Consider the following 51,992-nt stretch of genomic DNA (forward strand, 5'->3'; position numbering starts at 1 on the left):
AACGCAAAAACCTGTATAACGCAAAAGCTCTGGTCTCAAGGTGTGCGTGATAATGATCTTCTACTGTATATCCGAATATTTTGATATAATGTACATATCCGATATTTTCGACCTGTGAAAGCTAGGATATTTTGTAAAAATTTTATTGTGCAGGCCCCGGGGCAGTAGCCCCGCCTGCCCTCCACTAAATCCGGCTCTGGAAGAGTTAGTCTACGGTGGCTATTCATCCCAAATTTTGACGCCAAACTCCATTTTTATCTGTCATTTAATAAGTAATGTCAAAATCCAATTACATAGACTAGTTTTATTTTAAAAAAGAAAAAAAGGGGGGAAATAAATAAGATTTCGTGGCTTCCCCACTAAGCATTCTCTTAACCCCCGTTTTTTGAGGAAAAGATTTTTTTTTTTTTTCATTATTACTCTTGAAAAATTATCTTTCTATTATTTTCTTTTAACTTTCCTTTTTTTTTTCTCCTGACTGGGATAGCTTTTATTACTTGTCCGTAGTATACTCAGAAATGGAAAAAAGATAGGGGTGCAATTTCTTCCAAATGTTTGAAAATAGTTTCAAAAACATTCTTTCAGTAATTATTCTCATCAGTTTGTGCAAATGGAATTGATTGAAATTGGAAAATTTAAATTATTGCATAATAAATCTTAAGCTTGTGCTTGAACTGTAATGTTCTTATTTATGATTAATATCATCTACGCGTTGAAGGCGGCTAATATATGTGTGTAAGATATATTAAGATTTGCAATCAATATGCGAAAGTTAAGGGATTTGGGAATCAACCCGGCAAACCTTCTCTCGCCATGCCCCTGTTACATATATTTTTTCTGATTTTCTGTAATTCTAAAATATGTCTCTTAAAAATCTAAAAAATATTTATATTTCTGAAAAAAGAATGTTTTATAATTTTATTATAGCCTTTTTCAATAACTTTATAAAAAAGGAAAACATGTATTAAAAAGAACTATATGTTTTATAATTTATTATTCTGCAGAAGAATAAAAGTTATTGGCTGTGCTCAAACTTTTTTAATCAATCGAAATCGGGAGAAATGTTTCCAAAAACTAAAGCTGCTAGAAAGGTTAGGCATTTTGCGCTGTAGGCTGAACATGATATCCAAAAAAAAAACGAACTTATTAGCAATATGGTTAGGAACTGATGGAAAGTCACGCTGTGAGACCACCTCAAAGATCCTTTCTTCCGACCGAAGTATTTTCAACTGATGGGACAAGTGACAGTGATGTACAATTCCCAATGGCAATACAACTACAAGGATTGATAGCTAATAACTTGTAAAGATGCCCGCATTTCGGGAGGAAGGGGGAAATGAAGAAACTTTTATATTCATTCTTTTTCATTCACGCGACTTGCTCTACTTTTTCCCTTTGAAATTCTTCATTCCGAAGTTGCTATTGATTTTTGAATATTTTTTTTGCAATTCAGATGTTTTATTCCTAATTTTAAAACATCCCATGTGTTTATAGATCGCAGACAGCTGAACCAACATACGCGATAAACACTAGTCTAGGGAAATAGCGAAAAAGGCTGCAAGCCTGAAGTGCGACAGCGATTAAGGTGACAGCTTACCACGCCTCCTGTAATTAGTGCACACAAGAACTGACGAGATGCTGCCGAAGGGGGTCTCAGAGTGGACGATTCCATTTCCAAAATAGCTTGATCGAAAAAGTCAGGACCTAACTGTAGTAAAAAATTCCCCCCTTCCCGGTCTTAAAGAGTTAAAGGAACTTCATTGTCATTGGTGCGTAACAGTTTTAAGAAATAAACCAAAAGAACTGCTAATTTCTAGTTATGCATGAGGTCATTGATTTATACTACCAGCTTCTTTTTTTTTATACATTTGAATCGATCCCTCGTCCCAACCTCATTGAAAAATGTGAAAGATCTTGCCTCCTTTATAAGCCCTCCCCCCAAAGTTCTGATTTCTCACAGTGTATCCTCTCCCCCCCCCCACTTTGGGTACGAGTCTATTTACATACCTATTTTTAAACTAGTAACAGCTTTGAGGAAAAAAATGCTAAAATTTCAGAATACAAAGCAGAAGTGTCTAATCTCATCATTGGAGACACAGATAAGTTAGTTGACTTACTGTTTAACATGGGCGGATCCAGGGAGGGGGACATGGAGGCCATGGCTCCCTCGGAGATAATTTTAAGAATAGTTAAAATATCCTTTTTAGAGCAAAAATGCAAAACATTTCCCCTATAATGCATACAAAGTCTAACAATAAGGAAAACAATGAGAGGGGGGCCATGACCACCCTGAAAAAGTTTCAAAAATAGTTAAAAACCTTTTTTAGAGCTAAATATAAAAAAATACTTATTATTCCTTTAAGTCTAACAATAATACAAAAACAATGCTGAGAAAGTTTCTAGTATAGTTTTTTAAACCCTCTTTGCTAGCTCAAATAAAAAAAAAAAATTCATTGTAATTCATATGAAGTCTAACAAAAATGGAAACAGAGGGAGGGAGGGTATGGCAACCCCACGAAAATTTCAAAAGTGTCAAATGTGTACCAAATATTTGAATTCATTTAGCATAATTAGCTAGACTTGTTAGATGTGTTTAGTTCCCCCATGGGGGAAAGAAAAGGGATATGTGTTAGTAAGTGTCCGATAAAAAGTTATGCACTTAATGATTGCGCATTAAGTTAAAGTTAGATTTAAGTTTTAACCTGGCTTTTTGTTGTACTATGTAATTATTCTTCATTCCCTTTTTAATATGGGACCCTCCAAACCACTCCTTTTCCTCTTGTTAATATTACCAAAGATCGTCTACAAACCACGTTTTAAAAAATAACCTGTAAAAGTTTCCAGGGGAGGAGTCCCCCACCTTTCATTTTCGCCAACACCATTCAAGATCTTCCTAAATTTTGTTTTAATCGCTTGAGTTTCAAAATGTTTTCTGGGGCAGAACGCCTCCCTCCCTAACATTATTGAAAGTCTTCAAGAATTATGTTTCTGAGGCTTCAATTTCGAAAAATTACTGGTCCTCTAAAAGTTACTCGTGAATCATGGATTGGCTACATTTGCAATTTAAAGAGTTCAATTTTGGAAAAAATTTGGGAGTGGACCTCAGAATCTCTTGAACCTCTAACCTTACCAAAGATAGTCTAGAATGCGTTTTTAAGCCTATAAATTAGTAAAATTTCCTGGGATGGGCCTTTTAATCTCTTCTCTCCTTAGCATCACCAAAAATCGTCTAAAACTTTTTAGAGCTACAATTTCGTGGGAAGCGCTCCAAACATCTCCCCCCCCCCCTACAATTACCATAGGTAATTAGAATGCATCTTTAAGACTGCATATTAGAAAAATTTCTTGGTGTGGGCTTTCAAATTTCTCCTCCATGCCTTGCTTTTTAAAACATATTTTGAAAATCTTTGTTAATACAGGTCAACAAGCTAGAATTTTTCAAAGTGCAAGTCTAAGACAAAAACAAATAAGAGTACCCATTATATACCTACATGTACCGTTGGAAAACATTAAGATAAAAGCTATAATTCACAGAAAAATATTGAATACCAAGTAAAAAATTTGGATCTTGTATCAAAAAATATTAGAACTGTTTATTCAAATAGCAAAATTATACAAGTATAAAACATATAGCCCCTACATCATATGAAGCCAAACTTGGATAGGTAAGTTGTAATTTCTCTGCAGGAGTACCATGTTTAAAAACTATAAACATCAGATATTGTTCCCTATCCGTTAAGCAAAAAAGAGATTATTTCCCTCTTACAGTTTCTGAAAATAAATATTGGAATATAATTCTGAAGAACAACTGGTCCTTTTTCCATTCATTGAACACACAATAACGCATAGTTCCGTGGGGAAATACTTGGATCAAAAATGGGTACAAGGCAACTATTATAACCTGCAAATAGAACATACTTATTACACATAGCCCTGCAAATACTTATTATACATACAAGTATTCTGTAGTCAAAAATATATAAGCAAATAAAAGTACAAAACGGTAACTTGTATAGCAAGTATTTTATATATGGTTGCTCCACTAGTTTGCCAGTGAAATAGTCATAGTTAAGAACTTAGTGCACAATCATAGTGAATAGTCAATGAAAAATAATACACAACATTTATCTTTGTTTAGCAATTTCCCATAGCATAATGAATTTCCTTACCAAACTGCATTAATAAACAAGAAAAGAAAAGGGAACACTAAATTTCCCTGAAAGTGAACACTCAAAGACCAAATAAAATATCCCAAAAGACTTAAAATACTTATATGTGGAAAGCAGTTGGACCACTCCACTTTCTTTTTTTTTTCCTGATGGGAAGCAATATATAAGTTGATTAATTTATCTTACGAAAGACAAGATATCTATCGAAAGATCTTACTAATCGATTCAAAGACCTAAAGTGGGTCCTCTAAATAGTTAGTGCGAATGCTTCTGTCAGTGACGTATAATTGAAGGAAAAGAATATACACTAGGGTGGTCTAAAATGATATGAAAACAAAAATAATGCTAAAAATATTTATCTCCACATTGCTGCAATTGTTCTACAATGCAAAGTAAATTACAAAACCAAAATTTGGATCAATTGGAGAATGTTCAGGGGGTCACAATGAATTGACAATTCTAAGATTTTATTTTTGATTAGTAAAAACTTCACAGATTACCAGGTAATTTTACAAATCAGCCAACCATTATAACTTAGGAAAATTACTAAGATGTCTTCCTTCTACTAGACAGCAGCATAATCTCAGTGTATTTAGCTCATTAAGGCATGTTTTTCATTAGTGTAGTTTTCTAAGTCTAGAGTTTGACTTTGGATAAGTTGTCAGCATCTTAGGCACAATCAGATGTCATCACATAAAGCCACCAGAGACCGTAACAGATAATGACAAGTCAAGTGTACGTTCTAAAAATCCATTTTTTCATTGCAGAATCTGAAGTTGTGGTTTTCGGATCCCAACTTTATTGTTCTCAAGACTAAAGTGAGCAAAACGAAAATTGTGAAAGACAGTTGATAGAGGCCATGTTCAGATTAAAATATATAATACCAGTATCACATAAAATGAAGACGAATTTCAGTACCTTCTTCTATTTGTTCAACTGCACAGGGAAAAGTTTCCAACTTCAAAGGTGAAGCTGATGGCCGATTATGCCATCAAATTTTAGTAAACAGGAGCAAAGTGTTGTATGAAACATTAGCATTTCAGAAACCTGAATCATATTTACTAGAAATGAAAAATACCTTTTCAACAATATTTTTGCATTTATCTATATCAGCTGTAAAGATTTTTCACCAAGAAATTGGAGGTTTAGTAAAAACTTAACTGTTTCTATGCTAAATTAATTTCTTTAAGTGCTAAATCATCGTGAACCCTAAATATTGACCGATTTTTCTGATTCTTTTTCTTAATTCTATAATCAAATTTATCTATTCTGAACTTTCATTGGACCAAACAAAAGTGTTCAGATTATGGGGGTGTTCATTATACAGGGAAACTGGGGAAAAAAATCTGTATTTGCCAGAACCATCAAAATGTGGTTAGAATATCGGGGTGTTCGCATTAAGGATGTTCAAATGGCGACAGTCTACTATATATGGAAGAAGGCAAGCTTGTGGAAACTACAATTTTCAAATTTTTTTATTCTTGAACCAGCCTAATGTACACTACATGTTACATGAAATTATACATGTTACAAATAGTCACAAGAAGTTCTGAAAATTCCTCCTCGTAGTTAGTATTACATGTTTACCATGCAAAACAGATACATGACAGATGATAAAATAATTATTTTTTGATGAAATTGGGAAGAATTCCACATAACTTTTATCAAAAGAAGGAGCAAGCTATTAAGCTGAATATGTCCAACATTTTAACGATTCTGTTAAGATATGAAAGAAAATATTTACGCAGAAAACATACTCTAAAACAATAAGGGAAAGAGAGAATTGTCCATCGTCAAATATAAGTGGTTATCATCACTTTCATCATTCACCATTTACAGTTGTCACACAATACATAATATTGGGCTCTAAAGAGTTGAATAACATTGATTTTGGTACAAATCTGGGCTTAAACAAAAAAATTGTTTTTTTATTACTGAGGTTACTTGATGCTGCTAATGGAACCCTTTTTATGTTTCAGAGAAAAATATGGGATTATTTTAACTTATTTAATGTACTGTCGGTTGAATGTGACTTAGAATTTGTAGAACTTTAGCTAAATTCACGTTAGTGTATGTTGGATTTAGACATCTAACTACATCAGTTGCAGTAAATTATACTATAGAGTATTTATGATTCTGTTCCCACAAGTATATAAGCTTACTTTTCATAACTATACCATATACAAATTATGCACAAAAGACATCCGGTAGTAATTTCTTCTCACACTAAAGATCTTAAATAAGTACTCACATCAATTACATTTACTTTTCATGAAAATCAATTCTCACGAAAAATGCAAATAACATCTACTGCTTACCCCTTTGCATGGGACTGCTGTAATCTATCTGCTCACAGCAGCCCAAGCAAATAGGATCTACAAATCAGATAGTACATGAACGTATGCCTTTAGTCCGCTAACAGTCATAGGCAGTTCACATAGGTGTTTATCAGTTGCTGCCAATAACGAAATACCACTGATACTCTGTTCAGGAGGACACTAAAGCATCAGTGTCTCATCCCCAATGTGTTAAAATACAAAATTGGTATGTTTCTTCCTTTATTTTAAATAAATTACTAATTTAGTGAATTTAAAATTGTAGTAGTGCTATTTCTTGAATCCAGTTCTTGAAAAAGGTAATGGTCCTACCTAAAAAAAATTCTAAAGTGGCGTTCCCTGTTATGCCTCAGCTGTCAGCAAGGAAAGAAATTTTATGTGATGGTTAATAATGTGCAGCATTTGAAAGTAAAATGAAACAGTCATAAGCACCTTGAATGAAAGAAAAAAAATAATGCAATGCAGTGGCACAGGGGGGGGGGGAGGTCGAATTTCAGAGGCTTGGTTTTAACATTATTGCCAAGCTTAGTACAGTAGTTTTTATACATGCAAGGACTTTTATGACCAAAAAAAAAAACCTCGCAAGAAGGTAATTATGGCTGTGCTAGTGATGCAATGTATTTGTTTAAGTGTCATTAACAAGTGATATATTCAATGCAACATAAACATAACATTGCTATGCAACAGCAGTAGCACCATACAATAATAAATAATAAGTTTAAATAATTCAGAATCTTTATGATACACACTGGGAAAATTAAATTTAGCCAAATCTAATTTGCCATATGCACAACCAAAACTTCTTGCATGTTTGTGAATTATCAATGTTTACTGTTGGTATGTATTCAACAATTGCCTACATATTTATCTCCAGTCTTTAGAAACGCTGAATCAATACCATAGCTTGTAATTCTTAGATATGATTACTCAAACCAATTGATGAAAATAATCAGACATTTACTTTATGTAAGAGCAAATGAATCATAAGACAAAACTTAGCCCATATTCTAAGTGGTTTATCTTACTTAAAAAGACTCTAAACTCATTCCTCAAGAATTTAACCAAATTTAAAATCAACTGCAAACGTACGTTCAGGTGAAATATATATTTTCTTGCTTTTCTGGCAGATTATTTCATGAACAAATAAAGGAGAAAACATTTCATCAATGTTTAACTCAAGAAATTTTAAAAATACTTTTACACCAGACTCAATAGATTACCTGTTTAGCTTGAATCTTTATGGCAGAACAATAAAGTAAAATTTTTTGATGATCTAATCTTGCATTAAAATATTAAGAATGCTAAGCGAACTATATACTCGAGGGGTTAACAAAAGTGGGAATGGGCTCACTTTTCGAACACTAGTTTGTATCATTTCTGAAGCTTAACTATTTTTTTTTTTTACATTTAACTGGAAGAACTGCACTGAATGTAAGGTTTAACACTTAGGTTTGTTGTCAAGCTTCAGAAAATATATAAACCTAACATTTTAAAAGTCGGCAAATTCACCCCCTATATGACAAATTCATGACGGTTGATGGAGATGTATTATAATTGAAGCATATACATAATAAATATCTAACTAATTGTATGTTTAGGGGACTATTGTAGTGAAAGTATATTTTTAAACTTATAAACCATATTAATGTTTTAAGAGATATTCTCTTAAATTTAAACACACATACATGCTTTCACAATTAAGTTAGTATTCATTTTACAAAAAAATCTGGTATAACATTTTTTTTTTTTTTTTTTTGTTTTTTAAATACTCACCCTTTTTCATACAAATAAATAATTCGATCAAGCAAAATGAGAGTTTCAACAACAGGTGCTAAAATAAGTCGAACAGAGTAGAATGTCAGCACATTTTTTCCACTTTTTTAAAACAGTCCTGCACTTCTGGTAGGAAAAAAATGTTCTTTTGGGATAAAATATGAAACTTTACTTAAAGCTTTCTCAGCATATCTGAAAATGAGTATTCAAAAAATTATAGAAATTACAACATTATTAATATACTGTAATACATTCAAAAAAAAAAAAAAAAACCTAGTAATTGATCAAACTGAAAAAAAATATTTTGATAATAACTAGCAAGGAAACATTCCTAAACTGAACTAATAGAACTGTGCAAAATTTTTTACAGGTGCTAGTAGATTAAAACAGATACAGTAAAAAGTTGATGAACTAAAAATTAAAATGCAGGAAAATTAATAAAAGTTAACATTTTCATATTTCAAGAAAGTTCCACTTTAAATTTGCACAGCAAAATGCCAATTTCTAAAATGAACTGTCTATGTTTTTTCCTGCATGAGTTTTGATAATACTCATTAATGTTTTTTAGCAGTTTAAAGAAACGTTACTTTTAGATGTTTTCATCCAAAAGTTTTTCAATGTTAAAGTGAATGTATGTTTTCAGTCTAATGGTACATTTCCTAAACTTTTGCTGTAATGTAGGAGAAACAAATTAGTGATCTCAGTGGCAGCCCGAGAGCAAAAGTAGACATCGGCGATGCAGTTTTGTGAGGCCCTTTTAATCAGAAAATATTCTCAGACAAATAATTTGAATTCATAGAATTATTTTTTGTACTAACTATTGGCACTTAGAGTTTCAAATTCACCTCTTAAGTGCTTATGACAAAAACTTTTCCTTGTAGCGCAATTAAAAAAAAAAGATTTTTAGTGGTGGTGGGAGGAGGTGGCACATTGAAGGGGAAAAACGATCTGATAGGAGGGGGGTCCGGGGGCTCTCCCCCGTAAAAAATTTCAAATTTGTGGTTTAAAAAACGCCATTTAAGGCGTTCTTTGCCTTAAATATTAGGGGAAAAAAGTTACAGGAATCTCAGCCGAAATTTCTAAAAATTGAAGCTTGCAATTATATGCCATATTTATTGACTTTAGGATTACAGACTGTCCCCAATTGATTCTTTTCTTTAAAAATAAGTCTAAATCAATTCCTCCCCCTGAAAGTTCTTGAATTTGAAGTTTCAAAAACAGAATTTTAGACAAACTTTGAAGATTTTTTGGGAAGGAGTTTCTGGAGCTCTTCCGGGGGAAAAATTTTGAAAATTGTGGTTCTAAAAATTTAAGGCAATATTTTATATTTAGGAGTCATTCAGCCAAAACTTTTGTTAGTGCCAGTTTAAAAAACTACTAATTGTTTATGATATAAAAAGAAAGGCGGTATATGGGGACCCCTTGCCCGAATATTATCTGAAATTCAAGCCTTTAAAACGTGATTCGTAAAGCCATATTTTGTAATATTAGGTTCCGTAATTTTTAAAAGTAAAGCTCCAAAAATGCAATTTTAGGCGATTTTCATTGTTGTTGAGTATTTGGGGGCTTTAAGCTGGAAATATTGCAAAATTGAAAATCTGGAAACGAAATTTCAGATATTCTATAATGCTTTCGGTGTGTGTGGGGGGGGGGGGGAGTTGGAGGAGCAGCATTTCGAATATTTTCTTATTTTTAGACAAACTAGGGGAAAAAATAGAAAAGAAAAAGGATTGGGGTGGAGGAAAGAGCTAGCTGAACAATAAGCTGTAACTATTGAATATTTTTTAATTCAAAGATTTCTTTTTAAAACAAATTTCACCTCATTAATTTTTTTTTCAAAAATATAAAATAGATGAAGCTTGATGTAGAAACTTAAAGAAAGACAGATAATTGCAACAGTTTCAAATCTTTTGCCCGCATCAGGAAAATCGATGATCAGGCATGGCTCAATTGTACAATCATTTAGAAAAGACCCCCACAGTCAGGCCCTGCATTTGCTTAGGCTGGCTATGTGCAGTCTCCCCTTCATGCACTATTTTGATTACTTTTCTGTTTGTTGTATTTAATAAGAGCTTCAATTGAAAGCATGGAAATTTCTTAAAACTTCTGAGAATTTTGCGAGGCCCTATCTGCGCTGAGGCCGTCGACAGCGCCGTCACTGAGAGATCTGCACCCTTTCGTTCTGCTCTCAATACTGAAAAGTATTTCACGCGAAATTTTAAACTTCTAATCTGTATGATTTGCATTTAAAATTTTTGGCATGCATTTTTGAGTTTTTTTTTTTTTATATTAAGGCAGTCTAAGGAAATCAAAGTTTTGCTATGGGCCTATTAGATCACCAGATCTTATTTCTGTTTAGCAGAAATGAGACACAACTGGATGTAAAATATTTCATTTAGAACTAATTTAAATACTTTTTAATATGTAATAAAACTACTGACTTGAATGAACTCATGCAATTAGGTATAAAAATCTATACCATAAGATGATGACAAAATATAGACTGTACACAACAGAATACATATTACTACATGCTTATATATAACAACACTAGACTATGCCAGTTATAAGTGTATCAAAATTTATTCCTCATATAACATCATTGCATACATAAATTTATACTAATGATCTAAAAGCTCAAGGTAGTTAATTTGTAACAATAAATGCCAGGTATAAACTGTATTCCACGAATTCAGTTCCTTTTGAAGATAAAATTTCTTTAATTATCAATGTAAAAATACACATAAAATGCAAAATACACATGTGAACTGTCAGTTTAAAAAAAAAAAGAAGAAAAATGTTAGCATTAGTTTTCCAATGTAACAAAACACTACATTTACCTAAAATTTTGCATTGATATTATACAGAGTTTGTAAAAGATAAAAGTTGCTAAACTTTTGTATAAATGTTACATTAAAATAGTAAGAAAAATATTAAATTAAAGCACAGGAATGCTGTCCACTGGGTAACTTAGGCCTTTTTGGGGGGTAAAACTGATGAAACAAATAAAAAGTCAATCAGTACTACCAGTAATTATTAATTGAATCCAGTGCTGCCTTGACTGGGCCTTTGAAACAAATAAATGATAATCACTCTCCTACGACAGTATAGGCAATCTTTTTATTTGTTGGGTGAATGTTATCCACCAAGGCCAAAGTTGATGAACCCAATTGATGGTACTTGGTTAAAATACAAAAATTATTTCCATTTAAAATAAGATTACTGCATAATCGAACAGCAAACTAGCCTCTACAGTCGTAATAATATTTATTATTTATTTAAAAACTTTTTGAAACAGTTTTATTAGTTGGAAACAAGTGCTGAAAAGCTTCAAACTTTAAAGCTTAACATAGCAGCCTTATTTCATAAACGCTTAACCTATGACAACATTATAACAGCCCTTTCAAATTTGACAAAAAAAAAAAAAAAAAAAAAAAAAATGGCCATGAATAACTGAATGCAGATAGATGTACAACATTTTAACTTAATAAGAACAAAATCTATTTTTACACATTCCCATCTTTTTCTTTCCCCTTCTTTTCAATGACATCACATCTCCTATGGTCACCAAACCTGAGTAGTTGAAACCTGATTTTTACATCTACATTACTTACGTTCATAAATGAGTTACCGGATCAATCTTGTTTGAAAAAATCCCCTATGAATTTCTAGCATAACCTAGCTTGATCTGTTTGCACCATTTGCTCGTGTATGAATGTAATCTAATGAACAATCAGTTTTTTAGTTTTCACAAGCATTTTTTACATACACTGTTATTGTTTCAGCTGTAGTTTAAATGTATGCAAGTGTTATTGATCTTGCTAAGCTATTGACATACACTACAGTATTGTTTTTATCTATTTTGCAGACTATCTGCAAATTCGCCTATCCGCAATTACCGTGCCACCCTATTCCGCGGATAGTACAGAGTTTTTTACTATAGTTACTAAATCATGATTCTTGATTCAGACATCTAATGATGCAGGTATAAATTTAAATTTTACCTAAACTATACATATTTTAAAGCTAGCAAGAAACTATGTCAGGAGTTCTTTTTATGCAAACTTAATATCTAAAAAAAAAGAAGAAAAAAAGTTTGTTAGGGATTTTTTATTGTAAGTTATTACTATTTATACACTAACCAAAAATTAGTACTAAATTCTTAATCAAGAGTCATCTACTGTTCATATGATTGCTTCACAAAAAGTGCTTTAAAAAGAAACATTTTAAAAAACACAAATGTTTATAAAAAAAAAAAAGTAATGGAAAGAAATTAATTAAATGACTTACTCAGAGAATTCTAAATATTCTGCATTCTTTACACCTCTAAGGCCCATATGTTTTGAGTTTGGATAAAACTGGAGAATACATTTTTCTAAAGTAGCTCGATAACAATGAATTTTTAATGATGCTGCTTCATCTGCAAGGAAAAAAGCATAGTAGTTAAATATAAAAATACTAGTGGTACCTGCACGGCTTTGCCCGTAGTAGAAAATTAAAAGATCATTTGGTTCACCTGTATATTTACAAATAATGGATGATGAATTTCTCGCCAATTTGCTATGTTAAATGGCTTGCCCATTTTACGGTTCCACATTATGATAATTTCGTAATCTTCTCTTCCACGTTATGATAATGTAATGGGTAAAATGTTCTTAAAATTGGAATAGAAAAAGAACAAAATCGAATTTTCGAAAAATCGCTTTGAGGTGCACATCCTAATGCTACAAACTAACTTTGTGCCAAATTTCATGAAAATCAGCCGAACGGTCTATGTGCTTTGCGCATCACAGAGATACAAACTTCCAGACAGAGATCCAAATATCCAGACCGACTTTCAGCTTTATTATTAGTAAAGATGATAGTATAAGTAGCATTTTTCTTCCTAATAATGTGGAGCCGTGTGCCATTTCAGTATGTCTGTGCTTGAGGTTGAGCATACAAGGCACAAGAAATTTGCTGCTCCTCATTTTCGTTCTTGCGGTGAAAATGTCCTTTTCTGATTTTAAACTATTGTTCATGGTAATTAGACTGCTTCATGTTATCACCCTTTAAAAAATATGGTAAGCTCATTTGCATATTACTTGTGCATTATTAATAAATTTTAGACAACAATTTAGGTTAACTTTTTAGTTCCAAAAAGTAACAACTTCCCCATAATTACTCTACCCCCCCCCCCTTGAATATAAATTTACTTGTACATAATTTTTATGTATTTTAGACAACAAATTAGGCGAACTTTTTAGTTCCAAAAAGTAACGACTTGTTTTAGATATTAAATTCAAAACCTTTTTAATGATTCTGTATTTTAGAATTATTGGTTTTACCAGAAAAGATTTCAGTTTCAGCTTTTAAGTAGAAATAACCTCTATACTTCAATTTAGAAATTAATTAATACTCTTTTGTCATGTTTAGACAGGCATAAAAAAAAGTTTGACTAATTACACTCTGCTGAAAAAAAAAAACACCCCTCAAAATGCTGCTGACATAACTGTTACTGATTCTTATGTAAAATGACCCCTGAATCCAAATATGCAAGTACAATAAAAAATTAGAAAATATGCAGCTGGTGTACCTTCTAGCCTCTTAATAAACATTTCAAAAGCATGACAAGCCATTTCCTTTGCTTCATAACTTAATGGGTGAGACAAAGATTTCACATATAAACTTAGAGGATAATTTTCTTCAATCCTAAAAAATTAAGAAAGAAATAAGAACAATTTAAAAAGGTTCTTCAAAACAAAATATTTTCACCCATAACACATGATAATTATTTTTACAGTACCAATTGGGAGATTATGGGAATGCAGTAAATGCTTAAGATTGCATTGGAGTTGAGCCAGCTTTAAGGAATAGCCAATTCGCTAGAAAAAATTACTCTCATGAGCAGGATATTCCATTATCTGGTATCAAAATGACACATGTTATCGATTTGGTACTTAGAAATTTTATTACATTAAGCAGGATATTCTTTTAACCAATATTCCAATCAATCAATATTCTAATTGATTTTGGCCCAATATTCTAATTGGTTTTTTGACCGAAAAACCAATGCAATTTGCAAAAAATGTAAGAGACATAATGGAAAAGAAGGCCTTCAGAGCAGTTCTGGGCATGAAGTAAAACAACCAGAAAGCTATTCAGAGCGGCTATGGGCATAAACTGAAACAGTCAGAAAAATATTCTAACATTTGATTTTAACTTTCAAATGTTAGTTTGTATCCATTTTGTAGCTCTACGATTTTTTTTTTACATTTAGATAGAAGAACTGTTTTGAATGAAAGGTTTATCTCTTACGTTTGTTGTTAAGCTTCATAAAGAAATCAAACTAATGTTTGAAAAGTAGGCAAACTCGCCTGAGACATGGCAAAGTCACCCTGGTAAATGGTACCTGACTGAATAATCCGACTTACATTTAGTTCACATTACTTTCAATCTAAGTAAACTCAACTGCATATGAAAATTCAAATTATTTCAAACTAACCAGGTGAATTAGCAAAAAAGAAACATTTATTCTAGATTAGTAAAGTGTAGAATAAATTCATCAGATTAAAAGCATACACACTAAATTGAGTATAGATTGATTTCAATTTGATTACATTTATTTCAAATGAAATTCTTATTGTATGAAAAAATGAATGATTGATGGAAAAATGAATAGATTAATGAATACATGAATAAATAAGAGAGATTTTGAATAACTGGTTGTTTGCTGAAATAATTGGTTGATTGAACTTATGAATATTTGATTCAGTGGCATAGCTACACTTTCTGCCGCCCTTTTGATGAGAAATAGCTACTACATTAAAGAGTCAAAAGCATTTAAAGTAAAAATAAGAACTTAATTAAGAAGAAAGGAAACTTTTTCTTTCTTTTTTTTTTTTTTTTTTTTTTTTTTTTTTTGCAGAAAAAAAAAGAGTTCAGGGCCCCAAGGAAAAATTATAAAAGTTAAGTCAAAATTCGCAATTTTAGTAACGCTAATAGAAAAGACGCTTGGAGCTTCCTCTAGATTCATTTTGAAAAAAAAAAAGTCTTTCTTTGTTACCATTAGGGGTGAGGATTTTTACAGGAAATTTTCCGAAATAGAAGTGGAAAAGAAATTTAGGATATCTTTGAATGCGTGAAGAGATTGGAGAAGGTTCGGGGGCACTGTCCGGAAAGTTTTTTGACAGACTATAAAAACCACAAATTTCTAGGCAGCATTTAGTGGGGTAACGGCTTCTCACTGGAAATATTTTCCATATTAAAATCAATTTTTGGCCATCTTTGATGACGCGAAAGAGAATAGGGAACTTTCGGGGAACTCTCTGGAAATTTTTCGATGCCGAAGTTTCAAAAATGTAATAGTAGGCTATCGTATAGCATTAGGGAGTGGCTGAATATTTCTAAAAATCTTGGGAAGTCAAATTGCTCTTCCGTCTCTCCTAGAAAAGATTTGAAAATTACGTCCTAAATACGCGATTTCAACCCTTGTTTGACAGACAACGTTATGAGAAAGAGGTCGGATGCTTGTTTTCTACCCGAAATCTTTCTCAAAATTGTTGTTCATTTTAGGTTCTTCAACATTGAAAAAAAAATGGCTTTGTGCACTTCCTTCAGAAATTTCTAAAAAAGAAATTTTGAGCCAGCTTGTGACGTTAGGCTGCGTGGACATTTGACGCCTCTCTCTTAGAATTTTTCTGAAGTTTCAAAAACCCATCTTTATGCGATTTTTGAAGATATTGGATGAGATAGGGGTTTTACAGTTTGAAGATGTCCTAAACACGCATTTTACACTATCTTTAATCACGTTAAAGGAAGAGTCAGTCTGGTCAGAATTCGATTGCCTTGAGGAATTTGTTGGTATTGAAGTTTTAAAAGGAAATGTCTTGAGATTGAAGGCCTAAAACTGCACTTTTTGGGCTGTTTGGTGATGTTAAGGGATAGGAATGTTCGGTTGCTCTTGTTGAAAACTGTGACATTTATTGAGGCTTTAACAACGCAATTTTAAGTTGTCCTCATTTTTATTATATGTTAGGGGTCAGAATTTGCCGGCCTGAAAGCACATTATAAATTTATCTTCTAAAATGTTAGACTGTGAAGGGAGAGAGGGGGTTGAAAATTAACATTTCAGTTGTGAATAAGTGCTTTTATAAAGTGTGCCTAACATTCATTCTGTCTTAATTAAATTTTGTAATCAAGGACCAATCAAAGTAATTGTTGAAATAGATAATGTCATCCCGAAGTTGAGCAATAAGCTGCCCTCTACTTGAGATTTTTCTCCTCTTACTCTTGTTGTCACTTTCCTTTAAAAAAAATAGAGCTTTTTTTTTAAATAAGGTGATTTCCAAGGAACATTCTTAACATTAAGTGGTAGAGATTCCTCATATAACGAAAGGTTACGAAATTTATTATTTCCTCCCCTATAGTAAAACTTTAGAGTGAAAAACAAAAAAAACTTACATCACTCGGAGGCAGATTGCTGCAGTGATCAAGTGAACCCTTGATCACTGCAGCCTCCCTCAGTCTGTTCAGGGAGAGAAAAAACAAAGAATAGTGCAGAGATGTCCGCAAGAAAAACATATGTTTTGTATTACAGTAATTTTATTATCATACTCGTACTAAAACTTTACAATTCAAAGACCCCTTTTTTTGCCTCCAGTCATAGATGAAAAGTCTGATTTCCTTATTCGGGAAAAAAATTTCATATTAAAAGTGAAATTGCCGCACGCGGCAGACCGCCCCCTTCGTCCCACCCTAGCTACACTACTGATTTGATCAATTACAAGCACTATCAAACAACTTGTTAATTGAATGAATGATTGCACAAAGGATTAATTTGATTGCTTAAGTTATCTAGTGAATTATCAAGCGAATGATTCATAGAATACATGAACGAATGAATGATGACTTATTCACAAACATATAAACAACATTTTAATGAATATTATAATTCATTAGAATGTTGTTCAATAAAATGACACTGACAGGAACTACTTTCAGAAATAATTTAAACACTAAGGTTCTTTAGTTTTTTTTTTTATAGTACTCTAAGTTTGCAAAGCAGTCATTACATTTGGAAATTTTTTTACAATTTTTGCTCAAATATTATTTTACACAGCAGGAAGGACAGATCTCTTACTGAGTTCCTGAAATTGACAAATAAAATGCTTGAAATAGACTTTTTCAACACCAAATTGAAAATCAACGTCACAAGAGTAAGATTCAAAAAGTTTTAAGGCACTCTTTAGGATATGTGCTTTATTTTTTGAATTAATTTGCAATGAAAACCAAATATTGAATAAAAGGTTTCATTTGATTTTAAATGATGAGAAAGCTCGAGATTTAATTTATTTAGTAACTAGTATAAATGTTTCAATTTAACTATTTTTCCCCCTTGAAGTGACCTCTTTTGCATCCTCTTCATCAAAATGCTTTTTTCTTTTTTGGCCCCTTTTCTTTTGATAACACCTTTATCGGAATATTGTAAGTCACTTGGTCTATTCTCATAAAATCTAAAGTTTTTTCCTTCATATAACAAAAAACCTAAAAGTGGTTTTAAAAGATTAAATGACACTCTGAAGTCCTATTTCTTTAACTTTGCAAAGCATTGCTAACTGCATTAATGTAGTTCAGAATAGTTGAGCAGAAGCAAGTCAAGATGAAGTTTTCTTTCTTCATTATTTTTTTCAACTGGAAATTGGTATCATGAACTGTCTCTGTCTTTTAATCTTGCCTTTTGGAAATATTTTCCAAAGATGCTGTAACCCTTGGCTAAAGCTCTCACCTTGTTGGCTCTAGCACTCCATATGTTATTTAGTTTCTTGGGAATGAGGATATGATTTGTTGCATTAGTTTCATCAAAACATTTCTTGATCATCACTCACAAGTAACCTTACCTAAGTGTGAGTCACTGATTTGAATAAAAGTATTGAATAATTGTGATATTAGAGGGTACAATATATTCTTTTATTTCAAATACTAATTACAAAATGTCAAATAATGATTGAAAATTTGTAAAAATAAAACTCAAGTTGATTTGTTTAAGGATTTTTCTGGAAATACTATTAATAGAGGTAAACCATCCTTTGCAATATTACTCCCCCCCCCACACACACAGTGAATGACCATGAAACTTACAACTCTATTGGAAGAAAGTCATGTAATATATCAATAGAAAGATCTATTTCTTAGCTTTACAATAAATTTTGAATTTTCATTCTACTACAAATAGGAGAGAAGTTACAGTCATTTGTATAAATACAGTTTTCATGTTTTTTGCATTTTGAGTTTCTTTACAGGCCTATATTTTGAACAATTTTCAAAACAGAAATAAAAAAAATTGGCAGAATTTTTTGTCTTGTCATATGTGTCCTTCGTGCCAATTTTCTTTTTTTTTTTAAATCCAAAATAGTGAGTTCAAGAAGGTGATTTATCTCACGTAGGCTACTAGCCTCGCGATGGGGTAAGATTACGAGGGATGGTTTTCCCCTATAAATTGTATTTTCAGGAAAGTCATGAAACACGTCAGCTTTACCTTGTTTAGTTTTTCAAATTTTCAATCATTATTTGAATTTTTATAAAAAAAAATTAAATAAAAAATAAATCACGACAAAGAAAGAAAGAAAATAAATGAATATATTGTACCCTCTCATATTTCAATTATCCAATATTTTGGGGGCAAATTTGACCCTGTTGAAAGAGTTTGATGCCATTCTAAAAAAATGAGGGTTCAATATTTTTAAGTGTTTTATCGATGTGCACAGTTTTATTCCAATTGGTGATTTACTGTTTGGGTATGGTTGCTTGTCAGTGATGGGTGGAAAATGAGAAAAAGTTTGAGAATGACTTTAAAAACCTAAAGAATGAAATTGAAACAATACAACTGCAACTTACCCAAGTGTGCTTTTTGCATATGGAGTGTTTATTGCAAGTTCATTAATCTAAAAAATATGAGATTGAAGATCTTTGTGACAACCTGACACCTTTGCATCATTATCACATGATTGTCCTCTCATGTTTTTAATATTAATGTCTTACTTATTTAAAAATTCTAATATGGCTAAGGCAAAAGTTTCTCCAGTGGGACTATATTTTGGGAGGAATGTGAGAAAATGTTCATTTACTTCCCCATCAGATGATCTAAGACATCTCATGACTCATCATTTGATCAACATGAGACATGTCAGGAGTTGAATAAACCCTTGAAGAGTAATATTTTGCTTTTTTCATTTCTTCTAGAATGACATTTAAAACCTTTTCACCCATGATTTCAATAACTTCTTTGCTGGTTGTGGAAGACAAATAAGAGGATTTTTCTCTGCCTTGACAGTCATATTTTCATAAATATGATCTCAAAATCGAATCATACTCTACAACTAGCTCTAAAATACCCAAACAGTTTCCATTATTTAGTAAGTTTAGGATTTCTGTATCGCCCATGGACAAAAGAAACTTCAACACAGATGATACTACTTGCTGTACCAGTTGCATCTAATATACATTTTCATGGTTGAACAGAACTTTAAAATAACAGTCTATTTGGCCATGCTACCCATTTTGGTTTACTACTGTCTGTAGACACAATTGATAGACTGCACTATCTTCATGAAATCTTACATGAATTGTAGCATTCTTCCAGTCAGTAAGTCCTACAGAAAACTTGTGTTTTCTTGTTCTCTTTTGGGAAAAGAAAACACCCAAAACAGTACACATTTCCATTTGTAGGAGAATACATGAGACATTTTCCCTTGATCAAAATTAAACTTACATGCTTTTGAAAGATCATGGAATTACAAGAAATTTCTTTTATTTTCTTCATTTCAAGAGCAAACGTTAGCATCAAAATTCTGACATTCAGCAGAATTTCTACATTAGCAAAACTTTCCAACTTCTTTTGTATTTTAAAATAATCTTATGGTTTTTTATGCTTAAGTTTGTGTCCTAATTTATTGTTTTATTGATTGTGTAGTGTAACTTCCAGCTCCACTTCTTTTCCCTTCACCATTTTCCCAAAATCATGTTAAAAAAATTGCTGAAGTAATGCATTTTGTATTAAGCAGATTTAAATTCTTTTACAAAAATTTTGTCAATCATTTTAGCATTTTCTAGCTTTTTTTTCTTCCTTTCTTTTCTATTCTGATACCTTTTTGTTGGTATGATGATGTGTTCTTTTGTAAAAGAGCGAATGAGATATAAATCAGTCAAAAACATATCAGAACTTCGAGCTCCTATTATACGACACAAATTTAAAAATGCTTATTCATATTTATAAATTTCATTGATAGCTGGAAGGCAATGGTAGTTGGACAAATGAATTTCAAAGCAAGTTATGCATCAAACTTACACCATAAACACGAAAATTATCAAACAATTCAAATTAAGGAGGTTTGACCATAATGTCAAGTATTAACTAAATAAGCACTGCACTAGATATCAGTAGATTCCAATTAAAATTTAAAATATTAATTACTTAAACTTTAATACTTTGTAATAAAATCAATGATTTTTGATTTAAAAAAAAAAATATTACAATATGTTTATCAAACTTTGAAGATGACTTGTAATATTATGTACCTTGGTCTTTAGACATATTTATCTTTAGACTAGAATCAATTATATATTTAAGAACACAGTGAAAGTATTGCTGAATCGGTTGCAAGGCAAAATCCAAAAATATTTTGCTATTGCACTTTACCCCACCATTCCACCACTACAATAAATCCAATTGATGGGGGGAGGGGATCTAAACTGTGAAATTTTAATAAGTACTAGCCTTTATGCTCCATCATGCACCATTTATTTAAACTGGAAAGAGAACTTAATTCAGATTTCAAATCATTAATTACTATGATTCTTCAAGTTTTTGAGATGTTCCGTAGAGGTAAAACATTGTTGCGTAGATCTTTGTATTGTTCTGTTCAAAAGTATAATTTCAGCACTACAAAACACAATCTCTAAATCTCTATATAGAAAATCATTAAGACCAATTACTGTTCAACATTAAATAGCTTTTCCAGCAAAATAATTTCAGGAAACAAATCTAAGCAGTCAATATTTATTAAGAGAATATTTCAAAATAAATAAACTAACTTATCATAATGATTTTTCATGTAGCAGCAACCAATAGATAGAAGCACTTTAGCCTTTTCAGAAGCTACAAATAATTTCATAATTGTTGTAGCAAGACCACCACATGTATGAAGTCCTAATAAAGCAAAATTTTCCTATAAAGAAAAAGAATAATTTAATGTCTAGAAAATATTAAACATTAGTATAATAGTCTTCTGTTGGACGGCTCGTCACTCTTTAAATGTGATCTATAAAATAACCATTTTACTTTGGTTTTAAACAAAACATCAAATAAATTAACGTAATAAAATCACACTAGAAATTTGAAACACATGGAAATAAAATTTAAAAGTATGTTCACAAAATATTTGCTTTCTAATCTTAAAACTGCTCTGCAGTGAGAAGACTTTTTCCCTCTAATCTATAATCGTAATATGTATAATATGGGAAGATATGTTTTACCCCCTGCTGTTCCTGATGTTTTGGAAACTTTAATACACATGGAAAAAATGGTGATGAATGGGACATGGAGTAGAAGGGGCCACAATAAGCATCTATAAATGTACTTTTTAAAAAAACATTTATTTTTGGTACCAATCAATTTAAGTAGAAAATCAAATCATCTGACACAAATATTGTTCTCTAGAGATGAGAAATTTTCTTCTGAGAGCACAAATAGCAAGAATCTGCTTGAAAAGTAAGATTTCACTTTCTTAGTAAACCAGTTACTAATTTTAAAATATGCATTAATTTTCCATTATTCTGAGCAATGCATACAGTGGAGTTTTGATTTATGCAAGGGATGCATTCCACAATCCCGTGCAAAAGTGTAATTTCCGTGTTCTGAAATAGGGTATACAGGCGTCCCTTGTATAACACAGTACTTCTACAACATGGTTTCGATATTACACGGTAAAAAATTTGCGATTATTATAACACGGTTTCGATATTACACCGCACAAAACTTTATTTCAAAACTACACAATTCAACACGAATTTTAAAAGAAGGAATTTAATTTTTGTTCAATACACTGTTAAAAAATATATGATAACAACTGTAATACATTTTTACTTTATTTTTATGAAACTTTTATGAAAAACTGTCTGTCTCAGGCTCAGTAGTTTGGTTTCCCTGTATAACAATAACTTTTAACTTTTAAATACATACTTGTTTTTTCTCATCAGTGTTCTAGAAGCAAAAAGGTGAATATTGTTTTGTTTCCAATGCTTTGTAAGAAACTAAGATTAGGATTAAACACACGATAAATTGAGCAAACAATAAATAAAAAATGTAGTCAAAACAAAATATGAAATAAAATAAATAGAATGATTCTATTAATTTTATTTTAAATTTTGTTTTGTTGTTGTTGCTCAGACAAACTTTATCGCTACAGAAAAAATCAGATTTTTTTCTTATGGAATGCATTTTGTTCTTAGTACAGAAAGAAAAAAGGAAGAAAAGCGGATAAAGTTTTTTCTTGTTGTGCATAACAGTTTTAATTTGAGGTATGTAAAATAATTAAGTTTTATCTTTTATAACAACTCTTATTTTTAAATCAGTTGATCTTTGTATGTTCTGGTTGCCAGTTTTCGTTTGTATGTTCTATTGAGCTGAAATTTCAGCTATTTTAAAATTTGCACCTTAGGATTTGGTTTCGATATAACACGGTACACATTCCTTGATTTACATTATTTCAAGGTCTTGTATAACATGGTTCTGATATAACATGGAACAGGGTTTGGATATATCACGGTACACATTAACATGATTTATGATATGTTCATGATTAATTAGGTTGGAAAATGAGAAAGAAAAATGCATGAAAAAGTCTTGTATAACACGGTTTCTATACTACATGGAACGAATTAACCGTGTTATACGAGGGACGCCTGTATGTAACTTTTTCTAATGCATATACAATTATTTTAGACACTTATAAACACCTCTCCAACTATTTTAAACCACCTCCTAGTTATTTATTATCACTTAGTTCATAAAGTAAGAAATGAAAAATGTATTTAAAAAAACATGTTTTCAACATAATACTATACAATATTGTAAATAAATACATAATATTAAGATCCGCAGGATACCAAACATTAAATACAGTACTGTAAAGGTGATTGCATGAGTCAAAGCTTCATCCAAAAAAAACACAGATAGATATCCTTACAAATAAATTGTGTCATCTAAAATTATAACCACAAATGTTATTTACAGTAAAATATAAAAACTTTCACTTTAGGAAATGATAGGAATGCTTGTAGATCAAATTTAAACTCTTAAATTATAGAATCTCATTTACTCTGCTCAGTATCAGTGACCATCTCTGCTCTTTTAGGTTCAGCATGCCCGAGATGCAGATCCTTTTCAATCATTTTATTTTCTCAACTTCATTTAAAGAAGTTTTAATTTTAAAGCACAATTTATCACAAAATCTGCACATGCATTTCCAACCAAGTATCAGAATATGAAGAGTTGAAGTCATTAAAATCTGTCACTTTTTCAGAGAATTAAACTGCATCAAAACACAAAAAACCACATGGAGTTGTATAGTATTAAAGTGATTTTGCGCTAGTTCTTTTGCTCTAGTGTCCAGTTTCGGTAACAGAAATAAGCAGAAGATAAACTTGTTTTAGAATGAGAAAGAACTGACTTGCAGAAACATTAAAGTAATACTATTTTTTTTTTAATTTTTTGGAAATTATTATTATTATTTTTTTTTTGGAATTGGTTTACTGTTCAAAATAATACAGTGATACATAAAGAAAAAAAATACATTGATCCCAGGGAGGAAGTGATCTATATAAACATTAAAAGAATTTAAAACTTATATGTGTATTATTAATTATATTTTAATTTAAATATATTTTATGAGTAAAGGTATCAAAATCTTGATACATTAATTTTTGGGATTTTTACTTTGTTTTGTACATCAATTGCTTGATCATTCAACAGTAACTCATTGTTTTCTAGAAAAGTGGAGTATCGAGAGAAAAGTAAGTCTCTTTCCTTTCTGTCCCTTGACTGTAGACCAATTAAGGACATACACAACACAGTTCTATATTCTTTATCACATACTATTTTTCAAAATTGCATTTCCCAAAAACGATGAAGCATTTATTAAGTGATAATATTAATTACACAATTTTGACAGATAATTAAGGTTTTTCAAAATTTAAAAACTCTAAAAAGATTTTTTCACATCTGTTTTTTTATTAGTTTTGAGAGACTGTGTCCCCTGCTTACTGAGCCCACTAGTCAGCCTCCCTTGGCAGTTTGGCAGTAACTTTGTGCCAGGGGGCCTCGTCACTTGCTTGTAATGGTTGCTTGGAATTGGGCAATGCACTAAGTACAACTTGGTGATACTTTGTCAAATTTGGTGCCAACCCATATGAAAGCACAATTAAAGTTCTGGGTGGCAAGATGAAGACATATTTTATTAATATTCTTCGTTTATTATTTGCTAATGAAAGCTTTACAGAGATGATAATGATGAAATGGCTTTCCCTGAATATTCCAAATCTGATAGTACCTGCCTCAACCCTAGACAGACACATGCATGGATTTTCATGGCATAAAAAGATTATTTTATTTTTCAGCTATAAGTAAATAAGGAATTGGCATTTTTTACATTAATACAGCAAAACACAATTTATTTGCAGGGTTATGACATGAAAATACTTTTAAAAAAATTGGGAATCTAAAGATACTAAAGATTTACAAAAATGTGCATTGTGTGCAAATATACCATACCTCTGAATAGCCTTGGGAGCTGTCATTCCAAGCTTTCTCGAAAATCTAACATAAAATAAACATAAGTATAAATATATAATCTTCATATAGTATACTAAATTTAAAAAATTGATATCTTCCTTACATTCAAAGTTGTGAAAAGCATTTGCTTTTATAACTAATAACTAATTTTAATCTCACAAGTGTTTTCCCTAAGTGTTTCTTCAAGGGCGACCCATCCTGCCTGCACTTTCCCAGAGATAAATTTCCCTCTCTACAAAAAATGTGCTTTTTTTTTCTCTAAATGTAAAAAAAGCTACCTTCATTTAAGCCACGTATTGAAAAGAATATGCTGCCTTCACTGTCTCTTGAAAAAATAAGTCACCTCTGCAGCCTTTTTTTTTAATACGAAGAACCGTCTGACTGTTTGCAAAAAGGGGGTTGTAACCTTCTAGAAAAACCCTGATCAAATAGTCAACAAAATCAACAGCTTATTTTTGTACCTAGATGCTCTTATTTTTCAATTTTATTTCCAAAACATAGTATGACTAATATCTGCAGAGAGAATTTCATTAATAATTTCAAAGTTTCATTTTTGTTCCCAACTACTGCTTTAGGAACTACCTCCTTAAAAAGAATATCAATACACTCTCTCACTTTTGTCCTCACTTGGTTCTCACACATTTGAAGCTCAATATATGCAAACAGAATTACTAACACTAAAAAATTAAAAATAGAAATAGCTGGCATTTTCAAGTTTGAAATAAACTAACTTACCTTTTTCAAGTATAACTTAGAAGAATCAGGAGTAATGGAACCTTCAAGATGATGTGGCAGCTTTTTTATATCATCATTATTAAGTTCTCTTGACATTTTGGAATTAGTCCTCAACTTCTCAACTCTATCAAAGGCCTATATAATATAACAAATGTTAATGAATCATTTGTTTTTAAATAACTTACAATTTTAAAGAAATGTAACTAAACAAAAGAATATCACAAGAATGTACATTAAAAGAAATATATCTAAACATGTTCTCTCAAATTATTTGTGAATTAAAATCCTTAGTACTAGTTGTTTGCTTCTCCCAAATCTGCAAGTCAATGTTTAAAAAGAAAAAAATCCATGAAACACCCTAATATCCAGTGCTTGAGTAGGTTAGAAACGAAGTTCCTATGAGTTTTTTATTTGCTGCAGCAATAAATTTTAGATTGATTGACACCATTTGTAATATTACAACAACAAAACATTTTTTAAAATTACTTTTGAATTACTTTTTTTACTTGCAATAATTAGAATCAGAAGCCAAGGTTAAAATTTATGTACGGTTGACAAACGCATAATTAAACTAAGCAGCAACTACATCAAGACACTACAGTAGCAAGAGCTGATCCACTGCAAAGCTTATGGAATTGCAAACTATACGAATGACCTAAATTGGCTTTGAAGAATCATATTTTACTTGGATATAAATTTTGCAAATATGCAAAAAATTCAACTAAGGATGCAGACTTACAAATATATGTTTCCTATTAAATCTCTCCATATATTTTGCAATATTCTACTAACTTTGAAAAACTTTCATTTGAAAAGAGAATAACACAGAAGAAAAGAGATAGTGAAATTTTCTATCAATGAATCACCTGTTGATCAAAATTTACAGCTCCAGACACATAACACTGATTTGCTTCAACAGTAGCAACATTCAAATCATAACATAATGCCAACAGCCTTGAAAGATGACCTTGTCCAGAGCCAACATCAATAACATGTTTCATATCAAACATTTTCATCACCATGGCAGTAAGCTACAAATTGGAAATTTCATGTAAATAAAATTAATTTCAAATCATTTTCGCTAAAATCATTGTACATATTTGAAGCAAGGAGCATTTTTAAATTTCCTGCAACATTTCAATAGAAAGCAATGCTTTGTGAAGAAAATTGGATATTCTGTACAAGCACAGATTTAAGAGTGGGTCTGCCAAATGTGATATGTCCCCTCCCCGCCCCCCAAAAAAATTTTAAGATTTTTTTTTTTTTTTTTTTGATCATAGAATTTGAAAAATGCAAAATTAAAAAAAAAAAACTCGCAAGAATTTGCTGAGAAGGAACATTGAGCATCATTAAAACTCATTCTAAAAAAGAAAATAAGAAAAAAAATTACAATGCTGCCACCTATTTGTCAAATCAATTAATCAGAATGTTCTAAAGAAGAAAAAAAAATTTAAAAAAATTTTGGAGGTCACAATGACCACTGGTGACTTCCCATATGGGCGACCCGTGTGGGGGGGGAGCAATTTCTTTAGTTCACCAGGGGCGCTAGACCCCATAGTTACGCTAATGCTCTGAGGTACAGATATGTTCTATGCATGATATTAAGAAAAGTGCAGAACAGGGATTAGCGCAAAGGAAGATTTAAGGTAACCCCCTTCCCCCCAAAACCTTGTTTTTACGTCATACTGCCAATACTAGTATGGTACTGTATATAAAAATGTAAGAACTGTTATCATCCCAGAAGAAAACTTTGGTTGTGTTAGTGGGGGGGGGGGGGTAAATTTAGCCTTAAAAAGAGTGCAGATTATTATGTAACTTTTTTATAAGAGGTACTTTATAGTACCTTATATGTTGGTCTTTAAAGCTCCCAAACCTATACTGGGTTAGCCCCTTGTAAATTCCAGTCCATGATCTGTACCTGATTATGTTGTGCATTACCTACAACAGAAACTGAATACATTCTCTTAGTACATAACATTTTTGATGGCTCTTCAAGCTTTATAATTGCCTATCTTTTTTCTTTCTTTTTTCTTTCTTTCTTATTTTTTTTTTTTTTTTTTTTTTTTTTTTTTTTTTTTTTTTTTTTTTTTTTTTTTTTTTTTTTTTTGAAGTGCAACACAAAGAAAGGGGAAAAGGTAAAAACACTTTTTAACACCATCAAGTGTCTTGGCATTGTGTTTTGCAAAACTATTGAAGAATAATTTTACATGATTCTCAGCAAAAATACTAGTTATATTTAGATAATAATATTTTATTTGCACATTTTGAGTGTTGCATTTCTACTAATTTTATAACAAACAAAAGTATGGGCAGAAGTAAACTTTACTTTTAAAATTAAGTGACATTTTCTTAGCAAAGTAAACACAATATTAAAGCTTGATGTAACATTTGTTTTAACAAGGTAGTGGTCACCTTAAAACTTTACCATACAAAAATACATAATGCTTAGATAATGCTTTAGAAATATTGTGCAGATGAACTTGCTTATAACAAGCCTTGAATTAATGGGATCTTGGTGTTAACAAGCAAATCAGAAATATTAGGTTGGTATAATGTTAAGTTTATGAGATCATAACTCACTTTTAATGAGCAAACTGCTTAAAGCAAACTATCTTTTTGTAATAAGCATGAAACTGCAGTCCTCGGCTGGAATTGACTTAGCTGGCGGTGTATTTCATGTATCTTTTTGTGATTTATAAAATTTCTTTTGACATCTTGCTCATGGTACACATTCTTCCAAAAATTTCTTTAACACTTGGAAGTCAGCCAAAAGTAAGTGATGAATCATAAATCCTGAGAACAAATGAAAAGTGGCCCTTTTTTTCTTAATTTGTGGAGAAGAGAAGCATTTGAAAATTATGTATTTGTTGATGCCAAATTTATCACTTCTGAGGTACATTTGAAGACAATGTAGCTCAAATTCAAGCTAATGCAGACAAAAAAATTTTGTAAGTGGGCACAATAACCACAAATGTGAAGAATTTGAAGGTAAAAAACTTCCAATTTTTATGAAGTCAGGATGCAAATGGCGATATTTTTTGGGCCATGAGCATTCCTTGAAGAAGAATACTGAAAGAAACTGTATGATAATTCAAAGCAAATTAATCAACTTCTTTGTCATTGGACAGAAATAAAACAAAAGCAAGTATGTATGCACTTTAAAAAAAAAATCACAAACTCAGTTTTTGCAAGCACTTGGTTATTAAGAGCCACTCTTGCAACCTCTTTGTGTTGAATATACTGCCGTGCTAAGCGCAAAAGCCGTATCTGCACCTGAGTTCAAAATGAGAAATTGTAGTTCAAAGTTGGGAACGGCCATGTATTTGATACGGATGCAAACTTTTCAGAATTTTTGAAAAAATATTTCCCTTTCACAAATGACCATAAAACATAAAATATGTCAAAGATTCATTTGGTGAACATTGCTCAATTTTGATAAAAAGTGCAGATACGACTTTTGTACTTAGCACGGCATTATAATCGAGTTTCACTGTATAAAGACAAATGTCAAAACTATGATATATTTCAAAAAATGAAAGAAAATGAGAAATAATAGTCCTTTAGTATGCATGAAAAAAATAATAAGATCTGAAAGTTTTGTTCCATTAACATCCATATCTTTAAAATACTCACATTCAATTCAACTTTTAAATAGGAAATTTCAAATCAGATTTTCTCAACTGCATTTTACTTGTCAAAGTTATAATTAGAAAAAGAAATTTCCATTGTATAAAAAACTGCATCATTTATGTAAAGTCAGAAAATCATCATGCTTTGTTTAAGTTGACAAAACTAATGTTTATTTTTGGTTGCTCTATCACTTCACAGGCATAATTACTTTATATAAATGATAGTGTTTTCTCTCTAAGACTATTAATGAGCAGGTACTCTATGCTTAAAGTATTTCAACAGCTGTAAATCTTTTAGCAACAAAAAGCTTCATTTCAAAGATAATGCATACTGTGTAGTTTTATATGAAAACAAAAATATTTAAAATTTGAAACAAGCAAAAAAAAAAAAAAAAAGGTCATATATAGTGCTGACTACAATAAAAATAATTTTTTAGCCAAATTTACAATGACTACAAATTGCAAATATATATTTCAAGGCACCTTTTTATTCTGTAGAACAGCTTTTTAAGATTTCTAATCAAGAGAACAGAAATTGTACATAATTACTCCCTGCAGAATTTAAATAGCACACCATTCAAAATAAGACAAAAATTTATCTTTCCTGACAGAAAAAACCACAATGTGCCACTAACAACTATGTAGAAAATCTAAGCAGGTACTAATTATTACTACCTGAGCCATTCGAAATATCTCATGTTGCTTCTTGGGTTTCACATGTTTGCGGCAAAACTCAGGAATACTTTTGTGTTGTAAGGACTTTTCTTCAAATTCATCTTTTAAAGTATCCCAAGAAACATCTCCTACTTATAAAGAAAAAAAGTGATAGCTTAAATTTTCTCTAAAAAGGTTTTGTCAAAATCCATCAAAATTATTATCATTTGTATATTACACTCCACAGAATTATTCACTGTGAGTATACCTTTGAAGTAAAAACTGTCACATTCATTAAAGTCATCACCATCTTTACTGCTGAAATCGGTTTCAAAATAGATTTTAATATAGACTTTAATTCTAAATAATCAAATAAATAACACTTTTCACATGAAGTCTTATTGTTTGTTAATTTAAACTTTCTAATTCGAAAAAGTATTTACTTAGATATAGAAAATTGTTCTCTACTTTTTTTAATTTAAAGTATCTTGACTTACCTGTTTGAACAACATTGTAATTAAAAAATGAGTAACTAATAGATCGCTTTTTGAAAGCTACGGAACGACAAAAAAATTAATGAAATAAATAAAATTATTCCATAGTTACATTTTTAATTTATCATTTGCCAAATTTAGCATTTAATTTTGGACCAGTGTGTTGGAAATAAATTTGTTTCATCTTTTATTTTAGGATAATGAATTTGTAAAAAAAAATGAAGTTTTTAAAAGTTTGATGTCTTTAATTCCAAAAAAATTTCTTTTCTTTAGATGAATTAAAGTTATATTATCATTCCTAAATAATAATTTTTAGTAAAATGAACACCAATAAGAATGGCCAAAAAATTAATTATTGTCAAATGTACACATAACTAAAATATTACCTATTAATTGATTAGTGATGGGCATATTGGCTTAAAAGGATCTTAAATATATTAATCAACAGTAAAAAATATGCCTATATGATAGAATAAAATGCAAAAGGATGAGTATATACTAAAAAATTGTGATCTGATTTAAATCTGCCCATTACTGGTTGCGTGATCATATTCCTTTTTTTTTTTTGCTTCAACAGTCGCCACTATTGGTCTTTTTTTTATGGGGCAAATGTTTTCATTTTATTTGCAGCACAGTTCTATAAAATTTTGAGCTTCAATATCGCCCTAAATTTTGGTTGGAAATAGGTAAAATTTCTTTGTGTTTGTATAACTTTTTAATGATTGTGTTTTAATATCTTCAAATGTACATGCTCAAATATTAGGAGATGTGACAGCATTTTTTAAAAACATTATACTGAAAAACATAAAAAATCTTCCAAACATGCCCCTAAGTGGAGTACATTTGGACATGCTTGGGATACATTTGGACTTCATAAAAAAACAATATCAATAACTTAAAACACAGCAAAGACTAGATTTCACATAAATTGAAAACACTTTATTCTCCTTAAACTGCTAGACTAAACTGTTTTTCGCCACTTTCAGAAATTTCTTTTCGACTGGGTAGGAATGTTGAGATTCCACAAATCAAAATTTAGAATTCTGCTTGGAATGAACTTGTCTTATACTATGCTAATTAAACATTTTTTCAAAAAATCATCAATATTTTCTGCATGTAAAGCCTGACTAAACTTTTATTCTCTGGTCTTCAAAGAGGTTTGGATGTTGCTTCATACAGCTGTTTGTCTTCCTTCATCAGTTGATACCAGCCATTCTATTATTTCTCCAAGCATAAGGAATCTTTTTATTTACACCTTCTGCACAGCTAAATGCAAGCAATTTGGATGGAACATAGGACAAGCCATATTGTACCTATTTGAAGAGGTTTTATGAAATACAAAGCAAAAATTTCCTCTTCTTCACTTCTTAAGATATGTTGACAGTCATACTTAGATCCAAACTTAACTATAAGGCACTGCTAGCTAAGAATGAAAATCACAGTCAGTGTTATTTAAAAATTGTTTTAAGTACGTTATTTTCATAAGTTTATACAATAACAACACATTAGGGGTACATTTAGACTGTCTCTCAGGGCTTGATTACTGAATAGGTGAACTAGGCTGTGGCGTCTGTGCTGTTTAGAGTCCAAATGGCTAAAGATAAAAGGTTTGACTACAATGGGGTCCTGAAAAAGTGTTTGGCTTAGGGCATCCCTGCTGTGCTTCCAAAACATCACTCAAATGTGTCCCACACATAAAATTTTTTATTTTTGTTAAAAAGTAGTTTAACAAAATGTTATAATACAGTAGAATTTTATTTCCCTTTTATTTTTATCTTATTTATTTTTTTTCCTGAAAATTTGACCATTTGGTTAATAAACCATTATAATCAATAAACAAGCTATTTGCTATTATATAATTAATTTTCATAATGCTATATGAAAGCGTATTAAATAGCATAGAATCACATTCAGCATAAATAACTTTTAAGTTCGATAAAAAATTACATTTACTTATTGTTTAGAAACTAATTCAGCATAGTTTCATATTCTGGGCATACTTACAGTAATTTTAATGAAAAATTTCCTCCTCCCGATTAATCAGCAAAAATTGACAGATTATGAATATTCGGTAATGTGGCCGTATTATGACTGATTACCAATAACTGCTCATTAATCGGTGTCACTTTAATTTTTACATTAATCACATAACTTTTTAAATTAAGATTTATCTGAAGAATTTCACATAACGAAGTGTCAGTTGACATTTTTTTAAGCTCGGGTAAAAACTGTTAAGGCCCTTAACAGTTCAGGGTCGACTTTCTCTATGCATCTAGGACTAACTTACGATAATAGATATTGTACAGATTAAACACGGACACGTTGTGTATATATACATTATGGCAAATTTATTTTAAACATGGTTTTTATTGCAGTTATAACGTAATGGTGATATTCCACACAATGTCTCAATTACTCAATAAGATTAAAATGATACATATTGGCTTAGTTGCACAAGGATTAAAACAAAAGTACACCTAAAATCGAATGAAATCAATTAGTATTAGATACACACTTACATGAACTTGCATCTGAAGCTTCAGCTTTCAAAGAACAATTCTTTTTCAAAAAATTTTCAATGGGTTTTAAGGACTGCATTGACTTGCGTGGCAGTGAAAATCCAAAGGCACAAGCGCGAAAGGCTAATAAACTTAGAGGCAAAGGTTTTCCATACCTAGAACATAAAATTAGCTTACTTCAATAGAAACTAGCAGCAAAATTTAGATATATATATATATATAATAAAAATGAAAAATATTGAAAAGACCACACCAAAAGCCCATAGATGCGCAACACAGCAAAACTCACATTTAATTAAACCTGACTAAAGCTTCTTATAAGTAAATAAATTCAAAAACAAACCAGGATTACCTTCAAAATAGGAGGAAATTAATCACTTATGTCAATAATTTTGTACTTACAGTGGTTTATTTGCATAAGAATGTGGTTATAAATCTCTGCTGAAATTTAATTGTTAAACAGTTAGTTGGGGCAAATGCAAAATAGAACAAATGAAAACAAACTACTACCAGACACATAGTGGTTTTTCAAACTAAACTATTGGCGAGTGAAGACAAGGCAATGCAGAGAATATGTTCTGATAATTCTGTATGTTTCAGAACAACTGTGTAGATATCATTATTGTTTGAAAATAACACTGAAAAAAAAAATTTGCCAAAATTTCATTGTCTGACAACTTTTACTCCCCAGTAGATCTACAAACACGAAGTAGCAAGTTTCAACTAGTTTAATTCATCATGTGGAAGGTCAATAAAAAAAACAGTTAAGAATTTCACCTATTTTGATGTGCAACTTGGGTGCTTCCATTTAACTTACACATACTGCACTCTGGGGGTAATGGAAACAACTAAGCTGATATCTTTTTAGAAGATCAGAATTTGATGTAAGTTATATTTGAATTGATTATTACAGAAAGGGCATAAGTCACATTTTTTTCAAAATTGAGTTAGCTGTGGTTTTTCCATGCTTGCATGTATAGACATCGACTAGTGTAGCAGGGAAGTCAATTTTTCGTTTAGTGCAGAAAGGGTGTAAGTCCCGGACTTATGCCCTTTCTGCACTAAACACGAAGGAAGAAATAGTAAATCATAGAAGGACTAGATTTTTTGGCATAATGAAGTAAAAACAAATAACTCCTTTGCTCTAACATAATTTTGGTAATGGTAGGTTCGTCAGTTCGGGGGGTTAGGGGGGGGGGATTCGAAATCACGGAATCCAAATGATAACTTCTCAGGGGTTTTATTAATATCATTCTAGGAACTGCAAAAAAACTGTATGCTTTCAGTGAGATGTATGCCGGTCAAAATAAGAACACTGCAGGAGATTTTTTCTAGAAATAACACTGAAGAAATTTAACAAGATTGCTGATGACTTTCCTCTGAGAGGACATTCGTTTGTCCTTTGCGAGCGGGATCTTGGGACAGTAAAGCGAATGTTTAACTGATATGACAGATTATAACTATGTGAAATCCAATCTCTTATAAGTGATATCCTGAAATAACATCAAGATTCAGCGTCAAATCTGTTGAAAACAATGAAATCTGTAACTGCTTAAACAGGTGCCCTTCATTTTTTAAGAAGATTTATCTCCCAAATTGAGATTTCAGAAAAAGATTCTACTGGGTGACAAATGTTTTCAATTATCAACATTCATGATGCTTAAATATTCAATAGAACATCAAAGGAACGGCTTCAGACTAGCTATTTTATAGACGGTTTTCAAGAGAATATTGCAAAGTGTAACGCTTGTCGGCTGAACTACCTTTGCCAAAATTGAGTATAAAGGGAAAAATTTCATATTGTTGAAAGAATAACAAATATCAAGATGATTATTCAGTGCAATTTTGAACACAGTCATACTAATATGTATATCAAACTTGGTACGCAAAACTAGACAAAAGAAGGATAGAAAAAAAGATTTCCATGGAGGATGTATTTGATGAATATGAATATAGTTTTACACACATGTAAAACTTTTGCTTTTTATCTCATTTTGTTAGATTTTGTATTTTTTTTTTTTTTTTTTTTTCATTTTGTTACGCCAGACTTTTCCATTTCACTGAAACAAGATGAGAGAAAGAGGAAAATACACAATGCATTTTCTTAAGATAATGAATTTATGAATACGGACTTTACTAATTATTTTTGTCACTTTGTAACATTATGTTTTATTATCATAAATCAGTTCGAAACAAATCTGTTTCACTTGGTTTACAATTTCATCACTGTAAACTAGTCTTACAGGATATTTATTGTAGAAAGGGTATAAGTCCAAATTAAAAAAAAAAAATTAATTTCAGTGATGAAATGAAATGTAATTTAAGGTGAAGCAATGGTCCTACTTATAGCTAGATTAGTCATAAAAATTTTCGTAGAATTTAGTTCATTTCTGAATGAAATAATCACTTATTATTGATTCCTGAAAAGTTGCATTAGTTGGACTTATGCCCTTTCTGAAATAAACGATTCATTTGTGTGTGTATCTTACACATTAAAAAATCCCACAATATCTACCCATCCATCTATATCATTCAAACTCCTCAAGAATAGTATGGAGTATAACTGTAGTCATTCTGCAGTGTCGAAATATTTAACAAAAAAAAATATATTCAGAGCACACAGTGTTTCTCGTTCCATTTACTCTCTACTAAGTACTGTATTATCCCGCATTATCCGGCATGCGCAAAATTCGGAGGTCACCAGATTTTCAATAACACTTGTCTGGTCCTTTCCGGCATGCCGGGAAAATAGAGGTTAAGGAAAAAAATTAATACTATAAAAGTGTATATTCAGCTTAAAAATGAATATAAGTTCTATACATATCTTATTAATTTTTATAAACAGTTTATTTTTTTTAATATTTACTAACAATGTCATTTGTTATTTTAACAAGAAAAATATTGTTTAATAACGAATAATTTTATGAAAATTAAATTAAAACTAAGGAAGCAAACATTCAAGCACTAACTTACCGCCTCTAAACCAGTGCTAAAGAATTTACCATAGCTATTCAATAAATAAAAATTTAAATTACTTCTCTAAAAGGAACCTAAAATAATTTGTTTTTAAAAAAATATGACCAAATCCCTTTAAAGACGATTGCTTCTGAATTGATTATACTCTATTGGCATATAATTAAATCCACTAATAATGACCTACCATAAATAACAAGCACATATTATATGTAATACACATTTTTTTTTTTTGAAAGAAGGTTACTTTCAGGATTTATTTTTTTTTTTTTTCCTCACAGTAGTTTGCTTTCTGACTGTAACTGAATGTGGAAATTTACTTTTCTTTTGTTGCAAAATAAACCTAGAATTATACGACATGCCAGAAAATTCAAATTTCCTGGCATGCTAGTCAACCTCGTTTTTTTCTGGCATGCCGGGTAAAATGCAGGGTAATACGTATATGCGATGAAAAATTAATTAAGTATTAAAATTTAATATGAAAGTCATTTATTTATTTTTTTTAAAGTAATGTGGCTAAAATGACTAAAATTTATGGGCACATCTACAGACAGAGCTAATATGAACAGGGTTGGATTTATAATTTATTGCCTCTAAAAATCTACTTTGCAATCATTCTTCAATATTTCCACCTTGAAATCTCATTCTTGACTGACTGCAAGGAAATCACATGAATGAAGAAAATTAATTATATAAGATACAGAAATTCAGATACAAAACCTGCTATTTTTCTCTTCATGGCTCAAGAGTGCAACTAAGTCACAAGGCTCAAAATCTTTCAAAGTATCCTGCCAACTTAGAGGCAATTTCGACCACAGATTTTCCACAAAAAAGTCCTAAAGAGCACAATTCATCATTTTTCTTATAAATATTGTATGATTTCAAACAACCAAAAAATAACAAAATATTTTACAGAATCCAGTATGCCATGTTTATAGAAAATTTAACGAAAAATGAGCATATTAAATATTTGAATTTACTTTCAAATTTCGAGACATGAAATATAACCAACCGTTTAAAATCACAAAGAAATAATAAGAAATATTAGTCAGACATCAATATAAGGTCACCCCCGTATAAAATCACTTTTCTAAAGTCCTGGCTCACTGAACAAGAATTCTATGTTATGGTCAGGTTCTAATACAGTAATTGTGAATAAAGTCACTTTTCTCTGAATCTGAATGATTTCAGTGCCTAACAGATTCACTCTAAACGAGTTTTTTTGCAATATATGATCCTTAAAACGTGAAATGTCATTTATCCTACAAACGTAGCATGAAGTGTAGATAATGCAGCTGGAACTGAGTATCACGACAGTGATACTAAAAAATGAAGCACTAACACAAACATTCAGCGTGCGCACGTCGTGAGACATTTGTTTTGCCATGAGAAAGCTAAAGAGAATTTCTTTTGGACCCATTCTGCTTAAAGTGGAAAAAAATCTCAGCAGTGCTGCAGTATTGATAATTTTAAATAAGGTTAGTGGTGCATCAGTACCTTGCTTGACATTTTCCACATTTGTATGCAGCTTTATTCTAAGTGAAAACTTTTAAAAATCATTTCAAAATTTTTTATTGATTCCAAATTTATATTTGATTTAAACTGATTAAACTATTATACCTAATTAACTGATATATATTTGAATGTATTAAATTTTGCAAAGAATTAATGTATATATGTAATGTATAACATGCTTATTTATTAACAAATATATCGCCGGCTCAGAGCAACAGTAAGACATCTAATCCGAAGAATAACACTAAGATATCCTACTGCTGCTCTGAGGTGATGATGTATGAATCGGTTATAAGGTCACTCTGCTAACAAGGTTAGTTTCACGAAGTCCTAACTGGTGACCTTAATCCAGGCCTGACTACATACATGACTACAGGAAATGTGTAGAAGAATGTTAAATTTTCAAAAGAAAATATAATTTTCATTAAAACTTTAGTGTTAAGGTTTAATTCATATAAATGATGGATGAACAAAAAGTGTTTCTCAAGTATTATCATGCCATATTTTATAACAATAGTACAGCTATCCCCAAGTATTTTCATACTATGCTTTATAACAACTGTAGCCATATAACAATTTTCCATGGCTCATACTTCTTTTCTCACAAAAATCATCAAGACTTTTTCGGAACTATATCAAGACTTTATACGATAGGAAGATCAGCAACAATTACATATGCTATGCAAAGTCAGGGCCGCTGAGAGCCAAGACAGACACCTAGTCAGTATTGTCCCTGCCCCCCCCCCCCCCAAAAAAAAAAGAAGAAAAAGAGGAATGAAAAAAAGGAAAAGAAAGGGAAAAAATAAAGAAAAGGAAGAAAGAAAAAAAAGGATAAAAATCAAAACTGTCAAGTAGAAAGCAATTAATTCTATTTTAAGTTCCCGAACAGTAAATATACCAAAAGAGTACATTTTACCAACTATCTTTATTTCTCTAGCCTGTTTTTTTGTTGCTATGAGAGATCTTCCTCAATCTATTTCCTTGATTTACCTCTTATTTCAAATCTTATCGTTCAGACTAATGATGAAAAATAAACCCACGGTCTAAAAAAAAATTCTGTCAAAAAAAAACTGTTTAAAAGCATTGGACTGAGTTTTTCAGTTCAATTTATAAGTTTAACTTGCGCTACGATTGACAGAGCTGAGTGGGTCAATCAGTAGAGCCATCGGCTGGTAACCAGCAGATAGAGTGCTTGGGCCTGCCCTGGACGGTCTGCAAAAATCACAAAATTAGACCAATATCACGCATTACATGTACACTTACCATACAACATGTAATGTGAGGCAATAAAATAAATGAGCCATGAAAAGCTTCTTGCTTTTTCCTTGATGCAGCCTGTATAAAGTGACTGCTATTTGAAAGTTTCTTTTTTTTTTAAAGCTTTGGCTCAGGTCAGAAAACTAAAGCATAATGTAAGCTAAAATATATGTGTCAGGTGTAAGATTTCAGACTACAAGGGAATAATTTTTTGTTCAGAAAAAAAAATAGTATACAGAAATGTAGATTCTTTTAATGACAGTTTTTGACCCTTTGTACTAATAAAAAAAATTACTACCACAAGTTGAAATTATGCTTTTCATGTAGTTAAACTATGAATATTTATTAGAATACGAAGTAAAACATTAAAATTACTAACAACTTGATGGGTAAAATATATATATTTTTTTCTTTTTTTGGCAAAAAACAAATAGATAGTCACATTTTTACTACGTTCGAAAAGCTATGCTTAAAAAAAGGAACTTAGTTCAACTGATTTTGTATTTTAACCGTTCGGTTAAATGATGAACATATGCTGTCATCTAAGCCATAGCGGTTCAAGCAGCCTGTGATAACAAATTGTATAACTTTTCAAAAATAAAAACACTTTTCTTCAATATCTTATCTTATGTATTATTTCAGTGGATTATTTTGCTATCGGTATGCGAGATTTTTCTTATTTCTTGAAAAAAATTCCCCCTCATTTTAAAGCTTATCGGGCCTGCAAATGAAGAAAAATAGACCTACGGTTTAAAAATCAATTTTTGGAAATGCTCTTTACTGTTGCAAAACCTTCATGCAGCCTGTAGTTCTTATGCAGATTTTTCTTTTTTTTAAGCAAAAATCTAAGCCAATTTTTAATTTTTTGTGACGCTTTGAGGAAGAAAAAAAAAATTTCACAATTCACCTTTTTTTTAAAAAAAATAAAGTTATAAACCACTGGACTTAACTTTGACTCTGTAAAGAAAACTAAGCATAATGTAAGCATAAAAAAGTACTAGTTAAAAATTCAGACCTCTATGGAATTCTTTTGGTGCAGAAAATTTTTTTCATTTGCATGCTGAAATGTAGATTTTTCTAATAGCATTTTTGACCTTTTTGTATTAAATAAAAAAATAGTACCCCAAAATGAAATTACCCGTTTCACCTAGTAAACCTTTAGCTATTTATTTGAATATGAAGTAAAACATTAAAATTACTATCAATTTCAAGAGTAAGAAACAATTTTCTTCTCCTCTACCTTTGGCAAAAAAAAATTGCATTTTGTCAACATTTGAAAAATTACACTTAAAAAACGGCCTCAGTCTAACTGGTTTTGATTTAGTATTTTAAGTGTTTGATTAAAAGAAAAACATGTGCTGTGGGCAAATGACAAAACATAAACCCGTGGTCTTTTTTTTTTTTTTTTGGCAAAAAGCTTTTCTGCTGTTTTTCATTACACATTGCTTCAACAGGGTTCATACCCTTTAGGCAGAAAAAAATTCAAGCACTTTTCAAGTACTTTTCAAGGTAAAAAATTTTGTTTTCAAGGCAATATCATAAATTTATACTAAAAATATTGTATGCAGATTTCATTTACTACAAACACATGGAAATAAGGCAATAATACAAAAAAGTATAGGAAAACAAAATTGCTTTTTCTACAACGAGAGACGCTTTGATGAAAGATCTACTGCGTTGAAAGTTTTTCTGAAAATGTTTGAAAAGTATACCAAGAGGTTTAATTTTGAGGTTTTTCAAAGGTTGCAGCAGTCAGAGGTTTGTAGATTTTCTAGTATCAGCAAATTAATACTTTAAAAAAAACCTTTCACAAGTGCTTTTAACTTTTATGGGAAGAAACTAAAATACCCAAGTTCAATGGCATTGTCAGAGATGAGTTTTTGAAGTCACTCCCCCCCCCCCTCCGGTTTCAACATTTATTTCCAATATCTATTCAGTGGTACAATATAAGGGCGGTTAGGACAAAAACACTACCCAGAAAGTTATTTCAGTTTGCACTATTAAGTTCTAATAGTATTAGGTTTGCAAATCATTTATAAGTATGCAAATCAATTATTCGTATGTATTTATTAGCTGTTCAGCCAATAAGGCATTTCAACTGTCCTCGAGTAAATTTAAAAATTAGGAAGTAAGAAAAGTTTATGAAAGTCCACAGTCCAGTCTCTTCACCTCAAAATATACAAAAGCAGCTTAAGCAGTGATAAATACTCTGAATGCAAACTTGAGTCTATTCAGCTTTCATTGATTAACTTGCAATCAGGGCCGGATTACTAAATAGGCAAAGTAGGCAGTAGCCTAGGGGCCCCGAGGTTCTGAGGGGCCCCGGAGAAATATATTAGTTGAAAATACGTTAAAAAAAGTTAAATTTTCCTCAAAAAAGGCCCCTCCCCCTTCCCTGTTTCTATGCAATAAAAGTATATGCGTGTGCACGTTTGTGAGTGAAAAATTTAGACACTGCAGATCCCCCCCATACCTCTCCCCCCGTTTTTTGATCTTGCCATGGCTCTAGGGGGCCCCATCACTTCTAATGCCTATGGGCTTCCGAATCCTTAATCGGGCCTTGCTTGCAATAGACAATAAATGTGCAAGTTGAGATTTATAGAGCCATATTTCGAAATTGAAAAGATTCACAAGAAGTTGACATATATTATGACAAAAGTAGTTGGGAAAAAAAGGGTTATTGTTGAAATTAGAATTTAAATTTAGAAAGGCAATAATATTCAGGTGTAATTGTGATTTGTGAATTCATAAAAAATCACCTGAAAGTTTCAAAGAGTAAAATGGAGCGAGGGGGGGGGGAATAATTTTTAAAACTAAGACCCCTATTACTTGAATATACATATGTACAACAATAACTTTTGCTATGAATACAATTCATAAAATAGTTTATTAAGTCAAAATATTCTGCATAGAAATACCATGCCCAGGGCCTGTTGATAACCAGCAACAGGCACTGGGCCTAGCTAGGCTGGTACTGGTCAATTTATTAGATCCAAATGAAGATGAATGACCCTCCTTAAGCGTTCTACCCCTTTGCTGATTAAAGCCTCTTTCAGTAAGCTCCAAGTACCCACAACCTTAATAAAGTAGTAACTTTGAACATTTGAGGAAAAGGGGAAAATTGGAGATATAGGGAGGTAAAAGCATAAAAACGAACACTATTGAATTTCAAGTGAATAATCATAACACAACCACCCCTGTTATACACCTTATTTATTTTAGCAGACATAAAAAAATGATGTACTTATAAACAAAATTATATAAATCAACTTTATATTTAAAATACAAACTTTAAGTTAATTTGTTAGATGCTCAACTGCTGAAATTTAAATTTTTTTAAAAAAAATCTGTTATGACCAAAAATTAGGTAAAGATAATCATTCAAAATTGCAAAAATAAATAAGCAAATAATTAAACAAGACCAAGATAATAAATTCTTTAACTCTTTAGTTATTAAAATAAAAAATAAAATAAGCTAATCTGATGTAGCAGTATCAAAATAACTACTAATTGCCAAAAATATAAAAATATTTACAAAATGCAAAAGGATTGAGATCTCAAACAAGGGAAGCAAATTTTCGCGAATTAAGTTTAATGTTGTCATGTTTCCCATAAAATAAGCTTATATTTTACTGAAATTAAACATAAAATATGCTAATCTACGGTAGCAAATATGAAAATAACATCCGGTTAGTGAATATATTTAAATATTTGCAAGATGGAAAAAGATTGAAATTTCAAACACGAGAAGCAATTTTTCGCAAAGTCTGAGTTCGTTCGACGTGGCATGTTTCCCATGAAATAAATTTATTTGTTTTTGATTAAAATTAAACAAAAAATATACTAATCTAAGGTAGCATATGCGAAACTAACATTTGATTAGCCAAAATATGTAAATATTTGCATGATGCAAAAAGATTGAAATTTCAAACACAACAGCAATTTTCCACGAAACCCGAGTAAGTTCAATGTTGTCATGGTTTCCAAATTAATTACTTTGTTAGTTAATGAAATTAAACAAAAAATAAACTAATCTAAGGTACCATATGTCAAAATATCTTTCGGTTGTAAAAAACATCAAAATATTTACAAGATGCAAAAGGATTGAAATCCCAAACACGGAAGCAATTTTTCGCGATGTTGCATACTGAACACATGTTCAGAAAATTGCATTGGTGAAATACTTTTTTAAAACTTCTAAGCACAATTCGTTGATTTTTGAGAGAATTTAAGCACTAAGAAACTTTTTCAAGGTTTTAAAACTTTTTCAAGGTTTTCAAGCACTTGAAAATGAACTTTTTTTTTCAAGCACTTTTCAAGGTTTTTCAAGGGCGCGAACCCTGTTCAATGAATAACATTCGAAAACAAAGGCACATTTTCTTGGTTGGTTCAAGCAATCAGAATGGCTCCAGTTTGAATCCATGCCAATAAAAATTGCTTGTTTATATTTTTTTACCCGTCAGAGTCTCACATAGGCAGGATTGTATTTGCCAGAACCTGTTTTTTTATATGCACAGTTACTGCTTTTTCACGAGTAAAAACTTTTAATGATACTTCTGTTTGTATTTGAAAATGTATACATCACAACATTGTATTTAACGAGGTTTTGTTACTGATGTCATAAAATTACATGCCTTCTTTCATGCGTTTCCTTATTTTCATTTACTTTTTTTGATTGTTCTTCATAATGAAATTTTTCATCATATTGAAATTTTTCAACTATGGAATGCCACATGAAACAATTCAAAGCACAGTGCAGAGTTCCGCATGGGTCGACTGGTTATAATTTTAAATTCAGGAGTACTGCTTGCTAATTAATTCAAAAAGAAAAATAATGCTTGGAAATTCACACATCAAAACCAAGTTTTCATACACTGAAACTAAGTATATTCACAATTCTTACTTCAAAGCAACACTTCCTTGCTTTTGATTTGTGAAATGATTTATAACTTCATTGAATTGAAGTCTTATTATAATTATTCTACAGAAAGATTTTTGACATTTAATTATGTGTAGCAAAAATTCTCACACTTTGAAAACAAACACTGAAAAATTATTAAGAGCATATGTGATGTTGTGCAAAATACAAAAAAAAAAAGGGAAAACGGAAAGAAAATGCACAAAGCATTTATTAGGAATCTCCATTCCTTGTAAAACCATTGATTGTACCTACATTTGAAGTCAAAAATTTTTTATAAAAAATAGCTTTAAACAACGAGAATGTTAAAAAGGAATTACAAAAACAATTACTTATCACTTACCAAAATGTAAGCTTCGGTCAATATGGATGAATGTTTAAGAAATACAGTAATGAGCTTAACATGATGCTTAATGCTCTCAATAGTTCTTTGGTCACAGACTATAATTTCATTATCTTTGAGCAAATTCATTATAAATATGAAATGGGACGATTCCGATTTACTCCAGTTTTATTCCGTTGGCTTCAGTCTTCAACATTCAATTGAGCGTTTCACAATAATCAAACACATTCCCGAGTTTATTCCGGTTTTTTATCCAACATCTTTTTTTGCAACAGACCGTTATTGATTTTTATGAAGTTTACGTTTAAGAAATATGCTACTTATACTTACAAAAAAGAATAATAAAATAATTGTGATCAGGAGGCTTAATTTCTAACAAAACAAGTGCAGAAGCCTTTTAGACTTCAGAACCTGCTTTGGCACGTATAAATCCTGAATTCCGTCTAAAATACAAAAAATCAAGAGATAAAATTGGTAAGAAGTGCAGGCTCAGCTACCGTGAACAAACTGAGCCTAGGTCGTAAAGGAATGTAATCGAAATTTGTTGACAGAATATAATTCTAATGGTGGATACCGATCTCATTCCGAAACTTTTAAATTTTACGCCTGCTCTAATACTCTTATGTTACAGAAATATTTTTGGTCTTCAGTTTGTGGTTAAAACACGTTTTCGAGTACGTGCGGTAAGTATCGCAGGAGCCACATTTCAGACTTGGAAAAAGTGAATTTTTCTCAAGCGAGTGCATGTATGTTTGTAAAACAAATTTCTCTTGTTGCCAAAAAATGAAAGTGATTTTCACAGGACTACATGGAGCAGCTACATCTGAAGTCAATGCGCCCTATGGACCCCATTCAGCTGACGTCATTGTAGGTATAAAACGTCCCTGCAGTGCATTGTGGGAACAGTAGCACCTACTATCGTGCCTACTAGAGTCCCTACATGAAAACGTTTTCATATAGGGACTCTAGTGACTACTGAAGCGCAACTGTAGTGCCTACAGAAACTCGTTTTATTTAATAATCACTGGACTTTATAGCAATCTGAACATGAGTAAGACTTGTGCAGAGTTATGAATGCATGAAAATGCTGAGAAAAGGGATAAATTAAAAGATAATATGTTTTTTACCATGTTTCTAATGAGCAACCAAGAGGCTTAAAATCAGGAACCTACGATTATAAAAAGAGTATTTCGTACCAAATAAATTTTCAGCATTCTTTTACGATATTTCAAACTTTATAAGTTAAAAGCTTTCAAAAGACCTCTTTTTTTAAATAGAAAGAGAAGCTTTTTAAGTCGCAAAAACGCGCGTATTAATAGACGACAGAAATGGGTTTTCGCCTGCCACAGTACCCATAATGCCGTTGAATACAAACAGTGATGCAGTGATGGATCCAACGGGGGGGGGGGCGATCCCCTAATTGCCCCCCGTAACATTTTCCCCGTGAATTATCACCCCCCCCCCCCCTCCGGTTTGTTGTTCAAAAAATTTCCGGGAAAAGGTCACCAAACTCGCTCTTTCCCTTCCCCTCCCCCCCCCCCCCCAACAAATCACGAAAATCACATTCAATTGTATTTTTACGACTTAAATTCCAAACATTTTCCAGGGAGAGAGTCCCTCAACACCCTCTCACCAATATCATCGAAGATCGTCAAAATTTTTGAATTTTTGGACCTTCAATTTCGAAAAAAATCGCCGGAATCGAAAAAATTTTTGAAAATGTTGTTAATGAGCGCCTTCAATTACGTTTTTAAAACTTCAATTCTGAAAAAATTCCGGGGGAGAGCCCTCGATCTCGAGTCCTTCCCCTACATCATTGAAGACCCACTAACATTACGTCTTTGAAGTTTCAATATTGAAAAGTTAAGGGATAACTCCCTGACTCCACCCGTCCCTTAACGCTACCAAAGATAATACAAATACAAATGTGACGACCAGCAAAAGGCTCTTCGCCCAGCTAGGCTGGTCATAGTCAATTTATTAGTCCCCAACGAAGATCAATGGCTCTCTTAAAGCTATCCACCCTCTTGCTCATTACCACCTCTTCCAGTAAGCTGTTCCAAGTGCCCACAACCCTGCTAAAGTAGTAGATTTCCCTTATGTCCAGGTTAGCCTGAGATTTGAATAACTGAAAACAATGACCCCTCGTCCTGCTTTCCGTGCAAAAATTTTAACCCATTAACATCATTCATTTTTAGATATTTAAACAACTGAATCATGTTCCCTCTGACCCTCCTTTGCTCCAGGCTATACATATTAAGCCTATTATGTCTGGTATCATAATCTAAATCTGAAAGTCCCCTTACTAGTCTAGTTACCCTTCTTTGAACCCTTTCCAATACAGAAATATCTTTCCTCAGGTAAGGCGACCAAAACTGCACAGCATACTCCAAATGGAGTCTTACTAAGCTCCTATATAAAGGCAGAAGAACCTTCTTAGATTTGTTTGAAATAGATCTATTGATAAACCCAAAAATTCTGTTGGCTTTGTTACTTGCTGCACTGTTGACTAAACTTGAAGTCCTGATTTATTAAGATACCCAGATCAATAACATTTTCTGCCTGACTAATGATTGAATCCTTTAAAAGATAACTCGTACGCTTATTTAAATGACCTAAGTGTAGCACTTGACATTTCCCTACATTAGCTTCCCTACCCCACTTAGTAATATAATCTAAATCCTGTTGAAGCTGTTTTACTTGTTCTTCATTTTCTACAATCCGTATAACTTTTACATCATCAGCAAAACAATTCATGCTTCCAGAAATATTCTCATTGATGTCATTCATAAAAATAATAAACAAGAGAGGCCCTAAAACTGAACCCTGAGGAACCCCGCGTATAACATCACTCCATTTCGTATGATTTGCCCTTACAGCTACTCTTTGTTTTCTTCCAGTCAGCCAATTTCTAACCCAAAGTAAAGTTTTTCTTCCTATTCCTCTATCAGCTAGTTTTCTGAGAAGAGCAACATGCGGTACCTTATCAAAAGCTTTTTGGAAATCAACATAAACAACGTCCACACATTTTTTGTCATATAAAGCCAAGGTAACCTTGTCGTAGAAATGCAATAAATTAGTAGCACACGATTTATCTTTCATGAACCCATACTGCAAACTAGTCAACAGACTATTAGTCTCTAAGAAATTCATAATCTCAATTTTAATCAATGTTTCGAAATTCTTACAAACCATCGAAGTCAGACTTACAGGTCCATAATTCCCAGCATTACTTTTAGACCATTTCTTGAAGAGTGGTGTTATGTTAGCCTGCTTCCAGTTCACTGACACTGTTCCTGAGTTAAAGAAGCATTTAAAATATTTAAAATAACATACACTAATTCCTCTGCACATTCAACTAAAATTTTTGGATAAATATTATCTGTTCAAGGAGCTTTAGTTGCTTTAACTTTTTTTTTAAATGAAATATAACCTCCTCCCTGGAAAACACAAAATCCTCAAGCTGCATAATAGCTTATGTCTTACTAGTGTCAACTGCTGAGATACAGTTATCGTTAAACACACGGGGGAAAAAGTAATTAAAAACATTTGCAATATCCCTATCGTTTTGGATTAAATTTCCATGCTTATCAGCCAGTGGCCCAATCTGACTATTTCGAGCTTTCCTAGAATTAGCGTAAGCAAAATATCTTTTAGGATTCCCATAAATGTTATCTGCTAGCCTTTGCTCCAATTCCCTTTTCCGAATTCGTACCAAATGCTTAAAATTTCGTCTCGCCTTACAATACTAGAGCCTATCTGCACTCTGAACAGTTCCCTTAAACTGACGAAAAGCCACTCGCTATAATTTAGAGCTTCTTTAATCTCTCTGGAGAACCACATGGGCCAAATTTTTGTGCTAACACCTTCTCTCCTAAATGGAATTCCATCCACTGCTGATCTACGTCGCTATTTTCCAATCCTGACGAAAAAACCTCTTTCAAGCTCTACCTAAGTGCAACAAAATCAGTGTTTCTTAAATTGGGTACAAACATGAAATTTTCAACTTTGTACACTTCAAATTCAATCCAGAACCTAATGCTGTTATGATCACTATCTCCAATATGATCCCCTATACACAACCCCTGAACAGAACTTCTTACATCACAGAAAACTAGATCCAAAATCGCCTCTTCTCGAGTCCCCTGAGTTACGACTTGATCTGAGAAACAATCACCAATTACTTTTAAAAATTCCTCTTCTCTTCCATTACTAGGATAAAAATTATTCCAATCAATACCCGGAAAATTGAAATCCCCCATTATGATGACGGATCCCTTACTGGACATGTCACTAATATTACGATACATCTGTTCATCTTGTCCCTGGCTTGAATTAGGTGGCCTATAAATATTTCCAAAGCGCAATTTTTTGCCCTTATTGCTCATCAGCTCCAGCCAAACCATATCAATATCAGTAGGTTTATCATTTATGACCAATTCATTGCAAATGAAATTGTCCCTAACGTAAAATAACACCCCACCATCTTTTTTGCCTACTCTATCTTGTCTAAAGAATTTATACCCAGCAATATGTAATAAATCTGCACTAGAGTCTCTATATGAAAACGTAGTTTTCAATAACATCCAACTTCTCATCTATAATTATGCTTTACAATTCTTCCATCTTGTTCCCAATACTGCAAGCAATTGGTATAGTAAACTTTAAGCATCCCCATATTGCATTTATTTAACACCCTGAAATTTCCTAAATCACAATTGCTAAAATTACTACTCTTGTTCAACACTTTATTTTCATTTCTAGCAATACCCAAAAATTTTTCTTCCTTTCGATACCTGATGCTTGAACCATGCCCCCCCCCCATTCAAAATTAGTTTTTTGGTTCCGAAGCCCCTAAAATCAATTTCCATTTTGACCCCTTTAGAGCTGAGATGCAGGCCATCCTTATCAATACAATCCCGTTTACAATGACTCCGTACATCAATGAACCTGATACTACGCTTTTCGCAAATTGATGTAGGTAGCAGGTTCATACACCTAGCACGTTGATTTAGCCAGCTCCTATGCGCTTTATACCAGGGAAGCAAGCCAACCACATTGACATTGGTCGAACAGTTAGTTGCTTTGGCCAACAGGGACTCACATTCCTTTGAAAACTCCTCATTTATACCGTGACCTACATCATTTGTTCCCACCCACAAAGTAACCATATCCTCCTTATTTAATACCCTCTTTTTTTTCAGCAACCTTATTAACGTCTTTCATCCGAGCCCCTAGTGAATAACATCTAGCCACCTTACGCTTAACTCTTCCAACTGTATTAACCACCTCCTTTACCATCGAGTCCCCCAAAATTACACCCTTAGTTTCCCCAGTCTAACTCATTATTTGAAATTTCCCCTTTATCTATGAAATATTTACAGTACCCACTACATCTGACCCACAACCTAATGCTAACTGGGCTTCCAAAGTTAACATCCTAACTCTTATGTCTGAGAGTTCAGCACATTTAGTGCAAATATAATCCTCCTCAAAAACAGACTCATCCTCCCCCTTATACAGGCAGAACACATGACATAAGTCATAAGAGATCCGCCTGTCCCCCTTCCCACTCTTAAACTCTTTCATGATACATATAACACCCATTTTTACTCATTGATCAATCTAAAAGACACACCAGAATGATAAAAAATGCAAAAGAAACACAGAATAATACCACAAACAGCAAATATAGCAGAAAATAAACAGAGTTGCTACACCCAACAAAGCACACAAATCAAAAACTAGGAGATCACCACATGTTAGGCTTAGCTCCAAAAAATGCAAAAACTCTTCAAGAATACAATAAAAGCAAAAACGAGCCCCCAAAACAACACAAAGCTAAATTACACGATGAAATACAATAAAAAAACTAAAAATAGACAGTAGTAATCAAAAAATACAGTAAGAAACCACTTAATTTGATTAGCAGCAATAAAACTCCCTGCAAAGAGACGGCTAAACATCACGTTTCAAGGCTCCAATTTCGAACAATTTCCGATGGAAAGTTCCAAACCCCGTTCCTTTCCCATACGTCATAAAAAATGGCTTACAACTGCGTTTTTGAGACTTCAATTTCGAAACAATTTCCGGAGAGGAGCCCCCTTGTTCTTCTTTCCTCATCTTTCAACATCATTCAAAGATCATCTAGAACAGCGTTTTTGGAACTCCCACATCGAAAAGTTTCTAGGGAAAAGTTCTATACCCCATGTCTTCTGCTACATCATCAAAGATGGCCTACCATTGTGTTTTTAGGACTTCAATTCCAAAAAAGAATTCTGGGGGAAAGCACTCGAACCCCCTGGTTTTTAGCATTACCAAAGATCTCTAAAATTGCGTTTTTGAAGCTCTAATGTCATTAAACGACTGGGGAAAAATCCTGAATCTCATCCTTTCCCTTCAAGAAAACAAAGATAGCAAACAAATGCGATTTAGAAAATACACCCTTAAATTTCAAAAAAAATAAAAAAGCGGAAAGGGACCTCCAAACCTCCTTTCCTCTTATTAACCACCAAATAGTCTAAAAATGCGTTCCCAACAAAAAATTTTGGAAGAAAGCCTGCAAATACTAATACCTATGCACGAATATTAAACAACTGATCAACAAACAAATTCATAACTATCTTCAAATTTTATTTACAAATGCAATTTAAGTACTTCATTATGTTCGGTACAAAAACTGATAAAAAGAGATGCCAACTTTTACTTATACTGCAACCTTTCTTTTATAAAAAAAAAAAAGTTCAATTGAGGATCTGAATAGCTACTGAAAAAACTTCACGAGTCTTCAAACGAATCAAAAGTTGAAGGGTTCAATTTAGATAAGAAATCCAGAATATATAAGTAGAAAATCTTTTTTTTTTTTTTTCAATTTTTTATGCTTGTGCGTGTGTGTGTGTGTGTGGTAGTTGAAACACTTATAACTTTCCTTCAAAGTCTTTGAATGATACACACTATCCGAAAAAATAAAAAGCAACATGCTTCAGTTCTTAAACTTTTTTAAAATGTTATTTTTATTAGTCTCCCCCCTTTTAATGCATTGCTCTATCGCCCCTCCCAACAGGATCGTCTGGATCCGCCACTGCAGTGGTGTAAGGTGAAAACACCCAGGATTTCTATGTCCCTTTAAAAATTGTCCTGCCATTTTGTGCCAAGTGCACGTGTCCTAGGACTAGCCGCCATATGTGACCCACCGAAGGCCAAGAAAAAAAAAAGGTATGTTCGAATAGAGCAACCGGTTAACCCGGGTGGTTGATTTCATGACGAGTCGTTAGTACGATCCCGTACAAGTACATCGGAACACAGTTCGGCATGCCACGGTTCAAAAGCCGCACACCATAGTTGCCTCTCCCTATAAAGGAAAATAGCGTATTCATACTCACAGTTCACTATACAAACCTTGCATTGTCTTTATACTAAACTTCTAACTTCTTATACTAACATTTTCTTTTGACTTCAAAATCATGCATGATTAGAGGAAAAAATCTATTTGAGCATAAATTTCCAAAAAGTTTCGGTCGGTAAATTTTGCACTTAACTCAAAATAATGATTGTAAGGATAAAAGTAATTATCGAATTGTTACTTATACCGTAGACTGGTAAAAGAAATCTCATTTTTTCACTTATACTGTGCGTCTGATTGCTTTTTATCAATATATACAAGAATACATGGGTGTGGCATGCATCCCGGATGCTGCAATTTCTCTTGCTTTACCGTATTTGTGAGTGTAACTTGAACAAATATGATTAATACGGAAGTTTATTTTTTTTTTCCTGAAGATCTACGACGCGACTCGTATTGCAACGAGCAACGCTTCCAAGAGTTTTTGTTGAAAAAAAAAAAAAAAAT

At 31.8% G+C, this 51,992-nt stretch overlaps 1 protein-coding gene across 1 annotated transcript; it reads right to left on the reverse strand.

Annotated features, from left to right (window-relative positions):
• Positions 1 to 8,330: 8,330 nt before the first annotated feature.
• Positions 8,331 to 44,810, reverse strand: LOC129231489 (methyltransferase-like protein 25B). The gene is made up of 11 exons (XM_054865817.1): positions 44,144 to 44,810; positions 36,831 to 36,946; positions 33,138 to 33,292; positions 30,146 to 30,276; positions 26,708 to 26,872; positions 25,842 to 25,976; positions 25,086 to 25,130; positions 21,350 to 21,483; positions 13,854 to 13,969; positions 12,569 to 12,698; positions 8,331 to 8,470 (listed from the first exon to the last, which is right to left on the reverse strand). Exons 1-11 carry the CDS (start codon positions 44,270 to 44,272, stop codon positions 8,386 to 8,388), a joined length of 1,341 nt encoding a protein of 446 aa, XP_054721792.1. The 5' UTR covers positions 44,273 to 44,810; the 3' UTR covers positions 8,331 to 8,385.
• Positions 44,811 to 51,992: the final 7,182 nt, after the last annotated feature.

This window comes from Uloborus diversus, chromosome 10 (assembly GCF_026930045.1).
Source record: "Uloborus diversus isolate 005 chromosome 10, Udiv.v.3.1, whole genome shotgun sequence".
NCBI classification, from domain to species: domain Eukaryota; kingdom Metazoa; phylum Arthropoda; class Arachnida; order Araneae; family Uloboridae; genus Uloborus; species Uloborus diversus.

Excerpts from the sequence above, each read along its gene's own strand:
- LOC129231489 (XM_054865817.1), bottom strand. The coding sequence starts at position 44,272 with ATGAATTTGCTCAAAGATAATGAAATTATAGTCTGTGACCAAAGAACT. Across the intron at positions 33,293-36,830 it reads CATGAAGAGAAAAATAGCAG|GTATGGAAAACCTTTGCCTC; the intron begins GTTTTGTATCTG and ends TTTATGTTCTAG. Across the intron at positions 25,977-26,707 it reads CTGTAAATTTTGATCAACAG|GCCTTTGATAGAGTTGAGAA; the intron begins GTGATTCATTGA and ends TATATTATATAG.